The sequence below is a fragment of the Sapajus apella genome, unplaced genomic scaffold, assembly GCF_009761245.1.
Source record: "Sapajus apella isolate SASKATOON/1434 unplaced genomic scaffold, GSC_monkey_1.0 scaffold2, whole genome shotgun sequence".
NCBI lineage: Eukaryota > Metazoa > Chordata > Mammalia > Primates > Cebidae > Sapajus > Sapajus apella.
In genome coordinates, this window is record NW_022436942.1 from 48,393,904 (window position 1) to 48,465,992 (window position 72,089).

At 37.0% G+C, this 72,089-nt stretch overlaps 1 long non-coding RNA gene and 2 pseudogenes across 1 annotated transcript; all 3 read left to right on the forward strand.

Moving 5' to 3' along the window:
• The first annotated feature begins 12,654 nt into the window (after positions 1-12,654).
• On the forward strand, positions 12,655-18,421 carry LOC116564344 (annotated as a pseudogene).
• On the forward strand, positions 13,879-27,568 carry LOC116564351. The gene is made up of 3 exons (XR_004274854.1): positions 13,879-13,889; positions 20,130-20,132; positions 27,035-27,568. It is a non-coding gene; the product is annotated as an uncharacterized LOC116564351 (long non-coding RNA).
• LOC116527858 lies at positions 17,161-17,254 on the forward strand (annotated as a pseudogene).
• Positions 27,569-72,089: the final 44,521 nt, after the last annotated feature.

Genomic DNA, 72,089 nt, shown 5'->3' on the forward strand with positions numbered 1-72,089 from the left:
TGGCCAGTTCAGCCAGTGCCACGAGTTCCCAGCACAAATTTGAGCAGCTGTTTTGACTGACACCTGGAGCGCCTGCGAGACAGAGTCACACATATACCTGAGAGAAGGGGGAATGAAGTCAAGGAGCCAGGTGAGCTGGCTCTGCAAGTCTCACCCCCATGGAGACTGGCAAACTGAATCCCACTGGCTTGGGATTTTTGCAGCCAGCACAGCAGTTTGAGCTCGACCCTGGATGGTCAAGGTCCATTGGGGGAGGGAGGGGGTCCACCATTACTGAGGCAGCTCTAACCTTAACTGTGTAAACAAAATCACAAAGAAGTTTACACAACATTGGGGGGGATCCTGCGGCATCTCCACAACACCTCTGCAGGCAGACTTGACTAGAGTCCCTCCTTGCTGGGCAGAGCATCTCTGAAAAAAGGCAGCAGCCTGTCAGGGACTTATAAATAAAGCCACACCTTCTGAGACAGAGCACCTGGGAAAAGGAGTGGTTGTGAGTTCTGCTGCAGCAGACTTAAACGTCCCTGCCCAGCAGCTCTGAAGGGAGCAGCGGAGCTCACAGCACAGTATTTGAGCTCTGACAAGGGACAGACTGCCTCCTCAAGTGGCTCACTGATCCCTGTATATCCAAAGAGTCATCTCATAGAGGAGAGTTCTGGCTGACATCTGGTGGGCACCCTTCTGGGATGAAGCTACCAGAGGAAGGAACAAGCAGCAATCCTTGCTGTTATGCACCCCCTGCGGGTGATTTCCAGGCAAGCAGGGTCTGGAGTGGACCTCCAGGAGTCTTGCAGCAGAGGGCCCTGTTAGAAGGAAAACTAAAAAACAGAAAGAAATAGCCTCAACATCAACAAAAAGGATGCCCACTCAGAGACCCCATCCGAAAGTCACCAACTTCAAAGACCAAAGGTAGAAAAATCCACAAAGATGGGAAGAAACCAGTGCAAAAAGGATGAAAACACCAAAAACCAGAATGCCTCTCCTCCTCCAAGGGATTACAACTCCTCACCAGCATGGGAACAAAACTGGATGCAGATTGAGTTTGACGAATTCACAGAAGTCGGCTTCAGAAGGTGGGTAATCACAAACTTCTCTGATCCAAAGGAACGTGTTCTAACCTAATGCAAAGAAACTAAAAACCTTGAAAAAAGGTTAGACAAAATGCTAACTAGACTAACCAGCTTAGAGAAGAACATAAATGATTTGAGCTGAAAAACACGAGAACTTCGCGAAGCATACACAAGTTTTAATAGCCAAATTGATCAAGCAGAAGAAAGGATATCAGAGATTGAAGATCAACTCAATGAAATAAAATGAGAAAGCAAGGTTAGAGAAAAAAGAGTGAAAAGAAATGAACAAAGCCTTCAAGAAATATGGAATAATGTGAAAAGATCTAATCTACATTTGATTAGTGTACCTGAATGTGACAGGGAGAATGAATCCAAGATGGAAAACACGCTTCAGGATATTATCCAGGAGTACTTCCCCAACCTAGCAAGGCAGGCCAACATTCAAATCCAGGAAATACAGAGTACACCACAAAGATATTCCTCAGAAAGAGCAACCCCAAGGCACATATAGTCAGATTCACCAGGGTTGAAATGAAGGAAAAAATGCTAAGGGAATCCAGAGAGAAAGGTCAGGTTACCCACAAAGGGAAGCCCAGCAGACTTACAGCGGCTCTCTCAGGAGAAACCCTACAAGCCAGAAGAGAGTGGGGGCCAATATTCAACATCCTTAAAGAGCTTTCAACCCAGAATTTCATATCCAGCCAAACTAAGCTTCATAAGTGAAGGAGAAATAATATCCTTTACAGACAAGTAATTGCTGAGAGATTTCATCACCACCAGGCCTGCCTTACAAGGGCTCCTGAAGGAAGCACTAAACATGGAAATTAACAACCAGTACCAGCCACTGCAAAAAGTACCAAATGGTAAAGACCATTGACATAATGAAGAAACTGCATCAACTAACAGGCAAAACAACCAGCTAGTATCAAAATGGCAGGATCAGATTCACACATAACAATATTTACATTAAATGTTAATGAACTAAAAAAAAGTCAAGACCCATCAGTGTGCTGTATTCAGGAAACCCATCTCATGTGCAAAGACACACATAGACTCAAAATAAAGGGGTGGAGGAAGATTTACCAAGCAAATGTAGAGGGGAAAAAAAAAAGCAGGGTTGCAATCCTAGTCTCTGATAAAATGGACTTTAAACCAACAAATATCAAATGAGAAAAAGGACATTACATAATGGTAAAGGGATCAATGCAACAAGAAGAGCTAACTCTCCTGAATATATATGCACCCAACACAGGAGCATCCAGATGCATAAAGCAAGTTCTTAAAGACCTGCAAAGAAACTTATACCCCCACACAATAATAGTGGGAGACTTTAACTCTCCACTGTTAATATTAGACAGATCAATGAGACAGAAATTAACAAGGATGTCTAGGACTTGAACACAGATCTGGATCAAGCAGACCTAATAGACATCTACAGAACTCTCCACCCCAAATCCATAGACTATACATTCTTCTCAGCACCACATTGCCACATTGCACCTTCTCTAAAATTGACCACATAATTGGAAGTAAAAGACTCCTCAGCAAATGCAAAAGAATGGAAATCCTAACAACCAGTCTCTCAGATCATGGTGCAATCAAATTAGAACTCAGGACTAAGAAACTCACGCAAAACCACACAACTACATAGAAACTGAACAACCTTCTCCTTAATGACTACTGGATAAATAATGAAATGAAGGCAGAAATAAAGACGTTCTTTGAAACCAATGAGAACAAAGACACAATGTACCAGAATCTCTGGGACAGATTTAAAGCAATGTCTAGAGGAAAATTTATAGCACTAAATGCCCACCTGAGAAGTGAGGAAAGTTTTAAAATTGATATACTATTGTCAAAATTAAAATAACTAGAGGAGCAAGATCAAACAAATTCAAAAGTTAGCAGAAGACAAGAAATAACTAAGATCAGAGCAGAACTGAAGGAGATACACAAAAAATCCTTCAAAAAATCAATAAAAGAGCTTGGTTTTTTAAAAGATCAACAAAATAGATAGACTGCTAGCCAGACTAATTAAAAAGTAAAGAGAGAAGAATCAAATAGATGCAATAAAAAACGATAAAGGGGATATCACCACGATTCCACAGAAATACAATCTTTATGCAAAGATTACTACAAACTCTATGCACATAAACCAGTAAATCTAGAAGAAATGGATAAATTCCTGGACACTTACACCCTCCCAAGACTAAACAAGGGAGAAGTTGAGTCCCTGAATAAACTAATAACGAGGTCTGAAGTTGAGGCAGCATTTAGTAGCCTACCAACCAAAAAAAGTCCAGGTCCAGATGGGTTCACAGCTGAATTCTACCAGACATACAAACAGGAGCTGGTAGTATTCCTTCTGAAACTATTCCAAACAATACAAAAAGAGAAAATACTCCCTAACTCATTTTATGAGACCAACATCATCCTGATACCAAAACCTGGCAGAGACACAACTGAAAAAGAAAATTTCAGGCCAATATCCATGATGAACATTGATGGAAAAATCTTCAATAAAATACTGGCAAACCGAGTGCAATGACACATCAAAAAGATTATCAATCATGATCAAGTAGGCTTCATCCCAGGGATGCAAGCCTGGTTCAACATACGCAAATCTATAAAAGTAATCCATCACATAAACAGAACCAAAGACAAAAATCATATGATCATCTCAATAGATTCAGAGAAGGCCTTTGACAAAATTCAACAGCCCTTTATGCTAAAAACTCTCAATAAACTAGGTATTAATGGAACGTATCTCAAAATAATAAAAGCTATCTATGATAAACTCACAGCGAATATCATACTGAATGGGCAAAAACTGGAAGCCTTCCCTTTGAAAACTGGCACTAGACAAGGGTACCCTCTCTCACCATTTCTATTCAACATAGTGTCGGAAGTTCTAACCAGAGCCATCAGGCAAGAAAAGGAAATAAAAGGTATTCAATTAGGAAAGGAGGAAGTCAAATTGTCTCTATTTTCAGACAACATGATTGTATAGTTAGAAGACCCCATCGTCTCAGCCCCAAATCTCTTTAAGATGATAAGCAACTTCAGCAAAGTGTCAGGATACAAAATCAATGTGCAAAAATCACAGGCATTACTATACACCAATAACAGACAAAGAGCCAAATAATGAGCGAACTCCCATTCATAATTGCTACAAAAGAGAACAAAATACCTAGGAATACAACAAACAAAGGATGTGAAGGACCTCTTCAAGAACTACAAACTACTGCTCAAGGAAATAAGAGAGGACACAAACAGATGGAAAAGCATTCCATGCTCATGGTCAGGAAGAATCAATATAGTGAAAATGGCCATACTGCCCAAAGTAATTTATAGATTCAATGCTATCCCCATCAACCTACCATTGACCTTTTTCACAGAACTGGAAAAACCCACCTTAAACTTCATATGGAACCAAAAAAGAGCCTGCATAGCCAAGACAATCCTAAGCAAAAAGAACAAAGCTGGAGGCATCTGATCTTTTGATGAACATGACAAAAATAAGCAATGGGGAAAGGATAAAACAATACAAAAGATTAATAAACAAATACTTTTTTGAAAAGATAAACAAAATGGACAAAGTTTTAGCCAGAATAACCAAGAAAAAGAGAAGACTCAAATAAAATCAGAGTTAAAAAAGAAAACATTACAACCAGTAGCACAGACATTCAAAGGATCATTAGAGGCTACCATGAAAAATTATATGCAAATAAATTGGAAAACCTAGAATTGGATAAATTCTTAGACACACACAACCTATACAGATTGAAGCATGAAGAAATCTAAAATCTGATCTGACCAATAACATGTAACAAGATCAAAGTCATAATTAAATGTTTGCCAGCCAAAAGTCTGGACACAAGGGATTCACTGCTGAATTTTTACCAACATTTATCATAGAACTAATGCCATTCCTAATCAAAGTATTCTAAAAAAAGTGGCAGAGAGTATTCTTCTATACTCACTCTCTGAGGGCAGTATTACCCTGATACCAAAATGAGACAAAGACATATTAAAAAAGAAAAGAAAACTAAAGGCCAATACTTTTGATGGGCATTGATGCAAAAATCTTCAACAAAATACTAGGAAACTGAATTTAATAATACCTGAAAACAATTGGTCATCATGAGCAAGTAGGATTTATCCCACGATGCAAGGATAGTCCAATATCTGCAAATGAATCAGTGTGGTAAATCATATCAACAGAATGAAGGACAAAAACCATATTATCATTTCAATTGATTCTCAAAAAGCATTTGTTAAAAATCAACGTCCCTTCATGATAAAAGCTATCAAAAAACTGGGTACAGAAGGAACATGCCTCAATATAATAAAAACCATGTTTGACAGACCCACAGGTAGTATCATAATCAATAGGAAAAAATAAAAAGCCTTTCCCCTAAGATCTGGAATATGATAAGGATGCCGATTTTCACCACTATTATTCAACATAGTACTGGTAGTTCTAGCTAGAGCAATCGGAAGAGATAAAGAAATAAATGGCATCCAAATTGGAAAGGAATAAGTCAAATTATCCTTATTGGCAGATGATATGATTTTATGTTTGGAAAAACCTAAAGAGCCCATTAAAAAGTATTAGATCTGATAAACAAGTTCAGTCAAGTGGCAGGATACAAAATCAATGTACAAAAATCAGTAGCACTTCTATATGCCTACAGTGAACAATCTGAAAAAGAAATTTAAAAAGTAATCCCATTTACAATAGCTATAAATAAAGTTAAATACCTATGAATTAACCAAATAAGTAAAAGTTCACTAGAATAAAAACTATAAAACATTGATGCAAGAAATTGAAGAAGACAGAAAAAAATAAAAAGCTATTTCATGTTCATCGATTAGAAGAATCAATATTGTTAAAATGTCCATACTACCTAAAGCAATCTACAGATTCAATGCAATCCCTATCAAAATACAAATGACACTCTGCACAAAATAGGGAAAATAATCCTAAAATTTATATTAACTCACAAAAGACCTAGAATAGCCAAAGCTATCCTAAGCAAAGAGAACAAAACCGAAAGAAATCATACTACCTGACTTCAAATTAAACTACAAAACTATAGTAACCAAAACAGCATGCTGCTGGCATAAAAATAGACACATAAATCAATGGAACAGAATAAAGAACCCAGAAATAGATCCTTACATATACAGTGAACTCATTTTTTACAAGAGTGCCAGGAACCTACATTGGGGAAAGGACAGTCTCTTCAATAAAGTGTGCTGGGAAAACTAGATATCCATATATAGAAGAATAAAAGTAGACCTCTAACTCTCACTATATATAAAAACGAAATCAAAATGGACTACAGACTTAAATCTAATACCTCAAACTATGAAATTATTACAGGAAAATATTTGGAAAACTTTCCAGGGTATTGGACTGGGCATAGATTTCTTGAGTATTATCCCACAAGCATAGGCAATCAAAGCACAAATGGACAAATGGGATCACATCAAGTTTAAAAGCTTCTACATGGCAATGGAAATAATCAGCAAAGTAAAGATACAACCCACAGAACAGGAGAAAATATCTGCAAACTACCCCTCTGAAAAAAGATTTATAACCAGAGTATGTAAGGAGCTGAAACAACTTAGTAGGAAAACATGTAATAATCCAATTAAAAATGGGTAAAAGATCTGAATAGACATTTCTTGAAAGAAGAGATACAAATGGCAAACAGTTATATGAAAATGTGCTCAACATCATTGATCATCAGAGAAATGCAAATCAAAACTACAATGAGATATCATCTCACCCCAATTAAAATGGCTTTTACCCAAACAGTAGGCAATAACAAATGCTGGTGAGGATATAGAGACGGGGGACATTTTGTACATTGTTGGTGGGAATGCAAAATAGTACAGCCACTATGAAAAACAGCATAGAGGTTCTTCTAAAAACTAAAATTAGAACTATCATATGATCTAGCAATCCCACTGCTAGATATATCCCCAAAAGAAAGGAAATCAGTGTATTGAAGAGACATTTGCACTCTCATGTTTATTGCAGTGCTATTTACAATAGCAAAGATTTAAAAGCAACCTAACTAACAGATGAATGGGTAATAAAAATGTGGTACATATATACAATAGAGTACTATTCAGCCATTAAAAATGAGATCCTGTCATTTGCAATAACGTGGACAGAACTGGAGTTCATTATGTTAAGTGACATAAATCAGGCACAGAAAGATAAACTTTGCATGTTCTCACTTATTTGTGGGAGCTAAAAATTAAAACAATTGACCTTATGGAAATACAGAGCAGAATGATGGTTACCAGAGGCTGGGAAAAGTAATGGGGCTTGGGTGGGGGCAAAGAGGTATGGGGTTAATGGGTACCGAAAATAGTTAGAAAAAATGATTAAGGTCTACTATCACAACAGGGTGACTATAGTCGATAATTTAATTGTACAATTTAAAATAAAGAATATAGATTGTAACACAGAGGATAAATGCTGGAGGTGATGAATATCTTATTTACTCTGATGTGATTATTATACATTGTATACATGTATCAAATTAAACCATATACCCCTTAAATATAATATAACCTACTATGTACCCACAAAAATTAAAAATTAAAAAAAGGAAGCAAAAGAAAGAAATAAGGCTAGTCTGAAATGATATGTTGTAAGTATAAAATATACACTGGAGTACAAAAACTATAAACAAAATATGCTATTAATAACTTCTATATTATTTGCTTATTGAAATAATATTATAGATAAGTTAGATTAAAATATATTATGAAATTTAATTCACCCTTTTCATTTTACTTAAAAAATGCCTACTAGTAAATTACATATGTGGTTTACGTAATGTATCTATTAGGAAGCACTGAATTAGGCCATTCAAAACAATCCTGCTTTTCTTTTTCCTTTCCCGGCTTCCCTCAAAGGTAAGGATGACCATAGGATCCAACAGAATTCTGCCATGGGTAGTCTGGGAAAATTTTGTTTTGTTTTAACTCCTGGTAAGTATTAAAGCTGCATTGCCCTTTTGCTTTCCAGCTTCTTTTCCCATTGAATTGTGGAGATGATGGCAAGATCTACCTCAGTTATTAAAAGATATTTTAAAAACATTTTTAATGATTCAATATTATGACAGAAAGGCAAATAGAATCACATACATTTTTGTCTTTGACAATATTGATTCATTGCTACTATATAAGAAAAATGGCATCCTATTTATGTAAACTACTATTGGTTCTGCATTATATTTCTGATAGCTAGACAAATTATCAATTAATACAATTGTATCTAATATTATCCTCAGGGTGGAGTAGACTGTGTGGAACCATTTTGCCTGTTCTCAGCACCCTCTAACTGCTATGTATTTACATCTGCTTTTTAAACAATAATTTTTAAAAATTATCTTTTGTTGGGTACAGAATTCTATAAATGTCAATTAGGTCAAGTTGGTTTATAGTGTTGTTCAAGTCTTCCCTATCTGCACTACTTTTATCCATTAATTTGATTAATTATTGAAAGGGAGGTGCCAACATCTCCAGCTATAATGGTGATTTGACTACTTCTCTCCTTGGAGCTCTATCAGTTTTTTTGCTTCATGTATTTTGAAGCTTAGTTATTAAGTACATAAAAGTTTGGTATGGTTATATCTTTCTGATTAATCAATGCCTTTTCTTATTATGAAATGACCTTCTCTATCTCTAATATATATTTTTTAAAAATCTACTTTGCTAATATTAGTATAGCCCCTTTAGCTTTTTGTTGTTGTTGTTCAGTGTTATCATGGTGTATCTTTTCCTGTAGTTTTACTATTAACCTATTTATGTCGTTTATATATAAAGTGGGTTTCTGTAAGCAACAAGTGGTTGGGTTCTGCTGTTTTACTCAAACTGACCATATTGACTGCTAACCTAGGATGTTTAGGACATTTACATTTAATGTGATAATTGATGTGGCTGGGTTTAAATCTGCCGTGTAACTATTTGTTTTAGATTTTCTTCATCTGTTTTCCACTTCTATTTTTCCTTTTTATTTTTTGGTTTGTTTTTATTTTATGTTTTATTTTATTCTTTCATTTGTTGCTTATATTACCTTAATTCAAGAAGACCACAAATCTCTACTTGTTTCTCTTCCACTGGGTCATGACCTAACTTTTTAGCCAGTAAGCTGGGGCAATAACAAGGCTCAACTAATTTGTTTCCTGTCTCTCAGAAATATGCCTTTCATTGACTAGTGTTTGATGTCTTGCAAACCATTCTCATGTATTTTGTCTGGTTTTTGAGTGGTTTCAGGTTGGAGGGAAAATTTGGTCTGTGTTACTCCATTTTCACTGAAAGTGGAAGTCTCCTTCATTATCGTTTTGATATAAGATTGATTACATACAAAAATTGACATATAAATAATGAAATGTGATATAATTATCTGCTTGTTTTACATTTTCTGTTACCTCCTTTCTTTTCAAGGGGTGTGTAAGCTTTCACTTATAATGGTACAACTGTTTCTTCTCTTTCTTTCATAACACCACCACCAAACAGTTCAGATGTTCTGTAATTCCAAATTTAAAAACATACCCCAACTTGATCACATCTACCGTCAGAGCTTTCCAGATTAAGCCACCATAATCTTTGGAAACTACCACAATTGTCACTTGTTTCCTGCATCTATCTTTTCTCGTTTTTAAAATTCTACTATAATTTGTAGTGATATACACATATATTTAATATACCATTCTGTGAGTTTGAACAGAGGCAGATATAAACATTTCTGTCATTCCAGAAAGTTATCTCGTGGCCCTTTTTAGTTAGTTTCCACTCCACCCACAAGAGACAATGACTGTTCCGATTTCTATTAGATTAGTTTTGATTTTTCTAGAGTCACTAATTATGTATTATTTTGTGTCTGGTTTAACTCAATATAATGTTTTTCAGATTCATTCATATGATTGTGTATATTGGTTGTGTTTCTTTGTACTAATCCATTGTACGACTACACAATACTTTGTTTATCATTCTTTTACTAATGAGTACCTAGGCTGTTCTCAGTCTTTGGCTATTATAAAGTTGCTATAAATGTTTGTATAAAAGTGTTTTTGTTAATATATCCCTTTATTTTTCCTGAATAAATATCAAGAATTAGAAATTCTAGGTTATTGTGTAGGTATATGTTTAACTTCATAACAAACTGTCAAGCCATTTTAAAAAGTGATTGTACCATTTTACTCTTCCATTGTTGATTTATGGTAGTATAGACCACTTCATATCCTTTGCAACATTGGATATTGTCAGTCTTTTTAACTTTAGCCATTCTAATAGGTAGGTAGTACAATCTAATTTTGATTTAAGTTTCATTTCTTAATGATGTTGAATCCTTTTTTATATGCTTATTGACCATTCATATTTATCCTTAATAAAGTCTCTTTTCAAATCTCTTTCTTATTTAAAAAACAAGGATGTGTGGTGTCTTTTTATTATTGAGTTGTAGAAGTTTCTCACATCAGCTAAATTATAAGTACTTTCTTAGATATATTTTGCAAATATTTTCTCCTGGTCTATAGCTTGCTTATTTTGGTTGGTGTACTTTGACAAGCACAAATTTTTGGTTTTGTTGAAGACCAACCAATTTATCAATTTTTTATTTCATGGTTATATTGTCTGTGTTGTGCTACAAAATCTTTGACTATCCCATGTCATAAAAATATTATGCTATATTTTCTTCCAGAAACTTTATAGCATTAGTTTACATATGGATATTTGATCCATCTTGAATACAGTTTTGCGTATAATATTAGATAGGTTTACGATTTTATTTCCATAGAGATATACAATTGTTCCATCAACATTTTTAAAAAAGAATTTGCTTCTTCACTGAATTGTTTTTGATGCCTTGGTCAAAGATCAGTTGACCAGGTAACTGTGGCTTTGACCCTCTATTCTGTTCCTTGGTATATTTGTGTATCCCTATACTGATACTATACTCTTTTGACCACTGTTGCTTCATAGTAAGTCTGGAAATCAATTAATGTAACTTCCTCATTTTTTTTCTCATTTTTCAAGATCATTTTGGCTAGTCTAGGTTGTTTACATTTCTGTATACGTTTTTGAATCAGCTTGTCATTTTTTTTTTCTTTTTCTGAGACAAGGTCTTGCTCTGCAACCCAGGCTGGAGTAAAGTGATACAGTCATGGCTCCCTGTAGCCTCACCTTCCCAGGTTCAAGAGATCCTCCAACCTCAGCCTCCCTAGGAGCTGGGACTACAGGTGCATACTACCATGCCTGGCTAATTTTTGTATTTTTTTGTAGAGATGGGGTTTAACAATGTTGCCCAGGCTGGTCTTGAACTTCTGGACTCAAGTGATTCACCCACCTCAGCCTCCAAAAGTGTTGGGATTACAGGCGTGAGCTATAGCATCTGGCAGCTTGTCAATTTTTATTAAAAAAAAAAAAACTCCCTGGAATTTTGATTCAGATTACATTTAGTCTATTGATTAAATTTGGGGAGAATTGCCATTTTAACAATATTGAGTTGTCTGATTTATGAACATAGCTTATTTCTTTACTTATTTAGGTGTTCTTTAATTTCTCTCAACAATGAGTTTTAGTTTTTCATGGGGAGGTCTTAGATACTATTAAGTTTCTCCCTATTTTATATATTTTTGTTACTATTGTAAATGGTATATTTCAATATTCTTATTTTTAATGTTTGTTACTAGTATATAGAAATGTAATTAGTTTTTTGAACATTGACATATCATCTGACCCTGCTTAATTTGCTTCTGGCTCTAGTAGTTTTATTCATTTATTTTTCAGATTCCTTAGGATTGTCCACATACGCAATAATGTTGTGGCAAATAAAGACAGGTTTATTTCTTCCTTTCCAAAATGTATGCTTTTTTTTTTCTTTTCTTGACTTATTACAGCGGCTAGAATGTATAGTATCTTGCTGAATAGAAGCAGCAAGAAAAAACATCTTTGCTTTGCTCTCAATTTTGGGGCAAACATTTTCAGCCTTTTATCATTAAGTATGATGGCAGCTTATGTTGCTAGACTTATACTTAATTACATATTGCAGGATTTGGTTTGTTAACATTTCTATAGAATCATATTTATCTTCATTCATGAAGGCTATTACCTATACTTTTATTTTCTTGTAAAGCTCTTGTCTGACTTTGAAATCACAGTTATTCTGGCTTCATAAAATGGTCTGCCAATTATTCTTTCCTCCTTTATTTTCTGGAAGAGCCTGTGTAACATCAGTGTGTGTGTGTGTGTGTGTGTGTGTGTGTGTTTCTCCCAATGTTTGATGGAATTCACAGCGAAGCATTACAAGTTTCAATTGCCTAAGGAGCCTTCAAATTCAATCTTTTTCTTCCATCTAGCAAAAAACTGTTTGATGTTTGGGCCCCACTGTCATGTGCTGGGTTGAGAAAGTGCCCTCAGACAGAAAGCTGGGGAGAATGGAGGGTTTACTTTGTGTTTTCCTGCATTCAAGGATTATAGCCATGCAGGCCTGGTTGTACAATGCCTGGAAACCTTTGCTTCATATTTTGTCCAGTTTTATGGTTTTGTATGGCTGAAGCGTAAAGCCAGTAGCCACTTTTTCAATCATAGAATTGAAGGCTTAGAGTGATGTTTTGTAATGAAAAACACATTGTGTCAGTCTTTGGCTCCAAATTCACCATCCAAGTGGAGTGCCACCTTATTCCAAGCAAAATTCCAGGTATTTTATATGGCCAATAAGACCACACATGAGCTGGCCCACTACTATCTATCTTATCTACTACCATCCTTCCCCACACTTTGCTTTAGCCGTGCTGACCTTTCTACGATTCTTTACCATATCAAGCTTTTCCACTTGTTCGCTCTGCCTATAAAGCTGTTCCCCAAGATGCTCCCATGATTTACTCACTCTCTTTATTCGTGTCTCAGTTCAAATGTTGCCTCCATAGTGTGGCCTTCCCTGAACATATGACAGAGAAGTCTTGCATCCTTTTCATACTGTATCATCTGATGGTGCTTGACATACTTTCACATGTCTTAGCACTTTTTGAACGTATATTATACACTTTATACCATCTTTCTGACATTTACAATTTTCTGTTGCAACTTTTCAGCTCTGTTTTTGTAGCTCAAAATAGCCATAGACAATATTTAAATAAATGGGTGTGGCTATGTTTTAAAACAATTTTATTTACAAATAAAAGTGAGCTGTAGTTTGCCAACTCCTGGTCCAGGCAATCAATACATTGTCTCTGACTTACACGTATATGACCTAAAGTTATCTCATATGCAAAAATGACCTTTTTTATAAGCATGGTAGCTTATCCATTATGGTTATAGACAGCCCTTGTATAATCTCCAGACCTCCTGTAGCTTCTACTGCAGAAAATCTATACTTAAAAAAAAAATTCTTGTTTTTCTTTTATAGGAGCTCATGCCTCATTCCTATAGTAGAAAAATACTTTAAGCTTTTTGAAAAACTTTAAAGGTAATGTTAAAAATACATCACTCATTCACATTTTGAACTTCTTTGTATGTATCAATTAGCAATGCTTTCAGCTGCAAGTAACAGAAAACCAGACCAACAATGACTTAATCATCAGTACAGTTTTTGTTTTCTTAATGAAAGTCTGGAGGTAGGTATCAGTTCAGTGACTTAATGAGGACCTTGGATCTTTTCATTCTTCTATTCTACCACTCTCAGCTTGTTGGCTTTTGTTTTCCACCTTAAAGCCTCAGGAGGACAAGATGTTTCCACAGCTTCAAGCATTGGTTCCTTACACAAGTGTGCAAAGCAGAAAGGGAGGAAAAGTGTCAAAATACCTTCTCCTTACATCCCCTCTCTTTTATCATAAAAGAAAATCTTTGTCAGAAACCTCCTGGCAGACTTGTCTTGCTTCTTACTAAGATAAACTAGGTCACTTTCCTCTGCTTAGGTCAATCACTTGGAAAAGGAAATGGAGGTTCTATGACTACCTTAGTTGAGGGGTTGACAAACTATGGTCTGTGAAACAAAGTGAGCCTTGGGCCTGTTTCTATAAATAAAGTTTTATTGGAACACAGCCATACCCATTCATGTTTATATTCTCTATGGATATTTTTTTTTGCTGCAATAGCAAAGTTGATTATTTGTGACAGAGGCATATTTACTACCTAGTTCTTTACAGAAAAACTTTGCTGTCCTCTGGCTTTGATTATAATTCATGCCCTAAGGCTACCCACAAAATCAGGACTCTTTAAACAAAAAGAATCAGGAGTGGCTCTTAGGAAGACAACTCATAGTGACCCCTATTATTGTTTATAATCATTTATATGGTATGCTAATGCAAATTCTAACAAATGGCTAACAGATGTACTTTTTGAAAGCTCTTTTTCAAATTCTCAGTTTGAGCCCTTCACCTCTTGTTTCTATTGTCATTCTACCCAAACCTTAATAACATCCCTAATGTTTGATCTCCTCTCTCCCAAAACTTTCTTTCAGGCTTTAGGAATTTAAGAAGAATTCATCAGAGTTGAAGTCTCTGGAGGGAGTATAGTATAGGATTCAATTATTGAGTAAAACTGAATTTCAAACTTTTTAATTCTGCAACACATGATAAGGGTGCCTCCCTGCTTTGCGCAACTCTCTGTAGATTTCCTCCTCTGGCAGGGCGCTGTGGGTCTGGCTAGTGTTTTCCTTGGGGTCTGAGTTGTTCTCCTCAGAGCTGAGGAAGAACACTGGAAAAAAGTATCCTTTAGAGATTTAGAGATATTGATAAGTAAGTAGAAGATACGATACCAAATACTGGTTAAGGAGATATGTCAATCTTTCAGAAAGTTTGAAGCAGATGAAAGGAGATGATGGAGGCATTTTCTGAGCTATATCAAGTTCAGGTTCCGTAACTATCTGTGCAGCTTGAGTTGTAGCCAGTTATAGGAGCCTATGAGAGTACATAGATTTTTCTTTTTTAAAAATATATATATGACTACACAATTTCCTCCTTCTTTACCCTCCCAGATCCTATAGCTTTTCATCTAGGTATAACAACAGGCATGTTTAAAAATAGAGGCACTGGGAAAGGAAAAGGGCTCTGGGATGTGAAGTAGACAGTTTTACTTTTGTTCAACAGCCACTAGAAATTAGTTTCAGCTTTTCAGATCTAAGCTTATCGAGAGGTTTAACCTGCAGTTTGATGAAAAATTTAACCAGTGTGAAATTTTGGAATACAGAATATCTATGAGAGAGGATATACAGACCTTCTATGATCTGTTTTGTGGCTGAAACTCTGATTCAAAGAAGAGACAATTCAATTGAGTTTGTGCCTCTAATTGTGCCTCCCCTTTCTTGGGAATAATAGCCCTGTAGGGCAAGGGAGGATAAATAAGAGCTTCCAGGGTTAAACTTAAAAACGGGACTATTTAAGCCCCTGGACCTCTCAGCCCTCCCATGTCCCCATGCTCATGCCCTCTCTACTTGGCTGTCAAAGATCTGCTCTTGCTGCACTGTCACTCTCTACTCTCCTCCCCCTGCTCAGTTGGCTTCAGTCTATCCACCCTCCTGTCACTGCAGCTGCTACCATTTCTGTTTTCAGAGAGGTGTGGAGGGGTTTCCTCCTCACCACTGCTCACAGCTCTGTTTTAGGATCCCTCTGTTAGCCTGCCTCTTAGCTTACAGGCATTCTGCCAAAGAATCTGGAACATTTCCTAAAGGAAGGGTAGAAGTGAATTTGAGTGACACAACCATATGTCACCTAAAACGTTTTCTTCTTCCCTACTAATAATAGGTATCAGTAGAATTCTAGACATCTTGACCCTCTCCTACTTCAGGTGGGATCTGAAGAAAAGGTCATCTTCTTTTTTCGTTTTGCTGGAAGTATATCCATTGTGGTTTCTTACATTTTCCATCTCAATATTTCTCTTAAGAGCACTAGCAGGGGTGTGCTGAGCCCTGGCTGCCCTGATGGCCCTGTGGGCACTGACCCGTGCTCTGTGCTCTCTGAACCTGGCCCCTACCGCCATTACCACTCCTGTCTTGAGTCTGTTCCCTGCCTCCCAGGTGATGAACAATGCCTTCCTCCAATGGCCCTCTGCCTTGATGTTGCTCCCCTGCCACCAAATCCTTACTTCTATGGGCCTTAGTACCAACTTTGTGTCTTGAAAGAGTCATAGCAAATACACTGTTAAACCAGTGAAGATGAGGAAGTCTGGGGGTGGAGACCACACAGGCCAAATCTCGTGGATGATATCGGCAGGAGCCACAAGCAACATTATCACATGATTGACTTTTGTGTTTCTGGCTTGAGGAGAAGACCGAGTCAGGACCCTTTGAGGGAAAGGTTATCCAAGTCTGCTACTATCCCTGTAGGTCAGCAGACATAGCTCTGGTTGCTGGAGGCAGCCAGAAACACTGGATTATCGCTACAGGAAACATGCAGGTTGGAGATACGATCCTGAACTCTAACCACATAAGCTGAATCACAATTGCTGCTCAGGAAGGGGATGCACATCCACTTGGGGCTCTGCCTGTGGGGACCCTCATCAACAACATGGAAAGTGAGCCAGGCCTGGGTGCCCAGTACATCTGAGCTGCAGGGACATGTGGTGTGCTACTGCGGAAGGTGAATGGCACAGCCATTATCCAGCTGCCCTCTAAGAGGCAGATACAGGTGCTGGAAACGTGCATAGCAACAGTAGGCTGAGTATCCAACACTGATCATAACAAACGGGTCACTGGCAGGGCAGGTCACAACTACTGGCTGAGCAAGAGGCCTTCCAGTGGGCCATGGCACCACAAGGGGTGCTGGGCTGGACGAAAGATTTGGCCACTACCCTTCATGAAGAGTTCTGTGAAGCTGCCTTCTGCTGCTACCCAAAGCTGATATCCCTGTACTGTAATAAAATGCCTTCCTCTCCTGGGGGGAAAAAAAAAAAAGCACTAGCAGGTTCTTGAGCAGCTAGAACCCTTGGAAACCTGTTGTTTTATCCCAAGTTTCCAATATGAGTATAGCAATTAGATTCTCCTTCCCGTCTTTTCTCTTTCCCTGGCCCTCAAGGTGCTTAAAATAAAGCCATTAATATTTCATGTTAAACCTTGGTTTTTATCATGCTCACTTCAGCAGCACATATACTAAAATTGGAATAGTACAGAGAAGATTAGTATGGATGACATGCAAATTCGTGAAGTGTTTCATATTTTTTAAAGAATGAAATACTGTTATTTACAGCAACCTGGAGGGCAATATGTTAAGTGAAATAAGCCAGGCACAGAAAGACAAACACCACATACTCTCATTTATTTTTGAAATCTAAAAAGTTGTTCTCACTGAAATAGACTAGTGGTTACCGGAGGATGGGGAGTATAGGAAGGAGAGGGAGATGAAGAGAGCAGTGGTCAATGTGTACAAATTTACAGTTAGATAGGAGGAATACTTTCTCATGTTCTTTTGCATACTAGACTGGAGATGACAGTCAAATAGCTAAAGGAGAGGTTTTTGAATGTTCTTATTACAAAGAAATGATAAATGTTAAAAGTGATGGCCATGTTAATTACCCTGATTTGGTTATTACACAATGTATACATATGCAATCAAAATATTATGCTGTACATAATATGTATAATTAGTATGCATAAATCATAAATTAAAACAAAAAAACCTTGGTTTTTATGATATTGAAAACATAGCTCTATGTATTTTCTAAAATGCCACCTATATCCTTCCTATTCAGAGCATTTTGGCTTTAACACATATTGGTCAACTTCAGACTATAGAGGAGGAGCTAAAAGATGAGGGGTTGGTTTTGGAGGTAGGGGAGACCCAATGCTCATGGCTCTGGGATTTAGTCATTTGTTTACTTATTGGACTTTTAAAAAATAATTGCAACTTTTATTTTAAATTCAGGGTATACATATGCAGGTTTGTTACATGGGTAACATGATGCATCATGCTGAGTTTGAGGTATGATTGATCCCATCAACTAGGTACTGACCATAGTACCCAATAGTTAGTTTTTCAGCATTTGTCCCCCTTTCTCTCTCCCTATCCTCTCTAGTGGTCCTCAATGTCTAGTAGTAAATATTTGCTATGTCTATGATTATATGTTAATGATACTGGAGATTATACATGTGTAAGAGGCATGGCTAATGCTTCAAACAGTATAGAGAAGGGAACTATTTATATAAAACTGAGAGGAGTTAGAATAAAACCTATGTACTTAAATTATAAATTTGGAAATCTTCCCTAAGGAGATGATATTTGAAGTTTTACAAAACACATTTATTCATTTAGTCATCAAAAATTTGTTAAGTACCTATGTGGTAAACACTTCTAGGTCTTATAATAATTAAATATGAGTGAATGGGAATGGGGAGTTATTTGTTAATGACTGTAGAGTTTCAGTTTTATAAGATAAAGAGTTCTGGAGATGGATGGTGATGGTGGTTGCACAACAATATAACTGTTCTTTTTTTTTTTTTTTTTTTTTTGTGATGGAGTCTTGCTCTGTCACCTACGCTGGAGTACAGTCACATGATCTTGGCTCACTGCAACCTCTGCCTCCTGGTTTCAAGTGATTCTCATACCTCAGTCTCCTGAACAGCTGTGATTACAGGCGCCTGCCACCATGCCCGGCTATTTTTTTTTTTTTTTTTTTTGTATTTTTAATACAGGCAGGGTTTCACTGTGCTGGCAGGCTGGTTTCAAACTCCTGACCTCAAGTGATCTTCCCACCTCTGCCTCCCAAAGTGCCTGAATTACCGGCATGAGCCACCACGCCCAGCCATAACTGTTCTTAATACCACTGAACTACACATTAAAAATGGTTAAGATAGTGTATCTTATATTATGTATATTTAAGCATCATAAAAATTGTAAAAAAATAACAAAATAGATAAATGAATAAATAATTAAAAATATGAGTAAACAAAACAAGACTTTTGCCCTGTATGGAGCTCATAATCTAGCAGAGGGCAATAGACACTATATATTATATTATTTATACATTAGGAGGCCATAAATGCTAGAGGAAAGGTAAGGGGGATTAGGCACCCAAAGGTGAGTTGCTATTTTAAATAGAATTGTCAGAGTAGTCCTTCTTACTCTTTGACCAGAGACATGGAGATGATGGAATTAGCCATATAAATACCTGAGTTCCAAAGCAGTGAGAACATCCAGGGCAAAAATCCTAAGGTAGGAGCATGCCTGGCATATTCTAGGGATATCAAGGAGGCCAGTGTGGCTGGGACAGGGTGGGGGCAGAGAGAGAGAGGTAGGAGTTGAGGTTACAGAGGTAAAGGGAAGTATGATCGTATGGGTTTTTGTAATCATTGGAGGGACTTTGGTTTCTACTCTAAGAAAATGGGAACAATTGCAAAGTTTTAAAAAGGAGAATGGATGATGGACATGTTTTAAAAGGATATTATTTACAGAGAGAATAGACTCAAGAGAAGAAGTAGGGGACCTGCTTAGGAGGCTGTTGTATTAGTCTTTGGGTGAAAGATTGCAGTGGCTTGGACTAGAGCAGTAGCAGTGTCTGTGGTGGGAAATGGTTAGGTTTTTAATATATTTTAAAGGTAGAGACAACATAATTTCCTAAAGCATTGGACACAAAGAGGAAAAAAGAGGAGTCAAGGATGACTCTAAAAGTTTTTGACTTGAGTACCTGGATTGTTGGAGTGCCATCATAGGAGCAGCTTTGAATGAGCAGGTTTCTATATGGGGAAGATCAGGAGTAGTTTAGTTTTGAACACATTGAGTTAGCTCTGTTATTACAATTTGGTTTTTAAGTTGCACAACTGAGGGCCACGGAAAGCATGAGTTAATGGTATAGTATCTTTTACATAGTATTGGCTCAGAGTAGGTGTGTCCTTTTAGATGTGGAAGGAAAAAGAGGATGTAAGATTGTAAGAGCTTTGTCACTGACTCATGCTTTTCATGACTGTCACTTGTGCAACTTAAGAAAATTAACTGTAATGATAACAGAGCTAACAATATTGAGCTGTTACTGTGAACAAATAGATGACATGTTAACTTATGCTAATGCATATAATCGTAGGAAATGTTAAATTGCAGTTAGAGGGTAGTGAGATTCCCGTCCAAGTTCACGGAACCTGACTTCTGTCTTGGGACTGCAGGCTGAGAACCCTGGAGTGTTTTTTAGTTTACAAATATCCCTGGGCCTAGATTATTATCCTTACAGCAGTCTGAGCAGTGAGATTGTCCCATTCATGCTCAGAAGTTGGGAGTGGCTTGCCCAAGATAACAACATTAATTGAACTCCAGGTACTTTTTTTTTTTTTTCTAAATACAAGGCCAACGATTTCTCAATGTTCCCTGCCACCCAACTTTTCACTTTGATCATTTAAAAACTTACAAAAATGTTAGAATAGTATAGTATGATGAACACTAAATACTTTTAACCTACTTCACCAACTGTTTATTTTGCCACATTTGATTTATGTCCTTACAAACACACATACATATACACATACACACAAACACACACAGTTAAACAATGAGAACACATGGACACAGGGAGGGGAGCACTACACACTGGGGTCAGTTGGGGGGAAATAGGGGAGGGACGGTGGGGGGTGGGAAGCTGGGGAGAGATAGCAAGGGGAGAAATGCCAGATGTAGGTGATGGGGAGGAAGGCAGCAAATCACACTGCCACGTGTGTTCCTATGCAACAATTTTGCATGTTCTTCACATGTACCCCAAAACCTAAAATGCAACAAAATAAATAAATGGGAAAAAAAAAAAAGTAAATTGCAGGAATTCTGTCACATCCTAGTATATTTAAACTGCATCTCTTGGGATTAAGAGCATTCTAGAGAACCCATAGATAAAATCACACACGTACAACCATTTGATCTTGGACAAAATTGTTCAAAATAAGCAATGAGGAAAGGACTTCCTACTCAATAAATTGTGCTGGGATAGCTAGCTAGCCATGTGCATAGGAATAAAACTGGACACCTACTTTTCACCATATACAAAAATTAACTCAAGGTTGATTAAAGCTTTAAATGTAAGACCTCTAGCTATGAGAATCCTAGAAGAAAACGTAGGAAACATCAATCTGGCCATTGACCTTGGGAAAGAATTTATGTTTAAGAATTTATGATTAAGAAGAAAGTATTTATGATTAAGTTCTCAAAAGCAATTACAGCAAAAAAATTTGACAAATGAGACCTAATTAAACCAAAGAGCTTCTGTACAGCCAAACAAAAAACAAAAACTATGAACAGTGTAAACAGACAACTCACAGAATGAGAGAAAATATTTGCAATCTATGCATTTGACAAGGGTCTAATATCTAGTATCTATAAGAAATTTAAATAACTCAGTAAGCCAAAAACAACCCAATTAAAAAGAGGTCAAAAGACAGAATGGACACTTCCCAAAAGAAGACACACAATTGGCTAACAAACATGAAAAAGTGCTCCACATCACTAATCAGAAGTGTAAACCAAAGCCACAATGAGATACCATCTTACACTAGTCAGAATGGCTATTACTAAAAAGGCAAAAACAACAGATGCCAGTGAGGCTGCAGAGAAAAGAGAACACTTATACACTGTTGGTGGGAATGTAAATTAGTTCAGCCACTGTAGAAAGCAGTTTGGAGATTTCTCAAAGAACTTAAAAAAAACTACCATTTGACACAGCAATCCCATTACTGAGCATATATCCAAAAGAAAATAAATTGTCCTGCCAAAAATACACATGTCCTTATATGTTCATCACAGCAAAATTTATAATAGAAAAGACATAGAATCAAACTAGGTGCCCATCAATGGTGGATTGGATAAAGAAAATATTATATATATATATATTTTTTTTACACACACATACACATATATATGGTTTATATATATATGTGTATATATATATACACACACACACACAGACACACACATATGCATACATACACACACCATGAAATACTATGCAGCCATATAAATAACTAAATCATGTCCTTCGTAGCCATATGAATGCAGCTGGAGGCCATTATCCTAAACAAATTAACACAGAAACAGAAAAACAAATACTGCATATTCTCATTTATAAGTGGGAGCTAAACATTGGGTCTACATAGACATAAAGATGGCAACAATGGATACTGGGGACTACTAGAGGAGGGTGGAGGAAAGGTTGAAAAACTACCTATTGGGTACTATGCTCACTACCTGGGTGATGGAATCAATTGTACCCCAAAGCTCAGCATCACACAATTTACCCATGTAGGAAACCTGCACACATACTCCCTGAATCTAAAATAAATGTTGAATTAAAAAAAATGAATAAGTATTTTCTTCTACAAAATACATCTTTTGATGCCTAAGAAAACTAATAATAATAATCCAAAACCACCATTTAATATACCATCTATATCTAAATTTCCATAACTATCACCAAATGTCATTTATAGCTGTGTTTTTTTTTTCTGTATAGGAACCAATCTAGGATTATGTATAGCATTTGAGTATGGGATCTTTCATCTCATTTACAGGAATAGTTTCCTGCTTTTTTTCTTTTTTCTTTTCATGCTATGATTTTTTTTTTCTGAAGAGTCTAGGTCACTAATAATAAAAGGTGTCCCAAATTTTGTATTTGTTCAATTGTTTTCTCATAATTAGATTTAGGTTAAAGTATTTTTGGCAGGAAGAGTACACAGGTGAATGACAGGTTGCTCCATTGTCGGTGATACTGAGTTTGGTCACTTTAAGAGAGTTACTGCCAGATTTCTTCATTGTAAGGGTAAACTTTCTACTTTTTAATTGATAAGCTATCTGTGGAATGATACTTTGAGTCCAGGGTTTTAGCATTTGTTGATAATCCTTGCTTGAATTAATTACTACACTGGTGAATACAAAATTCTCATCATCTTCCTATGCTGCCTATAGATGTGGAGTTCTGTTCCTGAAGCTGTACTTCCAGTATTCTGAAACCAGTGTGTCTAGTGTGCTCCACTGTGGATACCATGATGCAGTGGTGGAAAGAACAAGAGGTGAGTCATAAAATCAGATAACAGATAAAATGGCAGATCAGGTACTGGCTGTGTTCCAGAAATGTTGGGCATGGCATATTATTGGGAAGCATAAGAGCTAGTTTGGTGATACTGAAGTTTCAATTCTGTATTTTTTGGGTGGTCACAATTTCTGTTTTTCATTTGTCAGCTAACTTTCCTTTCAAAATAGTTTTTTTTTGGGGGCGGAAGGGAAAATAATTAAATGAACAGATATTTGATATAAATCTATTTTTAACCCCTTTATTATAGTTTTCTGTTCTCTGTGCATTTTTCCATTTGTTTTTTCTTCTCTTTTCTTTCTTTAGAGACCTTTTTTCTTTTAAAAAATCTACTCAAAATTTCCCTCTGAATTTTCTATTTTCTCAATTTACCTCTTCTAATTAATCAGACTCTACTTTTTCTTCAAGTTGATCAGTGCTTTCTGCTCTTCTAGGTAGGATGAGGCCTTCAGAAATTATATGGCAACTTTTAATTCTCACATGTGATGCCCTAGGTTCAACTTTTCATGTAATAAAACATCTTATTTTAGATAATGTTTATTTTAAAAGACATTACAACGTATTATCAAACAAACATTGATGAGCTTAGTTGTCTCAGCACGACTCTGGCTATTTTAAAATACATTATTTTGTTAACCACACCCTTTCACCTTTTATAAAGCTGAAAAATAGGAAGTGCTTCTTCTTTTCATTTTTTGTCTTGGTAGTTTCTAACCACATTTTTGCACTGTGGTTTCATGTAAGCAGTTGTTGATAATCAACTGATAAGTGTTGTTATGTACAAAAGTCGTGCTTATGAGGTATGGAAGTGAGTGAAAGAATATTTGCGACAATGTATATTTAACTCTGCAAATAACATGCTCCTATGGAATAAAAGACAAATGATTTTCTCTAATTTTATCACCTGTCCAACAAACAGCCCTTTGGATATTCTAAGATTATCGCCATGATCCACTTTACAGTTTAGTGGTAATACTGTAGTATATGACATTGTATTAAATAAAAAGATGTAATATTGATTGATATGATTTTTATATTTAATTATCCGAACTGAAGTTAGAAATTAAGCTCACACACAAGGATGGGAGAAAGCCTTCTGTGGTGGCGATTGTCAATGTCTTTCAGTGGTTTGGAAGAAAATTGCTGAAGGGGACTTTGGCTCTCCCTCAGGGATGTCCTTGACCCTGCACCTGCCACGTTGTTTTTCCAGACAAGAAAGGCTGTTTTCTTCCAAATGTGAATTTAATCCCTGTGTAAACCTTCTGAGGCTAGAAATTCAGGCACATTATATAGGATAAATGATATTTTAGAAGAATTTGTTGTTTGAAAAAGATCAGTTTTCAGCCTGTTTAATATACCAAGAATTTCCTAAACTTAATTGCCCCTGGAAAATATCCTTCATACTGAATAAACCCCCCAAACACAAAACATGTTAAAACAAAACAAAACAAAACAAAACAGTGGCACATGTGTTCTGTAGAATTCATTTTGGAAATTGAAATTTAGTGACTTTATTTTGGAAGTTAAGGTCTATACCAGATAGCTTTTGAAAGCACCTTTAATCCTAACAATAAAATTCCAGCATAATATGTTAGCAAGATCTTGTGTTCAACATTGTGTTATAATATATTGTAGATACACTTTTGCTGTAAGTAAAAAAAAAATCATTTACTAATGTAAATGCAGTTTTAAGGGGAATTAAAAATAGTTATCGTTATATGATATTTTATGGATGACTAAAAATGAGCTCATTTTGAGTGGAAAGACTGGTTTTATGACTCAAATTTTTAATTATAATTTAAAAAAGCATTTTCTTGTAGTTTTTGAAATTAAAAAACAAGAAAAAGTCAAAAACTGCCATTGAAGATTTTCTGAGGTCCAGGTGGCACTTTTCAGATGAAACTTTGAGAAACATTATTGTGATATTTTAAAATAATAAAATGCTAAGATAGTGCTATTGTGTAGTCAAAATGTATAAGCAATTGGTAGGAACACAAATGCTACAGAATAGTTGAAAATATACAAGACATTTATTTTGTTTCTTAGAATTTTTTTTTCATCAACCCTTGTTTCTTGGTCTAAACCAACCCAGGGACCAAAGTAATATTACAATGACCGAAAATAGGAATTCTCTTTTTTTTTTCTCTTGTGTCTTCTTCTTAAGAAGAACAGTCTTCCTATACTCCTCTCAAATAGTTATGGACGTCCCTAGAATGTGGTCTCACAAAGATTGGGAGCTAGTCCTTTTGACTTCTATGTGGGTTACTTCATTTTCTTCCTTTTTAAGCCATTGTGGTGATGACATCAAAAGTGGCAATTATGTCACCCCTACTCACAAAGTCACTGGTGTTAAAGTCACTAGCATCATCCTCTTTAGGTTGCTGTATGTCCTGTTGGTCAATGTGGATAAGTGACAGCTGCATCATCCTGCTATTGCTAAAGTTACCTACAGTGATAATGAAGTTGTCCAGCACTCTCAATGACCCACTGAGATTTTGGTGGGTAAAGTTGCCTCTTCTTTTCAGATTTTACTCATCACAGTAAACAGGACTCCATGGGGCTTAGCTGGAGAATTATTAGTGGCCACTATTATCTGATTGGCTTTTGATTTTCTCTGCCCTCAGGATGAATTCTTTTCCTGTAGACATATCACCTCTCAAATAAATAACAGCCTAGAATTCCTGTCCTACAAGTTCTTCAGGTATGTCCAGACATAAATATTTGCCAAATATATTAAGAAATATCTAGCAAATTTATGGGAAGACCAGTTATATTCAGCAGAGAACAATTAAAAAAGAGAAACTAACTGACTCCATAATGCCAATAAAGTAAGTTTGTGTTATTAGACTCCAAAATTATCATGGTCTTTATTTAATCACCAGAATTCTTATTGACATTGTTTTCTTTATTCTTAACATTCCTAATGTCTCTTGATGACTTTTTATTTCTGTTGATTTGAATATTTATATATTCAGAATCATCTTGGGTCTCATAGCTCTAGATCTGGTGGAATACATTTCTGTAATAATTTTTAGCAATATGAAACATTCCTTGAAATCCAGTGTTTCTATGGAATCTGTTAGGTGAATACAGTGGAGAGCATATTTTTGAAGATTAATTGTAAGAGATGTTACAAATGTTAGTCCTCTTGTTTAGAAGAAGTTACAGAGTCCTGGCCAGGTGCCGTGGCTCATGACTGTAATCCCAGCACTTTGGGAGACTGAGGCAGGTGGATTGCTTAAGCCCAGGTGTTCCATACCAGCCTGAGCAACATGGCGAAACCCCATCTTGACCAAAAAAAAAAAAAAAAAAAAAAAACAAAAATTAGCCAGGCACGGTGACATGGACCTGTAGTCCCAACTACTTGGGAGGCTGCAGTGTAAGGATCACCTGAGCTCAGGGAGGTTGAGGCTGCAGTGAGCTGTGATCATGCCCCTGCATTACAGCCTGGGTGACAGAGTGAGACCCTGTCTTTAAAAACAAACAAACCTCCCCTCCCAAAAAAAACCCCTACAGACACAAAGTTATGGAGTCCTATGAAATGAAAGGAAACCTTTGAAAGGGCAGGTGGGTTTGAGGCTGGACCACAGACATATTTGGAACCAGGAACTCAAATTATGTCATCATTAATACATTGCTGCTGATACTTTTGTGTGTTAGAAAACATATTCGCCAACAGCACTTGAATTTTACATATGACCACTTTAGCAATCTAGACTCTCTCAGTTCTATTTCTAAAAATCCTTAGAAAGGACTCCTATTATCCAGCTTGTGACACCTTAGACCTGTTACAGGTTGAATTATGTCTCCCTAAAAAATGCTAATATTCTAACCCCAAGTACCCGTGAATGTGGTTTTTCTTAGAAATTGGGTCTTTGAGCTGTGCAATGAGAACACATGAACACAGGGAGGGGAACAACACACACTGGGGCTGGTGGGGTGGGGAGAGGGAGAGCATCAGGATAAATAGCTAATGCATTTGGGGCTTTAAACCTAGGCGATGGGTTGATAGGTGCAGCAGATCATCATGGCACAAGTTTGCATATGTAACAAACCTGTACAATCTGCACATATATCCCAGAACATAAAATATTTTTAAAAATTGGGTCTTTGTAGATTATCAAGTTCAGATCGTTCATTAGAGTGATCCCTAATCCAATAAGACTATTTTTTATAAAAGAAGGACAATTTTGACACAGATATAGGCAGGTATACGAGGAGAACACCAAGTGAACATGAAGGCAGAGATGAGGTGATACATTTGCAAGGCAGAGTGCCAAAGTTGTCAGCAAACCACTAAAAACTAGGAGAGGGGCATGGAGCAGATTCTCCTTCAAAGCCCTCAGAAGGAGCTAAGGTTGCCGACACCTTTATCTCGAACTTTTAGCGGCTAGAAATTGAGACACAAATTTCTGTTTAAACCATTCAGTTTGTGATACTTTGTTGCAGTAACCCTAGCAAATGAATACAGAACCACTTAATCGTGGGGGGTGGGGGGGTAGGGAGTGTGGGAGTGGGGGGGGGGTGGGATTTTGAGTACCATGGGAACCACATAGGTGGGTGAAAGTTGATTCTCAGAAATTGGTTCTGGGAAGACAATCTCATAGATTTTCACTACAGATCCCCCAGGACCATTTGTTTTGATTTGAAACTCAACTTGGACCAATGAACCTAAACATTTTGGCTATGGACATTTTCTTTTGAATGAGTTTGGTTAGGAATTGGGTGAATAATTAAAAATAAACTAAAAATTAATTTGCAGATATCATTATCTGATTGGCATTATATGTATCAGCACACAAGTTGCCCTAATGGTGGGGAAAGTAACAAGTAACAAGTCTGCTTTGCTCTAGAGCAGATTGATATCTGTAGATAAGTGGAACGTATATGGAAGAACCAATAATGTTTAAGAGTCTGCTGATAAAAGATGATGTTGAGTAAAGTGATGGATTCCTGTCTTAAAGGATAACTTTACTTATTATTTTCTTAGGCTGTATTGTAGTTGTTATATATGATATTCTTTAGTTGAGGCACAATTTTGTAATTACCACTCCCTCTACTCTTTCTCAACTTACTGTTCACTATAAGTGTTTGTATTCACCAGGTTGGACTTCATTAATAAGTAATTTACATCAGAATGAGTAAAGACTGTGTCCTTCTCTGCTTATGTTTTCTAATCTTGGAATGAGATACCTTAGACTAAATTAGGGATTGGGTAAATTATAACCCACAGGCCAAATTTAATCTACCACTTATTTTTACAAAGGCAGTTTTACTATAACACAGCTACACTCATTCATTTACTTACTTTCTATGGTAGATTTCAAGCTATAACAGCAGAGCCGAGCAGTTGCAACAGAGACTCCATGGCACAAAACCCTAAAATATTAACTATCTGGACTTTTACAAAAACAGTTTCCCAACCTCTGACCTAGGTAGCTATGTAAAGGGAGAAAAAGAGGTTCTGTTTTTGTTTTTGTATTTTTAATTAAGTCTACCAGGGACAGACTTATTAGTCTTTGGAGTAAAACATAATCCTCATGTTACTAATAACATGAGCTCCACATTTAAAAAATAGACTACATGTTTAAAATGCTTCATTTAAACTTGATTTTTCATTATTTATAGTTGTTTATAATTGGTAATTATTCAGCTCTTCTAGTTTATTTTTTCTTTTGCAAATAACTAGTTACAGAAGTTAAAAATGGAAGGGTTGTCCAAAAGCATCATGTTTTTGAGTTTTTGATCTAATGTTTCTTGAAGCCAGAAAGATATTTGTGCTCTTTGTCTGTGGCTTCGTTTCCTTAGAGGAAATCACCTGGGGTAGATAACAGCAAGTTCAGTATATTCTTGTTGCTCAACTGATTAGTTGATTGGTTTGAAATAACAGAAATAACGGACAAAGGTATTTCTATTTGGGAAATTTTTTTTGAGTTTATAATAATGTGACCCTAGTAAGTTACTTAATCTCTCTGAACTTCAGTGACCTTCTCTGCAAAAGTACTACCTATTACATAGTGTTATGAGGAGTAAATGAAATGGTCCATTTAAAGTGTTTGATAGAGTATCTTGTGCATAATTAGAGAATAGTACATTTAATTCTTGTTATTATTGTTGTTGCTATTATTATTTAGCTACTGTTTTAGGCTGAATATTTGTCCTTTCCAAAATTCAGGTGGAAAATTAATCCCCAATGTGGCAGTACTGACAAGGGACTTTTAAGAGGTAATTGGGTCATGAGGGCTCTGCCCTCATGAATGGATTAATTAATGGATTAATGGGTTAATAGATTAATGAGCTATCACAGGAATGAGACTGGTGGCTTTATTAAAAAAAAAAAAGAAGAGAGACATGAGCTAACATGTTCAGTTCCCTTGCTATTTGATTCCTTGCACAGCCTTGGGACTCTTCAGAGAGTCCCTACCAGCAGGAAGGTTCTCACTAGATGTAGCTCCTTGACCTTGGATTTCCTGGCTTCCATAGCTGTCAGAAACAAATTCCTTTTCTTTATAAATTACTCAGTTTCAAATATTCTGTTATAAGCAACAGAAAATGGACTCTGACACTTACCATATCTTAATTCCTGTGTTACATTTTAGCTACATGGACTGTCATAATTCATTTATTTATTGTATTTCTTACTGGATTCCTTTGGATTCTCCAGAGAAACAGAACCTGTCGAGTTCTTAAATATAGATTATAAGAAATTCTGTGGAGGCTGAGAAGTCCAAGATCTATAGTCAGCAACCTGGATACCCAGGAGAAGAGATGGCATAGTTCCAGTCCAAGTCTGAAGGTCTGAGAATCAGGAGAGCTGATGGCCTAAGTGCCAGTCTGAGTCCAACTTCTAAGGCAGGAGAAGTTTGATGTCTCAGCTCAATGATAGGCACAGACAGCGAAGTCTCCCTCACACCAACTTATTGTTCTATTCAAACCTTTAAAAGTTTCGATGAGGCCCACACACGTTGGGAAGGTCAATCTGCTTTACTCAATTTACTGATTCAAATGCTAATCTCACCCAGAAAATTGCTTATGAACATACCCAAAATAATGTTTAATGAAATATCTGGGCCACCTGTGACCCAGTCAAGTTAACACATAAAATTAACCATCCCAAGTTCATCCTTTGTCAGTTTGGTAACCATATGCATCACCTTAAAGCATACTTAATAACCAAATAAAGACAATAACAAAGTAATAATTCCACCTAACATGATAAAACTATCTTGCGTACAATTGGCAATGCACTAATCCTTTCCCCAGGTAAAGTCTTTGAGTGATGTTTACTTTTCTCCTTGTTATCTCATAGACTAAATACTATGATGTAAAATTAATAATACTTAAATACTATGATATAAAGTTAATATATTTTATGTTACATGATACATGAATAAGAGAGGGAAGGAAAAAGATAATCGCTTAGTGTATATTAATAAATATGCTTATATATATATATATATATATAGTTGTACACACAAACACACTAATAACAAAATGAGGAGGAAGTATTGTGACAGTTACAGTCCTCATTTCTGTTATTGGTCACATGGTTGTAGCTGGTACTTAGACCTTCATCCACTACCCATTCTGTATTCCCTTTGCCTTCAGCAAGCACTCAGCTAATTGTGGTTCTTTGAAATGACCCAAACCTGTACTACTGAAGGGTCTGGCCTTAGTAGTCCTGCCTGGATTGGGTTTTTCACTGACCTTAATAACAGGGCATAGTAATACTAGGAAAAGTCCTAAGGGATCTCCTATATTTCAGATATACTCTTTCTTATCTCCACTGTAGAATAGCAACCTAATTTGTTCTTGATAGTCAGGATCAATCACCCCAGCCAGCACAGTAACTTCCTTCTTTGGCCTGTTTTTTCAGGGTCATGAGGGGTCCAAAGTGGCCAGATGGCTGTCTTAACTTCCAATTCAATGGAATCATTGTTATGTCTCCTGGTGGACACATTCTTCCTGTTGGAGCTAAGACCTCTGGAGTAGCAATGTAAGGTTGTGGGACTAGGAAGCAAATATTTTACTAGTAAATCATTAGAGATAATAGTGAGTGGTGCTACTCTCATTTTCACACCTTGATTACTAAACCTGTAAATTCTTGCTGTGGGTATGGCAGCACTATAGATTGGATGCTGATTCAGAGCATATACAGCCTTCTGGAGAACATTGCCTCAGCACCGTAAAGTATTGCCACTTAGCTGGAACTGTAATTGAATCTTCAAAACGTCACTATATTAACCCAGCTTATTCGGCATGATAAGGAATATACTGTACAGAACCAGCTGTAAACTTGGCCTTAGTCTTCTTTTCCTCTGATTATAATCTGATTGTAATATTATAATCGATCAACTGATTATAGGAAACTTCTCATGAGGCCATAGATGCAGGCTGGGAGAGAGAAGGCAATGTAGCAAGAATGGAAACTGAGGGCATTTGAGTCTCTTTTTCATATAACTTACTTGTGACTACAGGCCTTACTTTGGCCCAATCACTGTATTTCCCACTGACATTTTATGATGAAGTCAGGCTGTACACAACCAACTTTAGGCTTGGTGGGTCATATAATAACCAGTTCAGATGGGCAGCTCAGATCAAATGGTAACTTAGTGACCCATGGTTAAGGAAGGGTTCAGTTTCTATTAAGGCCCGTTAGTAGGCCAAGAGCTATTTCTCAAAAGGATAGTAATTATCTGAAGAGGATGGCAGAGTTTTGCTCTAAAATTCTAAGGTCCTGTGCTGTAATTCACCTGTAGGGGGATATTATTGGCACCAAACAGCATCCCCATCTGCCACCAACACTTCAGATACCATTGGATTTGCAGAATTATATGGTCCAAGTGGCGAAGCAGCTTACACAGCAGTGTGGACCTGTTATAAAGCCTTCTTTTGCTCTGGGGCCCATTCAAAACAAGCAGCTTTTTGGATCCCTTGGTCAATGGGCTGAAGAATACACACAAATGAGAAATATGTTTCTTCCAACATCCAAACAGGCCCACTAGGCATTGTTTCTTTCTTGGTTGTAAAAGGGGCCAGATGAAACAACTTATCCTTTACCTCAGAAGAGTTATCTTGACATGACTCATGCCACTGGGGTCCTACAAATTTCACTGAGGTGGAAGATCCCTAAATTTTTTAAAAATTTATTTCCCACTCTCTGATCTACAAATTTCTTACCGTCTAGAGTGGTTGAGATTTCTTATTAAGTCCTGTTGGAATAATGTCATCAATGTAATGGACTAATGTGATATCTTATGGAAGGGAAAGGCAATCAGGGTCCCTGTGGACTCAACTATGGCATAGTGCTGTAGAGCTGGTATACCTCTGAGGTAGAACAGTGAAGGTGGATTGCCAGACTTGCCGGCTGAAAGCAAATGGCTTCTGGTAGTTTTTACTAACAGGTATCAGGAACAAAGCATTTGCCAGATCAATAGCTGTAACAGCAGTTACCAGGAAATGTGTTAATTTGCTCAATCAATGGAACCACATCAGAGACAGCAGCTGCAATTGGAGTCACCATCTGGCTTAGTTTACAATACTACACTGTCATTCTCCAAGATCCATATGTCTTCTGCACAGGCGGGAAAGGGAGGCTGAATGGGGATGTGGTGGGAATCAACACACCTGCATCTTTCAATCATGGTGCAACCTTGATAGTGGCCCTAATCTCTGCAATCCCTCCAGGAATGTGGTATTGCTTTTGGGTTGCTATTTTCCTAGGTAGAGGGAGTTATAGTGGCTTCTGCTTGGTCTTTCATGCCATAATAGCACTCACTCCACAGATCAGTGAACCAATGTGGGGATTCTGCCAGCTGCTAAATGTATCTATTTAAGTTATGCATTCTAGAACTGGGAAAATAACCCATAAGATCATTTCAGGGACCTATTGGACTCACTGTAACATGGACCTTGGTTAAAACTCTATTGATCACCTGACCTCCTTAAGCCCCTACTCTGACTATTGGGTCACGGTGTTGTTTTGGATATCCTGGAATTAGTACTAGTGTCAATTCAGAGTTAATATCCAGTAATTCCTGAAGAGTTAGATTATTTCCTTTTCCTCAGTGCACAGTTGCCCTGATAAAAGGCCATATGTCTCTTTATAGAAGGTTAGGAGAAAGATTACAGCATAAATTTTTGGCAGTCTAATGAGGTCCTTCTTCAAGGGGACTTGGCTTCTTCTTCATTTAAGTGGTTCTGGGCCTATATAAATTGGCTCAGTTATTGAAACTGATTGAGGGGCTGTGACTCTCTGATTTATGATTCAGAGTTTTGTTCACTTGACCTTGAACTTTTCTCTTTATACAGATCAAGTAAGAATTTAGTAGGCTTCTTATCTATTTCACTTCTAGGTACAGCAAGATCAACCAGTCAATTACGTAGGTATGCATGAGTCAGACTATTCTGATTGCTGCTTTGACTCTGATCTCCATTACGATAACCACACCCACTTTGCGTTTGGTAGTTGAATGAATTCTGTTCCTCTAGAACCACTCTTGTTAAGAAAATATTATATATATTATATATTCTATTGGTTCTATTTCCCTGGAGAACCCAAACATAAAGAAAGATTAGATAGACAGATAGATTGAGCAAAGAACAGGTAACTATATCTATGATACTTTCAAATATTTTTGGAAAACTAACAAAGATAATGAGATTGGCTGTTTGCTACTGATGTCACTGCACAAAGTGGTGAAAGAAAAAGATAAGCTCAAGGATTTGGACTCCCACATCAAGCACTGCATAAATAATCTGAAAACTTCTGTGCGCCCTTAAGGAGACTCTTATTTCCAGTACAGTAGATATAGATTTACATGTATATGTAAACCTATTCTATCTCTGTCTTTCTCTATCTATTTATCTAGATTTATTATAAGCAATTTGCTCGTATAGTTATAGTGGCTGGGAAGTCCTAGCATCTACAGAGAGCAAACTGGAGACTCAGGAGAGCTGGTCCTAAGCCCAAGGGCAGGAGAATATGATGTCTCAGCTTGAAGACAGTAGGTTGGAGAGAACAATTTTCCCTCACTTTGCCTATTGGTTCTACTTAGGACTTCAATAGATTGGATGAGCCCCATCTACATATGGGATAGCAATCTGCATTGCTCAGTCTGATTGAAATGCTAATCCCATCCAGAAAGCCTTCATAGACATGCCCAGAATAATGTTTAATCAAATATCTGGGCACCACATGATCCAGTCAAGAAATTAACTATCTCCTTTACTATGTGCCAGCCACATGGACATATAGTAGCAAATATGACAAACACAGTTGTTGCCCTCGTGGAGCTTACATTCTAGTGGAGGTGACAAAGATAAACAAAGTTTCATGATAAGTTGTATAAAGAAAAGTAAAGCAGAGCTAATGGGTACAGAGAGACAGGCTAGGATAGAGGGGGCTGGGTTAGATAGGGTGGTCCTGGGAAGTCCTCTTTAAAAAAGTGACACTTTAGCAAAAACTTACATAAGTCAAGATAGCAAGCCATGTAAATATCTGAGGGGAAACCATTCTAAGCAAAAGGAAGAGCAATAGCCAAAGCTCTGGGAAGAGAATGATTTCTTCTGACATCAGTGATCATAAAAGTAAAGTGGGATTAGTTGACATGTTTTGGAGTTTTTCTCCAGTCATGTTCAATTGACAGTGTTTGGGCACGGAATAGGTAGAGACTTGGGTTTAATCAGGGATTTGATCAAACAAGGAGTAGTGTGAGGCAGTTGAGGATATTTGTAAGTGGGTAATTGGTGTAAGGAGGAAAGTGAGGTGATGCAGGGAAGAAGACAGTGAAGTGCTAGGAAATGTTAATTGCTTGGAGATCTCAACAGGAATGAAGAAGTTTTGGAGGGTTTCTAAGGCAAGTGTACAGAAATGGTAGCAGGTATTATTTAGGAAACCATGGTTGAAATCCTAAATTTGAAATTTCAGAGGTGCCTACAGTTATTGTAATAACAAGGATAGAATGGTAGGAGCAGGAGCTTGGAATAATTAAGGAAATGGTTGTTGGAAATAGAGAGCCTAGGCAATTAGACAGATATCTATAGGTCTGTTGAAGTTATTAAGAATGACGACAAGGGCAGTGACAGAGAGTCAGTGAGCCTTGTGTTAAATATTCCATATAGTTCTCATTCTTCACTGACTATGTTATGATTTGCTTGTTTGTGAGATTTGCATATTTCTGTTTGGAATATTCTTTCCATTCATTCTTCCAGTTTAGGTGTCGCTTTCTCTGTAAGGCCTGCACTGACTTTCCTCATATAGATTTACTTTCCTTTGTAATTATTTTTTTATGACTATAGTTTTTCATGACACCAAATTGTAGAGCATTCCAGTCTGGCAGATTTTTGAACAAAAATCACATAGACTGGAATGTCTCAGAATGCAGAGATTACATCTTATGCATCTTTGCATCCATTCAATAAACAGTTGTCAAGTGAATGCTTTCCTATTAGAATATTAACAAATTAAGGGTGTGGTTGTGTCCCGGAATATAGCACAGTGTCTAGTAATCATTTTCTAAAGAAAAAATAGTCAAGATTCATTGACAGTAATTATTCTCAAGTATCTACAGTAGTCAAATACTTGATAGCATGCACAACCCAGTTAACATTTGATTGCAATAAAACTTGGACCATATCTGAACTTTTCTATCTATAAATGCTTAAACCATACCAGCTGACTAATATAAGGCAAATGGAAGGTTGAACCAAAGTGAACATTTATAGTTAAACTTTAGGAGAGAGTTGAAGAGATTTAGATTCAAAGGCTGGGTCAGTTTGCATTAGAAATATGCTTGGAATTTCTTGCAGCTGCTGAAAGTGGGATAGCCTGGAGGTGTACAGATTGTGGAATGACAGCTGTTTTGTGGAGCAATAAAATCGAGGTAGCTCTTCTTAGTGTCAAGTTCTCCTTACCAAGAACACTGAATTTTTTCTAAGTCTGTATGGCAATATTCTAACTAATTCTCCTGAGGGAAATCTCATCAAAGAACTATTTATGAATTGCTAATATCCGAATTCTCACTCTTGCTTGTGCTTTAGAATTATTTGCAGAGCCTTTTCTCAGACAAATAAGCCCAGGCTGCACCTTCAGAGGTTCTGATTCAGCAAATGTTTTTATAAAGCTTCACAAGTGATTCTGATGCCTGGTTGACACTGAGGACCACTGAAATGGAGTCATATTCTGGTGAAGAACTGTATTTTGAATTATTTATTTTCCAAAATCCAAATTGACTGAAATCTTTAATGCTTATTAAAATATTAGAGAACTCCGCATTAAAAAGGAGTCAAGCTCTTTTGTGGGAAGGTTCACATTATGTTATGATTCATCCATTAGAAAGAAGCATTTTGTTTTCTGTAGTGCTGTATGAGTCAAACATTCATTTATATGGATAATTCCCTGAATTTCAGTTGTTGAACTTCATGACTAAGCTGTGAGATAATGATGGTTGTACACTGAGGTAGGCACTAAGAAACAACCTATTTACTGAGATAGAGAGGCAAAACACAGCATTCGGTATGCCTAGATGAAAACACAATCATTACCAATTTCTAAATTTATGGAAAATATTAAATTTCCAGATTTAAGACATTTTATCATTTATTTTAATTTTTTAACCACAAGAAATACACTTAATGTTATCACAGAATATGAGATAATTTTTGGATTCTGTGTTAACACATAATAGATTAACAGCAATTTTATGTCACTCTGAGTACCTCTTGCCTTTATATCTTTTTAGCATTTATGTAGCTTATACTTTATTATTTTACCTTAAAATTATTTTTATTTTCTCTGTATATTTACTCTTTAAAGATGGTGCTATCCTTTTCTATCTTGTTCTTTTTCCTTCTTTTATTTCTTGTAAGGACCCTTTGTAGTAGGTCCTTTTGTTTTTTTACCTGTGTATTTGGAGAAGAGCCAGGGCCTTTTACAAACATTACATTTGTACCAGAAGACTTAGGTTTGAATCCCTATGCTGCCATCCATGTGTAACCTTACTCAGTTTCTTTGAGGCTCAGTTTTCACAATGTTAAAACTCCTTTTGATGGTGATTATAATAAGGGCTCCCCAGGAATGTAGGATGATAAATGCAGAGGCCCCACATCCATAATGCCTGAGCATATTAATTCTTGAAGTCAATAATCAGATGAGGAGGAGCAGGGCAAGGAAGTTGAGGGTGTATTTAAACAAGTAATTTTTGTAAGGAGGGAAGAGAAGAGATACAGGTAAGGAAACAATAAAAAGTGACAGGGACTGTCTACTGCTTGGAAATCCCAACAGGAATAAAGAAGTTTGAGTGAGGGCTTCTAAGACAAGTGTAAGAGAAAGGTAGGAGACGGTGTCCCATCTCTCCCTTGTAAGGAATCCTTAGAAATACAGTTATTTCCCGGGTCCCTGGGTCCTTGGTCTTATTTCTATGATGTCTACCCCATTGCAATTTTCAAATTTTAAAACTCTGGACAGATGCCCCAGGATTGTATCTTAAAGATATAGAGGAAAGTGGCTGGGCATGGTGGCTCATGCCTGTAATCCCAGCACTTTGGGAGGCTGAGGTGGGTGGATCACGAGGTCAGGAGTTCAAGACCAGGCTGGCCAACATACTGAAACCCAGTTTCTACTAAAAAATACAAAACTTAGCTGGGCATGTGATGTGTGCCTGTAGTCCCAGCTACTTGGGAGGCTGGGGTAGGAGAATTGCTTGAACCGGGACAAGGGAGGTGGAGGTTGCAGTGAGCTGAGATCATGCTGCTGCACTCCAGCCTGGGCTACAGAGCAAGACTCCATCTCAAAAAAAAAAAAAAAAAAAAAAAAAAAAAAGAAGATATAGAGGGAAGTAAGACACTTTTATGAAGAATTCAAATGAATCACAGCCCAATCATTCTTTTGTCTCCAACTTAAAGAAACTATCCTGAACTATGACATAGCCCACTTTCAGTAAAGCATTTTACAATTATTATCAAAGTCGTTTTACAAATATTTTTATCAAAGCTATGTTGCAAAGCCATTTTACAAATATTACTAATTATACCCCTGTTGGACCTCAAATACATGCTCAACAGTCTGACAAATTAACTTTCCTGTTTAGTCAACAGCACCATCAACATAGAGGTAGTTCTAATCTCCAGGATCACCTTTGTCTTTTGCATTGAACACATATCAGTCTTTGATTTCTTTCTTAATGTCCTAGTGCCTCCCTAATACAGGGCTTCACCATGCTTACCACATTTGCATGGCCTCCACCCTTCAAGTCCCTCTCTATGGGGCTGGATTATTTTTTCCTTTACTCCAACTCTGTGTGGTTTCTGAATGCTTGCTGCATCCAGGTCAAATTTCTTGCCTGACATAAAGCTCTCTATTATTTAATCTTTTCTGTTTTGCCTACCACTGATATGGTTTGGCTCTGTATCCCTACCAAGATGTCATCTTGAATTGTAATACCCACATGCTGAGGGAGGGAAGTGATTGGATCATGGGGTGGGGGACGGTTTCTCTTATGTTACTCTCATGATAGTGAGTAAGTTCTCACAAAATCTGATGGTTTTATAAGCATCTGACATTTCCCCTGCTTGCACTTCTCTCTCTTGCCTGCCATCATGTAAGATGTACCTGCTTCCCCTTCCACCATGATCATAAATTTCCTGAGGTTTCCCCAGCCATGCAGAAGTGTAAGTCAATTAAACTCTTTTCTTTATAAATTATCCAGTCTCAGGCAGTTCTTTATAGCAGTGTGAGAATGGACTAAGACAACCACTATCATCTACTACTTTATAATGAGAGAGAAATTCCCACCCCACCATACACCAGGCTGGTCACTATCTCACTACACCCAGGAAGATGTCTGACATTACTATTTTATCTATGCCGGCCACATGTGGAGTCCAGGCTTTTTCTTATCTGCCTCTGCACATTTTAGAAACACACGAGGGTTCAGGTTAAGTTCTAATTCTCATAGGAAGGTTTTCCTTTCCTACTGAAAAAAAAGGCCACAAAGGACCTTTCTTGCTTTCTAACTTGATAAGAGTCTGTTATCTTTTCTCTTCATTTAGGCAACTACATCTTATGTATTGTGACTCATGCATGTTTGTCACTGAAAATGCCTTGTAAATTTTGATCACATATGCATGCTTAAAATATGTTAGTTTTTATTGTTTTCTCTGCCAAAGTGCTAGTACAATGGTAACTGAAAAGGAACTACTATATACTCATATATTAAGTTGGTGCAAAAGTAATCACAGTTTTTGCCATTACAAATTACTTAATAATTGAATTAAAGTAATTCCAGTTGGCGTCTTTGATATACTAACAGACACCCATGCAATTATAGCTCTCATTAGCATTAGGGCTTATTTTATTAAAAGGATGCAAGAAGTGGGTATTAGACATTATTAAAAATTCACTGAAGCATTCATAATAATATGGTATACTTCCATTGGTTTTATGTTGTAGTATAGGCATTCAAGTTTCTATTACTCGAATATAGTAGTCGCCTATTTGAACTGGTAGTTGGAAATCTGAATTTGTCTGACTACTTTACCAACAATGGCAAGAGTGAAGGTATAAATGGACTCATCTTTACTCTGATGATTCAGTAACTTTCCTAACCTCACCTCTTTCCTCTGCATGATGCAATTCTTTACATAATGATTCACTGCAGACTAATAAACTTTATTATATGTTCCCAACTAGCATCCTCAGGAAGTCAGATTAAATCCTAGGTGAAGTTCTCAATGGAATCTCACCATCAGTGCTTTAATTTTAGAAGTGTGACAAGATGATTAGAGCATTTTAAAATCTTGGTACTAGGCACAATACAAAGTTGAAAGCTGACATGAATTCTGCTGCTTAGGCAGGATACCATCCTTTGAGGCACGAATTGACAAAGAAGTAGAATGTTCAATAAAGAAGTTGAAATGCAAATAAAGAAGAATATGGCATATTTGGAATGCTGTCAAACATATAGCCACTAGATAATATCCCAAGTTAGGAATAGTAAGAAATGTAAGGCCTAGATTTAATAGTGGTCTCATATTATAACTTTAAGTAGTTTCATAATTATTTTCTCACCTGTCATATTTAATGTAAAATTAAAAAATGAATAATGAGATTTCATAACTCCATTAGTGTACTTAAGTTACAGATGTATATATATTTTACTGAACAAACATCATAGGAGAATGGTGGGTCAACATGAAGACAGTTGTTTTATCTAAAATAGGGCAGACCAAAATGATGTCATAAAACCGCCACCACCATCATCACCAATATGACATAAAATACCATTAAGGATGATGTTCAACAAAATTTTAAAGTGGAAACTGTGTGCTTCCTTCTTGTTGATTCCAACCTTTTCTAGGCTTTGGTGTCCCTTGCTATCCAGTGTTTGTCACTTAGCCCCTCTCTATCTTCTTTATCCAGCAGTTAGACTTGCTCAGTGTCTCCATTTCCCTGAGACCCAGTTATAATTTTTCAAACTCTAGAGTAGGTTATTGACTTAGTATATTACCATTCCTCTTCCATCCTTTTGTATAATTTGCTTTTCAGTAGGATCTTTTTATTGCATGATAAGAATGTAACAATTTAATGCATTTACTATGTGGCAGGCTTTATTCTAAGCATTGTATACATAAACACTTTTTTTTGTTGTTGTTTTTTAGACAAGGTCTCACTCTTTTGCCCAGGTTGGAGTGCAGTGGTGCAATCATGGCTCACTGCAACCTTGAACTTCTGGGCTTAAGCAATTCTACTGCCTCATTCTTCCAAGTAATTAGGACCATGGGATTCTGCCACCAAACCTGGCTAAATTTTTATTTTTATTTATTTTCATAGCGATGGGGTCTTGCTATGTTCCCCATGCTGGTCTCAAACTCCTGGCCTCATGCAATCCTTCCTCAGCCTCCCAAAGTCCTTGGATTACAGGTATGAGCCACCATGCCTGGCCTATGTTAACACATTTAATCCTTATACCAACTTTAACAGTTATATACTAATATTATGTCTATTTTACAGATCATGGAACTGAAGCACAAAGATGCTAAGTAGTTAATAAAGTAAGAAGTGGCAGAGTTAGGGTTTGGAAACCAGACAGATTCACTCCAGAGTTCCTACTCTGAATCACCAAGTGATCCTGCCTGAGCAAGGTAGTGGGGGATATACAGTATATAATGAGAAATGCCAATGCACTGAAGTCATAAACACCTATTCAAATGCTATCTCTGTCCCTTACTGGTTGTGTGGTTTCAGCAAGATATTTATTTTCTCTGAAATTAATTTTCTAAGATGTAGAATAGTGACAACAGTACTTACATTTAAAAGTTTGTTGTACATAAATAATGCACATAAAGCACCTACCTCCAGGGTAAAGCATGCTTCATGTGTTTGACTGTATGACTGGGTGGAAATGCAGAAGATATTTTTGTGCAAAGGGATTTTGCACAACCATTCAGCTTCCCTTTTCAGTCTGGGTATAGAGCGGGCCAATGTGGAACACTTGCAGCAGCAGCGTCAGATAGGTCAACCCAGTGTTGTCAGTCAGAATTGGGAGAACGTTAAGAGCAATATGAACTCAAGAAGCAGAGGTGACAGGCAGCATACCTACAGACCAGAGGATATCTATAGAATATAGAAATACCTGCAAATGTTTAAAACTTTCTTCATGTTTAATGTATCAGGTTAAAAGTATAACATTTTATATACTTCTTCCATGTGGTCCCCAAACATAAAATTTGAGCATTATTTATTTTATCTCTGTGTGGGTAATTCTTTTTAACTTCACTTGCTTAAAGACAAATCTGTGAAGCAGCTCCATTCATTTTTCCTTCTAATTTTGTAAACATCAGGAAAGATGTTACATGTAACAGATTGTTGCGTTTAAGGAACAACGTCAAGAAATTTACATCTGCCAAATGATGTCATGAAGGCTACACTCAGAAAAAAATAGCTACTTTCCAAGTATTGATATTGAACCAACAATACTTAAAATGTTTATCTTTCAAAACCAAACTCTAATGGACAAAATGAGCCTGTTATTTTAAATATTATTTGGAAAGAGTGAGCATTAAGAACATTTTGCAACTGATACATGTCATTAATAGTTTACATTAGCTTCCCACATAAGGGAAGATACTATCCTACTTTATAAATAGGTCTTGTGGGAAAATTGCTTCTTCCTTGAGGTTAAACAATCTGATATACATTTTTAATGTAGGAATAGTTTAATGCAGTTTGAAAGGTAAACCATGTGAGGTTGTAACATGCCAAAACCCCAAAATCATTTACGGCATGTTAAAAACTAATAAATGTGGTTTCCATAGTTTCTGGGATAGACACAGAAGCTGGAGAATGTATTAACAAGACTAAATAATACTGCTCAAGAGTTAAAAAGCAGGCAATGGCTAAGTGAGATAAATTGTCACGTGGGAGAGGATGTTTAGGTATAAATAAATTCTAATAGAGTTAAATAGATGAAATATTACAAGAGGCGGGTGACAGTGATTACCAGCTCCTTTCCTAATTCATTAAGAATGGAAAAGGAAGTGGTTTGAAATTGCAGTAGGAGAGATTTAGGTTAGATATCAGAAAGAACTTCCTGTCAGGCTGATCACTTTTTAAAGAGCTCCTTAGAGACATTTAAGAATAGGATACAAAGGTTTCCTCCAGAGATTTTTCTCCTTGTTTTTGAGACAGGATCTCTCTGTGTTACCCAAGCTGGTCTTGAACTTCTTCCTGAGCTCAAGCAATCCTCCTGCCTCAGCCTCCCAAGCAGCCAGGATTACAGGCATGTACTACCACACCCACCAGCCCAGGGATGATTTAAAAGCAGTCCCACCCAATCACAGTGACATTATTAAGACTGTATTCTGAAATTTTTTTTCTATTAATTACTGAAAGTTGGCATGTGTGTCTGTGTGTGTGTGTGGATCTGTGTGTTTGAAGTGAATAGATGTGACTCATGATTACAAAATAAAGCAATTGACTCCACAGTACAGGGATGAAGCTAGGTGGCACAGTAAAACTCAGATACCTTGTAAAGATACAGAGTGTTTAAAGAAATCCTTAGTTTATGGCAACTAAGTACTGACTTTGAGATTAGTTTAAGTGAAGCAGTACATTGATAGAACTCTTTTTATGAAAATCAGAGAAAATCCCCTTTGCTCTATAAAATATCATTCAAAAACTAAATTTATAAGTAAAATAGTAAATTAGAATACTTCTTAAAACAAACAGTGCAACCTATGTCGGTAAGAACTTAGCTCTTCTCATTGCCCTTGCATCCAAATAAGGAAGCAAGCCTTAAAAGGCTAAGTGGATTGTTCAGATTCCAGTAACTTACTAGTGGCAAAATCAAGGATAGAACCTGTAGTGGCTGCTGTGGCATACTGCTCAGATGCCTTCCCCACACCCATCCTCCTCACCACAGTTTTATGTCTGAGACAGTCATTCCATCTGTCGACAGCTGGGAGTGTTAGTTGCTGAGACAAACAGCGAATTTCCGCTCCAGGAATTATCCTCTTTCTCTGGGCACTGTCCTTTGCCAAAGGGAGTTGCCTTGCCTAAGTTTATAACTCCTCTGTAGGCTACGGACAGCCTCTGGGGAGGGGGAAATTTGGAAGATCAGCCTCTTTAATTCAGGACAACCCTGAAAGGCCATTCCAGCTTCAGAGCTTCCTCAGAAAGCAACTGAGATCTTCATTTCAATTGCATCACAGTTCAATTTCTCCTGTTCACTCACTTCTGGTTTCATTGCTCTGTCACAGGCTTGTCATGTTGGTACTTCCCAAAAAAACTTCCTGCATGCAATCTACGTTTGAATCTATTTTCTAGGTAGCTGGACCTCAGTTAGTCAGTGCCAGGAGGGTTTTGGAGCTGGATCATTCACTGGCCAGCTGGTAATGAGGATGTCAACACTGTAGTAAGTGGAGTGCTGAACACCTCTAGGTTGCTTTATTTGTCCAGTTAATACATTCACTGTTGGTGACTAGGAAGGGATACTACTGAAAGATAATGCACAGAGGACCTTGGAGTAGTAATCATCATGAACCAATGAAATCAGATGATTCTTAATAAGTGTTATCAGTGCATTCGAAAAAGACAAAGACTGAGGGTCGTTAAATTACCAACTTAAGGTCACTATGGAAGTTAGAGTGTTTCTTAGGCAGGATATAAGGACTCTCTCTTTTATGGTCATAGGAGAGGCATTGTTGAGGTTCAGTTACAAACTTTAATTATAAGTCTAGTGAAATTTCAGAAAAAGTGGATTTCCAAACTCTGGCATGTCTGCTCTACCAAGATCAGGGACCTGAGTGAAAAGGAGCAAAATGCTGAGGCTTGAGATGGACATTTGGATGGAAACCTCTTAAGATCGAGATTGCACTGAATCCTCAAGGGCTTGCAAAAGTGGGCTACTCCTTCTTATTAAAGGCTAGAAGTTCACTTCCCCTCACCCTTTGCTTGAAGACAATACAAAAGCTTTTTTCTTATAAAGCTTTTACATCAGAGTCTACTGCCACCTCGCTTCCAAAGATAGATGATCAAGAGGTTAAAGGAAGCCACCCCAACAACAAATCACGTCTTGTTTCTGGATCTCAGTCAGAGTTGGAACATACTGACTAAAGGAGTGTCTGGGTCCAACCGACAACACCATTGTTGTAGCCATACTCAAATTACTCAGTATTGCATTATGGCCAGTAGCTACCATATTGGATAGAGCTGTTATATAACATTTCTATCGTCAGAGAAAGTTTCTGGACAGTACTGCTCTGGAGTATGGGAAGACCCCAAGAAGATTTAGAGGATTTCTATATCAGTGAAATTTTTAGAGCCCCAGTAACCTGGAGAATTCAGAGACATTTTCTCCAAAGTGAAAGGAAAATTATTGTATCTTGCATCTCCCACCACAAAGAACACAATGCTTTGTAGCCCTCTTTGGGTTTTAGACACAGTGTAGTTCACACTAGGGGAATCTGCTCATGCTCAATGGCAAACTGATATGTATAGTAATGACCTGAGGATATCTTGATCACAGAGGCTTAGATCTCTCAGAGACGTGGGTGTGGGTTAACCCAAAAGGTAAGTCATGTAGACCACCAGAAATGTTAGCTGTTGATGAGGAAAGTCTAAAATGGGTATCAGAAGAGGAGACAATGAATATTATTTATAGCCTCAAGGCTAGCCACAGTGGCAGTAGTTCTTCAGACTTAACTTTCACTTACAAGTTTTCCCTGGAAAAATGATCAACCAAAATCTGGAGGGGCTATCTGGAGTTCATCTGAAGGATGAACTCACTATACAAAGTAAGTAGATCCAAACAGTAGAATTAAGGCTATGACACCCTATCCTGATCCCTCCTTCAGGAGCAAGGTCCTAATTCTCTCAGTTGTTGGGAGTTGATCTGGTTAGGTTTTATGCCTCTACCCAAATCTCATCTTGAATTGTAATCCCCAGGTATTGAGGGAGAGATCTGGTGGGAGGTGATTGAATTATGGGAGCAGTTTCCCCCATGCTGTTCTCATGATGACAAGTGAGTTCTCATGAGACCTGATGATTTTATAAGGGGCTCTTGTCCACTTCTGTCTCTCTTTCTTGCTGCCTTGTGAAGAACGTCCCTGCTTCCCCTTCTGCCATGATTATAAATTTCCTGAGTCCTCCCCAGCCATGTGGAACTATGAGTCAATTAAACTGCTTTCCTTTATAAATTACCTAGTCTGAGGTATTTATAGTAGAGTGAAAATTGACTAGTACAGTAAATTGGTACTGCAGAGAGTGGGATACTGCTATAAACGTGCGAGTAACTTTGTAACTGGGTAACAGGCAGAGATTAGAACAGCTTGGAGGGCTCAGAAGATGACAGGAAGATGTGGGAAAGTTTGGAACTTCCAAGATACTTGTTGAGTGGTTTTGATCAAAATGCTGATAATGATGTGGACAATGAAGTCCAGGCTGGAGTGGTCTCAGATGGAGGTGAGGAACTTCTTGGGAACCGGAGCAAAGGTCACTCTTACTATGCTTTAGCAAAGGGACTGGGAGATATTTTGCTCCTACCCTAGAGATCTGTGGACCTTTGAACTTGAAGAGATTATCTGAAATTGGAACTTAGGTTTAAAAAGGAAACAGTGCATAAATGTTTGAAAAATTTGCAGCCTGACTATCTGATAGAAAAGAAAAATCAATTTTTCTGGGAAGAAATTCAAGCTAGGTGCAGAAGTTTGCATAAGTAAAAGGAATGAAGTGTTAATCGCCAAGACAAGGGGAAAATGTCTCCAGGGCATGTCAGAGATCTGGGCAGTAGCTCCTCCCATCACAGGCCCAGAGTCTTAGGAGGAAAAAATGTTTCTGGGGGCCAGGCCCAAGGCCTCCTTGCTCTGTGCAGGTCCAGGACTTGGTGCCCTGCATCCTAGCTGCTTCACTGCCAGCCATGACTAGAAGGGGCCAAGGTACAACTTGGGCTGTTACTTCAGAGGGTGCAAGCTCTAAGCCTTGGCAGCTTCCACGTGGTGTTGAACATGCAGGTGAACAGAAGTTAATAATTGAGGTTTGGGAGCCTCCACCTAGATTTCAGAGGATGTACGGAAATGTTTGGATGTTTCCAAGCAGAATTCTGCTGTAGGGGTGGAGCCCTCATGGAGAACCTCTACTAGGGCAGTGCAGAAGGGAAATGTAGGGTTGGAGCCCCTACACAGAGTTCCCACTGGGGTACTGCCTAGTGGATATGTGAGAAGAGGGCCATTGTCCTCCAGACCCCAGAATGGTCATTGTCCTCCAGACCCCAGAATGGTAGATCCATTGACAGCTTGCACCATGCACCTGGAAAAGCAGCAGACACTGAATGCTAGCCTGTGAAAGCAGCTGAGAGGGGAACTGTACTCTGCAAAGCCAGAGGGGCAGAACTGCCCAAGCCCACCTCTTGAATCAGCATGACCTGGATGTGAGACATGGAGTCAAAGGAGGTTATTTTGGAGCTTTAAGTTAATAATTACCCTGTTGAATTTAAGACTTGGGTGGAGCTTGTAACCTCTTTGTTTTGGTCAATTTCTCCCTTTTGGGATGGGAGAATTTTTGCAATGCCTGTACCCCCACTGTATCTTGGAAGTAACTAACTTGTTTTTGATTTTATAGACTCCTAGGTGAAAGGGACTTGCCTTGTCTCAGATGAGACTTTGGACTTGAACTTTTGGGTTACTACTGGAATGAATTAAGACTTTGGGGACTGTTGGGAAGGCATGATTGGTTTAGAAATGTGAAAGAGACATGAGATTTGGGAGGGGTCAGGGGCAGAATGATATGGTTAGGCTTTGTTTCCCCACCCAAATCTCATCTGGAATTGTAATCCCCAGGTCTTGAGGGAAAGACCTGGTGGGAGGTGATTGGATCGTGGGGGTGGTTTCCCCCATGCTGTTCTCATGAAAATGAGTGAGTTCTCACAAGATCTGATGGTTTCATAAGGGCCTCTTCCCCCTTTGCTCTCTCTCTCTCTCCTGCCACCTTGTGAAGGTTTCCCCTTCTGCCATGATTATAAGTGTGAAGCCTCACCAGCCATGTGGAACCGTGAGTCAATTAAACTTTTTCATTGTAAATTACTCAGTCTTGAGTATTTTTTTATAGCAGTGTGAAAATAGACTACTACAGGAGTATAGGCTGCTTTTTATTCCTATATGATAATCCCCTTTGACCAAAGAAATCTGTCTGTATTAGCCTATTTTCTGCTGCTTATAACAGAATTCCTGAAACTGGGTAATTTATAAAGAACAGGAATTTATTTCCTATGGAAGCTGAGAAGTCCAAGGTTGAGGGGCTGCATTTAATGAAGGCCTTCTTGTTGGAGGGGACTCTTTGTAGAGTCGCAAAGTGGCACAGGGCATCACATGGTGAGAGGGCTGAGCATGCTACTCATGTTTCTCTTCCTCTTTGTATAAAGCTACCAGTCCCACTCCCATGGTAACCCATGAATCCATGAATAAATTAATCTATTAATGAGGGCAGAGCCATTATGATTCAATCATCTCTTAAAGCTCCACCTCTCAACACTGCAACATTATGGATTACATTTCAACATAAGTTTTAGAGGAGTTACATATTCAAACCGTAGCACTACGTCGTCCAAGAGTGTACCTCTTCCCTTGCAAAGGGCCACACCTTTTCTTCTGCATTTGCCAGCCACTCGATATGAGCTACATCAAGGGAAGAGGTGCACTCATGGGCATGACTCTGAAGGGCCAGTCTAGCCCCAGAGCTTCCCATGGGATCTACTGAAGTCTTTGTTGTAACTACATAAAACTTTGACTAATTTTGTTTCCCCGTCTCCCTCATATGTATTGTTCTCATGTGTATTCATCATCAAGAAATATCTCACTCCCAGCATTTTTTCTGCACACAAATATTCATCTCAGCATCTCTTTCCCAGGGCAACTGATTTAAGACAGAGCCTAAAGGAAGTGACCTGCAGTCTTGGGCTTAATACTTGCACGTAAAGCTACATATATATTTACATGTCAACTATGTACATATTACAAGTTTTTAATGCATGGGCTGAATTACTTAATTTTTTTAAAAGATAACTTTAGTTGCTAAGAAATGAGTGTTGAACATACAGAAGAACAGAAGTTAATAATTGAGTAATAGTGTATTCACTGTTAACAATAACAGCCATTTTAACTTATTTTACTTCTAGGCAAAACCCCCTGATCCCACATCTTGTTTTCATGTTGCTTCTCTCTAGCATATGTTATAGGATACCTAATAGTTATGTTGACCATCATTGCAGTCTACCTCTTTTGAAGGCTTTGTAGGAAGTAACCTATAAACATAATTTGTTTTGTTATTTTGGCAGCAGTAAATATTATAGGTGAATTTAAAACAAATATAGAGGATCAAATATACTATTAGACACTTTTATATTAAAAGATGGAATTGCTCTCAAGACCTTCCCCATCTGGACTCTTAGAGGAGAATTTTAGCATAGAGATATTTGGATGTTTCTACCCTGAAAATATTGGCCTGATTTAAGTGAGAGCAGCTTCATAATAAGGAAGCATTCAATAAGTAATAGCTATCTTGGAATACTATGATTCTAAGCTCTCTAGTCATTTGGGAAAGAAAGAAATGTGATTTGGTAGAAACAGCACTGGATGGAAGCTGCCACTGATTTCTTTTATAACCCTGAGTAGGCAACTTAGTTATTTTGTGCTTTTCTCTCTTTGCCTGTAAAAGAGACAACTGGGGATGAACATGGTGGCTCACACCTGTAATCCTGGCACTTTGGGAGGTCAAGGCAGGAGGATCACTTGGGCCTAAGAGTTAAAAATCAGTCTGGGCAACATCAGGAGACTCTGTTTCTAAAAACAATTATAAAAATTAGACAGTCATGGTGGCACACACCTTGTGGTCCCAGTTACTTGGGAGGCTGAGGTGGGAGGATCACCTGAGCCTGGGAAATTGAGGCTGCAGTGAACCATGATCACATCCTGCACTCCAGCCTGGGTAGCAGTGAGACCCTCTCTCTCAAAAAAAAAAAAAAAAAAAAGATAACTGGGAGAAATCTGGAAAGAAACCTTTTCCCCCTACTCCCCAGAATTATATGTTCAGTTTATTTTCCAATTAGTAAATTATCTCTTGGTTTTAGAGAACTGTCTTTTGCATGCCACAAAGCATCAAATGATTACTTTTGTTTTTCATTTGACTTTCATTTTTAGTAACCTAAAATCATTAGTGTTACAAAAAACATGCACAATTTTCTGTAGTTTATTAGATTAAAAAAATTGTACCATACATATTTTATGTAAAGAAAAATTCCAGAGGTTATTTAACCACAATATGTAGATGAAGCTAGGTATAGAGCATTCCTAGTTACAACAATAGCATATTTTTAAAAATGTGAGTCTTGGGGGAATATGAACGTTTTATGACTAGAGCTTAGGGAACCTTTAGAAATATAGCAAGAAATATGACTAGAATATAGCTACAGGACGGATTATGAAAGACAAAAAGACATTTCCAGAATGCTTATGTTGCTTTCTCTGCTGTCAGTGGAAGAAGACAGGGGAGGGAAGCAGTTAGTCAAAGGGGTAAAACTGGAAGTGAAGTAGAATAGATGAAGAAGGCAAAAGGAGGAAGTGAAATCAAACTACTTCCTTTTTCTTTTGTCTTAAGCTCCACTTGTGTATAGAAACTGAAAAGAGGGACCTGAATTTCTTCCCTGATTGGAAGATAATATTTGTGTAATTTATTTAAAAATGCAGAAACTGATGACTTCTATTTTTCAGGATATTTTTTGACAAAATGCTTATTTTATTGTTATTCTTGTATGTGCTTAACCATGGCCAGGCTTTTAGAGTCTTCTGTGATCTATGTGCGTGACCAATCTGAACTCATTGTGCACTTTCTTTGGTGAGTACCTTCTCCTTTTAATGGGAGCAGTCCCCTTAATTTCAGAAATGTTATTATTTTCACAGTACAACCTGTGTGCCACAATTTGCCATTTAATAACATTCCCTTAAATAGGCTGAATGACATTTTGTATTAGTTAAAGGACTTACTAAACACTTACTAGTTGCCTGAAATCACACCAAAATAAATTTAAATTGTGCTTTTAAGTTCCACTGGCAAGAAAGGAGGCTAAAAATACTATATTTTCTGGAAAATACAAAGTGACCAATCTTGTCTTAAATACATATTAATGTTATTAGCATCAAATTGCTAAGTACATCTTTAGAGAAACATTGTTTCGTAAGGTAACTGATGTTTACCATAATATAAATTTGCATTGGTACTCAACCCATTAGGTAATATATTTTGTCTTACAGCTTTAGCTGAAAGTGTCTAATTGTGGACAAATAATATTCTCAACACGGTAAGACTCAGAAGAAGAAGAAAAAAAAACACAGTAGAAATACAAGTAATATATTTTGTCTTACAGCTTTAGCTGAAAGTGTCTAATTGTGGGCAAATAATATTCTCAACACGGTAAGACTCAGAAGAAGAAGAAAAAAAAACACAGTAGAAATGCAAGTAAACTTTGGCTTTTCCAAGGAAGCTTTGGAAATAATTCCTCAACTATGTCAGCCTTAAACGTTTCTAATGGAAGTATGGGTGGGAAAGAAGGGAAAAGATACAACAGAGTAAATGCTGGGTTACCTTTCAGAAAAGCAGATAGCCTATTATGAGGAGAACATTGACTGGAGCTTGGAGCAAAACAATTTTGGGATTTCAGTCTATTCTTTGCATGTCCTTAACAAATATTTTATCCTCTTTGATCTTCATTATTTTTCTTTGCAAATGTGAATAGTGGTAACTGTGGAAGACAGAATAATGCCCTCCCCAGCAAAAGATGCCAATATTCTAATCGCTAGAACCAGTGAATGTTACTTTACATAATAAAAGGGCTTCTGTAGATGTGATTAAAAATATGCATCTTGAGATAGAAAGATTATGCTTGATTAAGTGGGCACAATTTAATTATATGAGCCCTTAAGGGTGGAGAATTTCTCCTAGCTGGAATCAGAAATATGCTATGATAGATGAAGTGGAGAGATTTGAAGCATGAGAAAGACTCATCCTAACAGTCTGGCTTTGACTGGGGGGATGAAGCCACGAGCCAGAGAATGTTGCAGCCACTAGATGCTGAAATGGCTCTCAGCTGACAGCCAGCAGGAAAATAAGGACGTTTGTCCTACAACTGCAAGGAACTGAATTCTACCCATAATCTGGATAAGATGGGAAACAGATTCTCCCCTAGAGCCTCTGGACAGAAAAATAACCCTGTTGACACAATGGCTTTAGCCTGGTGAGACTCTTCAATTTCTGATCTACAGAAATAACAATTAAATATATTTGTTATTTAATCCACTGTTTGTGGTCATTTGTTTTGGTAGCAACAGAAAACTAATAGAACAATACTATTCCATCTATCTTACAGGGTTGTGTGATAATCTGTATAAAAATGCGCACTCCCTTGTAAAATACTATACACAGGCTAGTTGTTATCATTGATGCACTCTGCATTGTCAAGCTCTATTCTGCTTGTGAACTGCCAACTTTTAAAATGCCACTCTTAGAAAATAATAACTACTATTTACTGAGCATTTACTAGGTGCAAGATATTCAACATTTGCCAAATCATTTCATCTGTATCAGATGAGATAAGAAATCATTATGTCATTTTACATATATGGTACCTGACAAAAAATTTGACCTAGTTGGATTTTATAAGATTTGTATTTCCATCTGTCTTAAGGATAACAGGGTGGGAAAAGCTTAGAAATGTAGTTCCAGTAAATGACAAAGTACTAGGAGAAAGTTATAAGTTTATGTTCCTTCCTTTTTTTTTGATTACTGAGATGAAAATTAAAATAGAAATTATCAGAGAAAGAAATGCAGCATTTGAAGTGATTAAATGCAAGTTATTATCCAGTGTTGTTCATGAAAAGAGGCAGTTTACCTTTAGATCTTGGCTTTGGAAGATCCCTCCTGCTGAACTGTGGACTGTGATCAGACATAGGCCCCAGTGAGCTATCTACTGTGTGTGAATTTTGTTTGATGAGAGAAATTGAAGAAGAATGTTCAGTATGAAAACAAGGCTTAAGGTACAATGCTTTGAGTCCTGACATCTCAAACATATCTCCACGGACAAAAATATTCTTTGAAAATTAATTGAAGATGCTCACCTCCATGCTTGGCTATATGCTTCCAAAACAGCTACAAACTTCACTGATGTTCTTTCATGTAGTCAGAATAAAACTGTTTTTTGCAGGGAGAGGATGCTAGAAATGGCAGGTCACAGGAAGGTAAGCAAATAAGGAAGGTAAGCAAATAGTGTAGATTAGTTAATGATTTTGATACTATTTCACACATTTAAAGGATGATGTCAGTGGAACGTATGCTTGAAGATTTTCTGTAACAATTTTGAGTATCTGCATCCTTATTCATCAACTCTCTTTCTGATATTATATGTTTGAGTTTGTGGATACAGGCTGTGACTTTGGAAGAAAATTTCTTGACTGGATGAAGTTAAAGAAAACACATTAAAAACACTTAGTTCCAGGGCTGGTCCTAGCCAAAGCTGTTAAGTAGGCAGATTTTCTTTTTTCCAGGACTCTGTACTTCTCTATTCTCTGCGCTTTCTTCCATTTCAAAATCTTCCATTACCAGACACCAAAATATTTTTCAAAATCTTCCATTGCCAGACACCAAAGTCTTTGTCCCATCCTTCATGATGTTTAATGATCTAATTTACCCTGGCATATTACAGACAGAGCTGAGGATGTTTGCATTTTAATGGAGCATTTGGTAGGTGTGGTTATTTCAAAGGAAGAGATTTCTAATGGTAGCACTACTGAATTTATGGGTAAAGATGTCTTCTTGGCGATCTAAAGGTAAACTGTGTATATTTTCATGAACACCACTGGGTAACAGCTTGCATTTATTTCTCTGATAATTTATATTTTAATTTTCGTCTGCAGAAATCAAAAAGATATCAGTTAGCAACCAGGTACTATTTCACTTCAATATCCTTTTTCTCTCAGCCCAGGCAGTGCGTGCAGCTCAGTTCCCTGGGCACTAGTTGCTAATTGTTCAGTAGCAACCACCCATATTTAGGTTTTCTAGTTATAATCAACATCTCACTAGGGCTGTGAGTGAAACAGATATCTCATATGTGTTAAACATTTAAATCCACATTTACAATTAGCCCCACAAAACTTACACTATTATAAGAAATATAGCAAAAACACTATCTCAAGGCCGTAAGCCACTGTTTTCTTTAGAGAAGTGTAGATTATACCTACCCATGACTCTGACACTGATTATCAGGCTGATACTAACGGTTCATGTTCAGTACATGTTGGTTGAATAGACCGAATAGACCAAGGATTTGGACCCTGGGACACAACACATAGGAGGATCAGGGAAATAGTGCTAATTTCTTATATGAGAACTGTTAGTGATGATAGAAGCCTCTGAGACGTTTTTTCAAGACTATGCTGGAGAAAAAGAGTGTTTTACATGAGGGCAGAAGATTTCGGAATGTTGTCTCTTCCCCTATCAGTTCCAGATCATCACTGTCTCATAGGTTTGAGTTACTTTTGTATCCTAAAAGTCCTTATGCTGCTTTGAAAGATCCTAACTAACTCTATACCTCAGGGATAACTGGACAAGAGAGACTGATTTGTCAGGGGCATTCTTTCTTCTCAGGCTGGGTAAACCCATGAGTGCCTGCTTTTCCTGTGGCAGGCAGGAATTAAATTCTCATTACTATTGATAAGGTACAAATTTAGCATTCTGTTTTGGATCCACTAATATTTAATTGACTCTGTCACTCCAATGTCAATGCTAGATAACGCCTTATAGGTATTTGGATTCTTTAACCAGGATACATTTAAAGTATCACTCAGATAATTTAGCAATTAGTGCTAAGTGTGACCATAATGACATCTGTATTGCATGGTATAAGTCTTACAGTCATTGTAGACTCTTCACATATTATTCATCACTTAAGTCTTAATGATTTTACCTCTCACGTATTTCTTATATACAGCTCCTTCTCTATAGTCCTGTTGCTAGTGTCCCCAGTTCAAGCTCTTATCATTCTAATTTTTACTTTTTTTCTGACATAATTTCGGACATGAAGAAAAGTTGCAAAAATAGTAAAATAAAAATAGTAAAATAACTCATCCAAATTCCTGAAATATTAACATTTCATCGTATTTATTTTTTCTTTTTTATGTATATTTTCCTAAATTATTTGAGAGGCAGTCATGATGTCCTTGTATCCCCAAATACATCATTGTGTATTTTTTAAAAAAAGGGCTTTTAAAATTCCATAACAATAGCACAATAATAAAAATCTCATGAAATTAACATTGATATAATACTGTGATCTAATTTGTAGACCTTATTCAGATGTCCACTTTGTCAGGTAATGTCCTTGAGGCAGAAGAAAATCCCATGCCCTGCCTTGCATTCTGTATTCATTTCTCTTTAGCCTACTTTCACCAGCCTTTGTCTTTCATGATATTGACATTTTTGAAGTGGACAGGCCAATTGTTTTGTAGACTGTCCTTCAATCTGGGTTTGTCCAATGATTATTCTTGATTAGAGTTAGGTGTATATTATTGGCAAGACTATTGGGGATGTGATGTTGTATCCTTCTTAGTGCTTCATATAGGGAGGCACATGATGGCCATTTGCCCTATTACTGAGGATGTCAACCTTGATCACCTAGTCGAGGTAGTGTCTACTAGTTTTTTTTTTTTTTTTTTTTTTTGAGATGGAGTCTCGCTCTGCTGCCCAGGCTGGAATGCGGTGTTGCAATCTCAGCTCACTGCAGTCTCCATCTCCTATGTTCAAGCAATTCTCCTGCCTCAGCCTCCTGAGTAGCTGGGATTACAGGCACAAGCCACCACACTGGCTAATTTTTTGTATTTTTAGTAGTGATGGGGTTTCACCATGTTGGCCAGGCTGGTCTTGATCTCCTGAGCTCAAGTGATCCACCTGCCTCAGCCTCCCAAAGTGCTGGGATTACAGGTGTGAGCCACTGCACCAGGCCAGTTTCTGCTAGTTTCTATACAGTAAAATTACTACTTTCTCTTTTGTAATTAATAAATATCTAGCGAGGAGGCCCTCCTCATTTTTCACCAGGATTATGTGATCCCTCTGTGTTGTATATTGATGATTAGTCCCACTACATTTCCTTCCTACCCTTCTCCATTCTGCTTTGGGCTTACTAGGTTCACTTGGGCGGACTTTGTCAATCTGGCCCTCTGGTGTCTGGCTGGGTTAGTCAAGGGGGAGTCAGTCTGCAGGAGATCTGAAAAGAGTGAACAATGAGGTCCAGGGCTATTTCCCCTTAGTTTGCTCCCCATAGTTTCCCTCCTCTAGGACATGCTCTGTTCCTCAACAGAAGGTCAGGGAGACCATCTCTCAGGCTGAAGCTCTGGGTTTTGTAACTGTCCCCGCCCCTTGTTGCTTCAAGATTAAGGATGGAAAAAACATCCCTCGTAGTTTCCCTACATTCTTTCCATACCTTTGTAAACTCTCTTCACATATCCCATTTGAATGTTGTATTGGGATGTTCTTGTGTTGCTATAAAGAAATACCTGAGACTGGGTAATTTATAAGAAAAGAGGTTTAGTTGGCCCATGGTTCTGCAGGTACAGGAAGCATAGCATTTCATCTGCTTCTGGAAAAGTCTCAGGGGTCTTAGAATCATGGTAGAAGACCAAGGGGGAGCAGGCACATCACATGGGGAAAGCAGGAGTGAGAAAGAGAGAGAGGGAGCATGAGGTATCACACACTTCTAAACAGCCAGATCTTGTGAGAACTCATTCTCATGAAGACAGCACCAAGCTATGAGTCATCTGCCCCAATGAGCCAACACCTTCTACCAGGTCCCATCTCCATCATTAGGGATTACGAGTCAACATGAGATTTGGGCAGGGACAAATATTCACACTTCCCATGAAGAGCCTTACAATGCAGTCTTTTACCACACTGTTGGCAACTTTCTTTCCTATTTTCTCTCAGTTGCAGACACTGCTCACTGGTCTTCAATACAGTCTCAACTCTGACTTGTGTCAGTCCTGACCCAGGCAGAAAGTAACACTGGATGCCAAAGGCATCAGAGAACCAGATCTAAGACGAGCTGTTCTGCTCTGCAGCCAGTCCTCCAGCATGCCTGGGGATTTTCCTTTACTCCCACATCACTGGCATAGCTCGTGCCAGCTGACTTCTGCCTTGGGTTTCTGCTGAGCATTCTCATCTCCATTTGGGATGGAGTCTTCCTCTGACCCAGTATTTTTTTTTCTGTAGGGCTTCACTCTGCTGGTACCCTTCTCTGGAATGCTGGACCCGCACCCTCAGATCCCCATCTATTTCCTAGAATCATGTTTGGGATAGAATGTTTTTCCTAGATGGGCCATCTTTCTTCAGTTTGCCCATCCACACCCCTCCACCCAGTTCTTCTTTGTTTTCCCTTCCCCTTTCCATACTGACCCATGTAAACTTATCAACCCTTGCCTTCTGGCTTCTAGCAGGGTTTGGCCAATGGGGAATGCTGGCAGAAGATTCAAGAGAGTGACTGAGTGACATAGGAATATTTATAGCACTAGCTTCCTCCTTTTGGGGTTACCTTGAGCTGCTCACTTCTTTCTGCTGAAGGTCAGAGCCTCTCTCCAGGTGGTCCTCTTCTCCCAGATTCTTGGAACTAGTCCCACTCTTAACCCCTTCTGGCCTAGGGGTAGGTTACAGCCTAGCTGAGCACTGGGGTATTGCATTCTTTGTTGTGATCTACTCTTACATCTTTAAAAATAGTCCTTTTGTTAAATCTTCTAATTATTCTAACCTGACTAATGAATTCTTCCTTCTGTGACCTTGACTGTTGCAGCTTCTATGGACAGCTCTTTCTGTCTTGGTGGATCATCTGGTGTCTGAAACATTTTGCCAGACTCTGTGGATCTGATACTGATGACAGCTGCAACCAAGCTGGAGATCACTGTGGTCTTTTGGACTGTTCATTTAATTGTAGACTACTTCTTTGGGCACCAGCCCTAGAACTGGGTCGGTTTCTCCTGGCTTTATCCCTGCCCAGTCCTGGACTCATTCCCCTCATCATTTACCCTGTTAAAGTATCAGCATGCCTTGTAGCAGAAGCAACACTTGCGCAAGTGAAAACATGAGTCTCCCTATCCATAAGCTACATGAGACAGACTTTTGGTTTAGACCTGTCACTTGTAATGTCAGGTCAGACCCAGGAAAAGTCTTCTAATCCCATGCTACTGTGGTTGTAAGGATGTGTCTAAAGTGTTCGTTCATAAACCACCAAAGACATGCTTTTTAATATGAATGCATAATTTAGTTCGCTAATTTAAATTTGCAGTTGGTTTAGATATTGAAAAAGTAGTACAATAAGCTTCATTCTGCTAGCATTTACTGTCAAGAATATCCTGTACCGACTTGGTTACCCTGTAAATCTCTCCATCTATGGAGATATTTGAAACTGTTTTAAAAATTGAGCTAATAGATTACTAGTCATATTTTAATATTTTCAGCTTACCATTGTTTTTAGGATAATAAAATTTTCACATAGTTCAGGAATGTTTCTTTGTGAATATGTTAAGTTGCGTCAGATTCAAAGGATAATTCGTAGTGAAAAGCTCTAAATTGCAATATGTTACTTAGAAGCCTTTTTTTGATTAAGCTTGCATTACAAGATCATTGCGTTTGGAATTTTCTAGTATGTTATTTTTGTAACATATTAACTTGCTAATGTTTGAACTCTGTAATTTTTGGTGGGATATTACCCACTATGATATTTTAGAATTGCTGTTTCTACTTAGTTTGGAGTTGATATATACATGATTTGACAGGTTTGGCTATTTGGCTTATGTTAAATGATTGATTGTCTTGGTCAATTCCTAATGAACTTGTGTTTATTTCTGTTGAGGTTGGCATTAATAGATCTTAGAAAATATGCCAAGGACTGACCTGGAATGGACTCTAAGTGAATTTTCAGCTTTGAGGATGTTTCTTCTATGTCAGGATTGGGGCCAACTAGCACCGCCGTGTACCAGGACAGAATTGTCAATGACCATATTTTTCCTATTCTGTGAATTAGAGGGACCATCAAAACTACTTAGTTAAAGATATTAAATAAATTTAATAGTTAGAAGACAAGCAACATCTAGGATCTCATTTGGAATATTCTAAGGCTCAGTTCACTTATAGTAAAGACAGATAGAGGAGAAATTTTCAATAGAGTTCGTAAACAATTGTGTAAATTCCTGCTTATAGCCAGTGTTTTAATATTGAGGGCTAGCTGTTTATTTGCTTGTTTATTTGTTATTCTTTTGTTGTTGTCTGTTTGACCCTTATTTGCTATATATGCAGTTATTAAAGATTAAGAAGAAGAAAAATCATTTAGAAGAGACTGAAATAAGTTGATAAAGTTAAGTTTTAATTTTGTCCCAGTTAATTGGAGCTGTTTGTATCCTTTTGCCATTTGAAGTACATAGAAGTTTAGTGCTTGGAGAGACCCTAGAAATGATTGGTTAACTCTGATTTATTGATTAGGAAAGTGTTTGAACAGTTTACAACTTTATTAGAGCTTAATTTGCTAATAATTTTATCCTGTTATTAAAGAATAGCTGTGATAAAATAATGTAATAATTCTGTTTAGAGATATGTTTTAAAAAATTGCTGGGGGAGGCAATATAATATTTTGTTTGCTGTTGTTTTACTTGACCAAACTCATAATAATATAATAGAAGATAAGTGCATAAATATCAGGAGCCTGAAAGAGGTCTAACTAATTAAATATTAGGATTTCTTGCCCCTACTCCCTGAATTTTATTAAAATTTCTACTTCTCTGCTGCTTGATTTCTTGTTGACTTGGCCTAGTTTATTGTTAGCCCTTGACCTGGGAATCTATGCTATTTAACTTTGTTGTGTTATACAATATAGAAGGCAAGTGGAAAAATACAAAGAGCCTCACGGTAAATGAGATTTGGACTCCCCCAGATATCTTTATCTTGTGGTGCAAACCAACCTGTTAAAGGAAACACTGAAAGTCCTGTGCCCATATCTTAGCTTCCAGATATAATGTGGCTATGAAGTAACAGGGGCAGGGAAAAGTAATCAGGCCATTTGTAGAAACATTTCTTCTCACTTTGATGCCTGAAAATTGAAAGCTGACATTTTAACCACTGACAATGAGAATGCTGTCAAGATGCTAATGTTCAGGCAGGTTCCTTTCTAAAACATGACTATGTTTTATTAGAGCAGTACTCATTTGTTCCCCAAAGATGGGGAAAACATACAGTGATGCTGTGGACTTCTGAGAAATATATTCTGTCAGATTCAATACCTAGGTGACAAAGCGAGAATGTATTAATTCATGGACTGGGAACATAGTGGGCCCTTTTGATAACTGAATCAAGAGGCTCCCTTGATACTCTACCTTGTCTCCGTTAAAGTAGGTTTATAGCTTACCTTAGGCTAAGGTCAATTTAAATTAATATAGTGAGAACCCTGGCTGAAAATCTCGCTCAACTCCTAACATTGACTTAGCCTGCCTAAAGTAGCTGAGCCCCAGGAGTTTGCACTATATCTCATTTTTCTTATCAGCTAACCTCCCAGGCTGGTAACTTATGACAGTTGAGACACTTCAATATTGAGGTCATAGGAAAACTGGTCCAGGACTGCAGCTGAATATTATTAGCATGCTGCTGATACCATCCTGAGGTACCAACCCACTGACCCCAGCTTTAGAAAACATTAAATAATTTTAAGGCCTAAGGACAGGACACGTGGTTTGGGCCTTTGAAGTTGATACTTTTAAGTCAAGTTTAGCTTTGGGATATAAGTGAACTGACATAACTAATTGCCTTAGTTGCTGAAAATGTGGCTTTAAAGCAGGAAAATATCAGTTACTATTTAAGTCAAACTATACTGTGAAGGCTTTGCATTTACAAAATGCTTTCACATGCATTGTCTCCACTGATTCTCCTAATAATCCAGCAAGGCAGGCCAGGAGATAGTTTCATTCTATTTTATAGGTGACAATTCTATAAAGAGAGAATTGGAGAATAGAATAGGAGAGCTATAAAGGCTGAGAGATTTTCCCATGGCTACTGATATCTGATCTTCTAGCTCCTAATCCAGCACCCTTTCCACCGTGCTACACTGGCTGGCTGGCTGAGAGACAGACCTTCAATCAGCCAGCCAGCCAGCCTATCAGCTAAGCAGAATGTGCACATAGGGGATCCAGAGCTATTATACACCAGGCATATATTGTTTTTCTCTTTGTAAATCCAAAATAACTAGGTAAAGAATTTCATCTGTTTGGTAATCATGTTGGTTAAAAGGTACACAATGCAACACATTTACAAATCAATTATCCTGAAAACTTTGGATAAAAATTACATTCCACATTGTGCTTGTTTATTATAATTTGAAAATATTAGAATTTTTCTAATGGGTTATTCCTTTTTTTTTCCTATGGGTTATTCCTTTTGTTTTCTTTTATATGACTGAAACAACTCATTTACGTTGAACTCCTTGAAAGACTGTGAGTATATACACACACATACTAAATGTCATATGGTCTGTGTTTCCACATTAGCAAAAATTCATTTAGTGATCATAAAGGCAATGCATTTTGGTATCAATAGTGTCAAGGAAGGGAAAACATGAATAGACCTAGAATGATTAAAGTCAATATATTACTATCTAATCCTATATTATTAAAAGAAAGAAGAATAAAAAAGAAGAGAGAAGGAAAGGAAGGGAGGGAGGAAGAACAAAATGGAAACTGAACAAATAGAAACCTGAAATCAAGGGTTGTGTCAAGTATTTATTTTGTAATTTCATGTGCCTGCTAACATGAAGATACTAACTTTGCTATTGTACAGATCTAAGGCATATACTGGCTCTGTTTTCCTGTATTCTTGTTCATTTTTTTCTCTCCAAAAGCTTCTCCTTTTTCCTTCCACAAATGTGGTTTCATATCTGGCGTAGAATGCATTACCTGTGCTCCACTTAGCCTACCAGACATTCCACAGTATTTTTATATAGTTTTAATTTTTAGTTTTTATTTTGTCCTATTGCTTTCTCTAATAAAAGCCCTGACTCAAAGATCACAGAGATGAGTTTTAGAGTTGAAAAATAAACATAGGCATCCCCTAATTAAGGTGGCTCCTAGTTATACATAATTTTTAGCCCAAAACATGGATATTAAAAATGCATCTTTTGGCCATAATTTCAGATATAGCAGACATCAGAAATTCCAGTCAATTGGGTGAGGCATATTCTATGGTGATCAAAACTCTTCTTTTGTTTATTTGCTTGTTTGTTTATTTAATTTTTATAGCAGCAGATCTTGGGAGTCTTGGGTTACTTAAAAGGACATGGAAACTGTTAGAATGAAAAATTTTCAACCAGATGACATTCATCATGTCATGGAAGTCAGATAAAGCCATAGTTCTAGCTAAGATAAAATTTATACAAAGAATTTTAAAGCTCTAATATTAAAACTTTTTTTCTGAATATATAATTCCATCTCTATCCTGATTGTCTGGGCTCATTTAACAAAAAGAGCAATGTTTCTTGTCCAGGAACTTTCAACACTTCTTTGTTACTTACAGACTTTCAACATTATGAAATCTTGAGTTATCAGGAGCTTACATATCACTTCCGTCAGAGATAGCTAGAGATAGCAGAAATGTTCAAAAGTGACTCGTTAGGGCAACAGAAACAACCAAAGGAACACTAAAGTCAATATCTGGCCATTATTGGGCTCTCTGCTTTAATGTGACAGCAAACTTCCAGTAGAAAAGTGGAGAGAAATTGGTTTGCTATTTCTTTTTTGATTATTAGAAATTCAACCCCTGGGCCAGGTACCACGACTCATGCCTGTAATCGCAGGACTTTGAGAGGCCAAGGTGGGTGGATCACTTGAGCTTAGGAGTTCAAGACCAGCCTGGACAACTTGGCGAAACCCCATCTCTACAAAAAAATACAAAAATTAGCAGGGCATGGTGATGCGTGCTTGTAGTCCCGTCTACTTGGTATGCCAAAATGGGATAATTACTTGAACCCAGGAGGAGGAGGTTGCAGTGAGCCAAGATCATGCCAATGCACTCCAGCATGGGCACAGGGGGAGACCCTGTGTAAAAAGAAAAATAATTCAACCTCTATAAACCTAGATCTATGCCACCTTAATTTAGCAATATCATTCAATATCAAGAATGTCCAAAATCACTCTGTAGTGATAGATCCCAGGTTACTGCTCTGGGTTTAACCTCAAAATACTTAGGTCTGATGCAACACTTATCTGAAGGCACAATAAGCAATAGGCATGCCATTATATAGAAATGTATGCTTTTGGAATTGCTATTTTAATTGATGCTGCAAAGACTTCAGTGTGTTTGTGGTACTAGGGAGCAAGAATTTCTGATGAATGTCGAGAGAGTTCTAATGAATTCTGTTTGTATTTCATTGAATTCTGTGTAACCTCTCTGGCTTCTGTCAAACAAGTAAATAGATAAATGTTTTCCAGCTTTTTTTTTTCTTAAACACATGTCAGTGAAATATGTAATCTATAGAAATAGAAATAGTCCTTTAGAAATTAAGAAAATATTACATGTGCCGGGCGCGGTGGCTCACGCCTGTAATCCCAGCACTTTGGGAGGCCGAGGCGGGTGGATCACGAGGTCAAGAGATTGAGACCATCCTGGTCAACATGGTGAAACCCCGTCTCTACTAAAACTACAAAAAATTAGCTGGGCGTGGTGGCGCGTGCCTGTAATCCCAGCTACTCAGGAGGCTGAGGCAGGAGAATTGCCTGAACCCAGGAGGCGGAGGTTACGGTGAGCCGAGATCGCGCCATTGCACTCCAACCTGGGTAACAAGAGTGAAACTCTGTCCAAAAAAAAAAAAAGAAAATATTACATGTGTGATATATGATGAAGTGATTTTAACGGCACATAAATTTTTCAGATCAGTATGTCTTTAAAGATTATGTTATAAATATATATTCCTTTTCTTCATATTGTTTTTATACAGTGTGTACAGGAGTTACTATATAGTTAAATATACCTTTAGGTTTTAGAAAATGTTTAGTTTTCCTGAATTTTATTATAAGAGAAAAGGGTATACAGATAACTCTCAGAGGTGAAATACAAGCAGCGAAAAAACATGATTTGCTGATAAATCAGTTAAAAATAATAGTACATCATGTTTCATTTGGGACTAAATAGATATTACAGCATACACTAAAATTTAACTTCATATCATGCATCAAACCTTGACAAAGAGCTGCTTTTGTACCTATACTTAGAATTCTTATATTTTACTTTAAAAAAGCTAGCTTATTTTTGTAATTTTTGTCTTTTGTTTCTAAATGGTAGGGTAAGAGAGAAGGTTTCAAGCTACTATTTCCAAGCACTTATCCACAAATAACACATTGAGGGTTTAGAAAGTCTTTATTCATAACAAATTATGAGTCAAATTGAATAAAATGTTATCATATTTTCTTTTTCAACAATGGTTTTAAAAATGCTAGAAGTACATTGATGTGCCAGCTAAAATTTTTGATAAGATGCTCGCAATTTATAAATTCAGTGTTGATTATCCTGAAGAAAGTTTTCAGAATTATCATTTTTATGCTTCTTTGCAAAATTATATGTTGCAAACTGCTGTGATTTGAATGTTTCCTTTAAAACTCGTGATGAAATTTAGTTGCCAATGTAACAATATTGGGAGATGAGGCCTTTAAAAGGTAGTTAGGTCATGAGGACAGAGTCCTTCATTAATCCATTAATGGATTAAAGCTGTTATTGAGGGAATGGGCTGTGAATAAAACAATGAAGTTTGGCCCCCATTTCTCTCTCTGCCTGGTGCATTCACTTGTCCTTTTGCTACAGGATAACACAACACAAAGGCCCTCACAAGATGCCAGAGCCATGCTGTTGAACTTCCTGGCCCCCAGAACTGTGAGAAATACATTTCTTTTCTTTATAAATTACTCAGTCTTTAGTGTTCTGTTGTAGTGGCAGAAAATGGGCTAAGACAGAAATGATAGAATTCTATTCTTAAAAACTGAAGCAAAAAGAGAATTGACTAGAAGATTCTGGGGTGACTCACAACATCAAAGAAATCTCAAGGACCGGGTTTGAGAAGGAGTAAAAACCTTGGAACCCTTAAGATCTTGTGAGCAGTAGCTAACAAATAGTTTTATCAGAGTGTCATCACAGAGATGAATCAGCTTCTGTCACTTTTTTCCTGTCTTTGGCCAATCCAATTTCCTGGACAAGAAAAGGGATTGACCAAGGGCAATTGTAACCCAGAGTAGGCCAATCTAATCCCCTTTGCTGCCCAGGAAGGGAAGGGAATTGGATTGGCCTATTCTGGGTTACATGCTCACTGCTTGGCTATGGGAGAGAGGAGTGCCTTGACTGACAATCTCACTTGTATTGTACATATTATGCAAGAGGTATTGGTACTTTCCCACAAGAAAATTATCAGAAGGTGTTGTGTGAATGTGAATAACACGTGTTAACATGTATGTCTTTTTGTCCACAGTCATTCATTATAAGTGTTAAGTTATATAATATATGACTAAGAATAAAAATTAGAATAAGTAATTGAAGAATACATACAACATTTGATTAATAGTATTAACCTGGGTAACAAATTGACTGAAGACTATCTATCTCATTGCCATGTGCTGCCATGAATGTTCCACTGATAAACTCTTGGAGACTATAAGAGGCTTCTTATTTAAAGAAAAACTATTTTAAAGAAACCATTTCAAAGGAAATAATTATTTTACCTATTAGTTTAACATGCCCCCTACCACTGCTGTAGTAGATGTTTTAGGCTTCTTGGCATTCATTGCACTTTCCCATGGCAGCATTACCCCAGATGTCCATTTGTCTCAAAGGAAAACAACGTCATCTCTAGCACCATGGTTGGGCCCTGATGAACTGAAGCCAAGCTCATTCACCTGGCCCCAAGGATTAGGTCTCACTGGACCAAACTGGGCCAAAGAAAAACCAGTCTATGTTTTCTGGGGACTTCTGGGGAAGATGAATTCTAGTTTTTTCTTCAGAATTTATGTGAAAAGACACATTTTTTTCCTTTGGGTAGTATGCATGCAATGGTTTGAATGTGTTCCCCATAATGCATGTGTTGGAAGCTTAATCCCCAGGGCAACAGTGTTGAGAGGTAGGGCCCAATGGGAGATGTCTATGTCATGAGGGATCTATCCTCATGAATGGATTAATGCCAATAAAAAAAGGGCTCAAGGCTGTGAGTTTTATCTCTTGCTGTCTCTTGCACTCCCTGTCTCTTACCTTCTGCCATAAGATGATGTAGCAATAAGGCCCTCATCAGATGCTGGCCCTTTTATCATGAACTTCCAGCCTCCAGAACAATGAGAAATAAATTTCTGTTTGTCATAAGTTGCCCAGTCTCAGGTATTCTGTTATAGCAACACTAAACGAACTCAGACAGTAGATTACAGTTACGAGCCTAAATCTGCTGCAGCATTCTGTTAAAAGGAGAGGTGTCAATGTAGAAACAAGAAGGAGACTAAATACAAGAGAAGTATAGAGAAATGGAGTTGGGGCCTATAGAAGCAAACTGCACCTGAAGCTGTCATTACTTGTGGGCCTTAAATGAGCCCCAAACGTATTTGACTTTTTAAGCTAGCTTGAGTTGGGGTTGTTGTTATTTGTACCTGAAACCATCATAACTGCTACGTTGTCAGAAAAACTTTGGGAGCCCTAATGTCCATAAATTACTGACTGCAAAATGTTGGATTACATGATATTAAAGGTCATCTCTAACAATAAATATTTATGATATTAATCTGGTAATAGAAGGTAAAATTAAAGACAATTTGGAGAAATGCATGTTCAATGTTAGACATGCATTCTGCTGTGAATCTCAGCCTTATTATGGAAGTATGTTTATTATCTAGTTAGCTATTTTTAATTCAGAAAAAGGAACTATCTTAATTCATTTTTCTTTTTGTGTTTTGTGTAACTGAATTTTTCTGGCTTCTTCAACTTTTTTCTTTTAATACATAATCTTTATGAATAGTTTCAAATTTTATTAATGTCAATTTTTTATTTTTGTTGGGCAACAGGAAATTACAAAACATAATACATATTTAATAAATAAATGTATATTGAATTAAAATTATTTTATGAGCAATCTATTCCTAAACCAGTAGATTTCAAATTTGGCTGCATATTAGAATCACCTAGGTAGTTTTAAAATAGTAGTTCTCAAAGTTTAGTGCACCTCAAAGATATTTAGGCCAGTTGCAATTTTCTAATTCAGTAATTCCAGAGTAGGGGACCAAATTTTGCATTTCTAAGTAGTTCCAGGTATTAATGATGCTACTGGTCTGGATTGTTCTTGATTATTTAAAACAGAATCTTCTAGTTTGGGGTGGTTTTTAAGACTCCTCAGATCATTTTAAAGGAAGACCAGGCTGAAAACCACCGTCCTAAACAGAGGAGGATAACTGGCTTTTACTTTTTGTGTAAGCACGTATATAGGCCCTTTTATTATTCCAATAAAAAATTCCCTTTCACATCTCAGTGAATTCTTTGACCCACTCCATCTCACTAGAGTGGATCTTTTCAAAAAAAGAAAATACTGCAGTTAATTACTCAGGAGAATCATAAGCCAAGTGTCAACTATCTCCTTCCCTAAGAAGTACTGTAGACTAACTTAAAAGGATTTTTTTTTTTTTTTTGAGACAGAGTTTTGCTCTTGTCGCCTAAGCTGGAGTGCAATGGCACAATCTCAGCTCACTGCAACCTCCGCCTCCCAGTTTCAAATGATTCTCCTGCCTTAGCAGCCTCTGAGTAGCTGGGATTACGGGCACACACCACCACGCCCAGCTTTTTTTTTTTTTTTTTTGGTAGTTTTAGTAGAGATGGGGTGTCACCATGTTGGCCAGGCTGGTCTCAAACTCCTGACCTCAGGTGATCCACCCACCTCGTCCTCCCAAAGTGCTGGAATTACAGGCCTGAGCCACCGTGCCTGGCCAAGAATTTATGTGATAATAGGACCAATACATTGTTCTTATTTCTGGGACAATTCACTCACTTATTGATGAAATCGAGAGAATGAACATCTGTGCATGTCACTTCACTCCTAACAACATTTGGAATTTTTAGCTACTTGCACTGCAATTTTAATTTAACATAAAAATGTGTGTTTATGTATGGAATATATGAGTTTGCTATATATATGTGTAGCTTACTTTGGCCAATTGGCTACCAACTTCAAACACTATACAGTTAACCCTTAAACAACATGGGCTTGAACTTTGAGGATCCTCTTACATGCAAATTTTATTCTTCTTCTGCCACCCATTCAGACTGCAATACCAACCCCTCCTCTTCCTCCTTCTCAGCCTACTCAATGTTAAGACAATGAAAATGAAGACCTTTATGATGTCCCACTTCCACTTAGTGAGTAGTAAATATATTTTCTCTTCCTTATGATTTTCTAAGTAACATTTCTGTTTCTTATCTTTATTGTAAGAATACAGTATGTGATACATGTAACATACAAAAAATGTCTTAACTGGCTGTTTATGTTATCAGTAAGGCTTCCAGTCAGTGGTAGGCTATTAGTAATTAGCTTTTTGGAGACTCAAAACTTACACATAAATTTTCTACTGTGTGGAGGGGTTTGCATCCCTAACCCCCACATTGTTTAAGGGTCAATTGTAGTCACCTTTTAAAGTAAAACCTCAGTCTCCAGAATAACAGTCATAGTGTTATATTGTGATATATACTTATATTAAATATATAATATTATTAACTGTTACTAATCATTGACTTCTCATCAAATTCTACTTCTTCTGAGAGGATAAATTTTAGGAACTCTTTCAACAGTTCCACATTAAGAAATTAATAACTGCGCTAGCCTTGGTCCAGACCTGAATGTTTGAATGATACCATCCAGGTCCTGTTAGTGAATTAGAAACTATAACATTATACAGACATATCCTGAGATACTGTAGATCAGTTTCAGACCAGCACCATAAGCAAATATTACAATCAAGTGAGTCACATGAAAGTTTTGGTTTTCCAGTGAATGTAAAAGTTATGTTTATTCTGCACTATATTAAGTATGCAATAGCAGTATGTCTACAAAAGTACACCAGAAGCAAAACTCATTGAAAGTATCAACTGTTCCACAACATTTTTTTCTTTTTAGCCTACCTGAGATTTCCACATTAACTTGGATTGATCATGAAACTTATATTTTTCTAGAAAATAATTTACTTTTTCAAGATTTTACAAGCAACTAGTACAGAGTTTCACATAGTATACTGCAGTTAAAAATATTCTCTGCAATTATATCTTTCCTGCATTCCTCATTTTGTACATCTGTGTACCCTTTATTATATCCATAAGAAATTAATCTATTATTATTTTTTGAATAATTTTAAATTTACTATTAATTTGATTTTTCTCATTTCTATGTTCTAACTTATTTAATTTGAAATTTAGTTATTTCATTCTTTTATTAAATAAATTACAGTAATAAATTTACCTTGTGGTATCTTCAGAAATGTAAATTTTGATATGATAAGTTCTCATTTTTGTTATTTACAAAGTATTTATTTTTAAAGTTTTGGGTTGCTAATCTTAATTTTTAAAATAGAAGACATTTAAAACTTAATCTAAAAGCTGATTACTTAGAAAAGGTAGATATTATAACACACATATAATGTGTTAAATAAAATCTTGAAAACATTCTATGAGAGATTTTTCTAGATCCTCTTAAAAATTTTGTTTGTGTAAATCTGTTGTAAATTCTTAAGAATTTTTGGTAATGTGGAGAATGGCTAAGAAGAAGACAAAGAATATCTGTATTCTACAAAAATACTGTTAACACTTGGTGTTAACATGGAATGTTCTTTTAACATTCTGATGCGTGGCTATAGTATAATTTATTTAACTGTATCTTTATTGATGGATATTTAGGTTGATTTAGGTATTTTAGTTTTATAAACAATAAAACCGCTAATAGATATTCATGGTGTTATTTGTGACTTGTCTAGTTTTTTTTTTTTTTTTAAGGATTAAAATATGGATTATTTGATGTCAGTAGAGTTGTTTTCTATTAATAATTCTGGTGTTTGCTTTTACTTTTGTGCAATGATAATTATAATAATTATTTAAATAATTTCATGTCTAACTGGATTTAATGCTCATTGTCAGCCCCACCTCTTTTTTAACAAGGCTTGTGGTTTCTATATTTTCTGGTTTGCCTCTGTGTTGCCTCTGCATATGAATGAGTCCTTGGCTTTACTTCACAAAACTATAAATATTACACTGTTGTCTTAAGATAATTAATATTGCAGAGAACTCAGAGGCCAGAATGATTTTATTTCATAGTTACAAACCTGTTTCTTTCTACACAAATACTTACAGGTTTTATTTATCTTTGAAATAAAAACCTCCTACGATGTGTCTTGTTGTGACTCTTTTTATTATTTTTGTAATGCACGTAAATCCTTTATATCTGAAGACTTAGGATTTCATTTCAGTCAGTAAAATTTTCTTCGACTATATTTTCATTGCTTTTGTTCTATTGGCTATTCATTTATTGAATTTCTGTTTCTTGTGCTTTGTATTTATCATCACCTTTATTTTCATCCTTTAAACTTTTTCTCTGCATTTTTGGAAAAAAAGCTTCTAAATTTTGACCTTCAGGTCACTTATTCAATCTTTTTGAATCAGCTTTATTAATGATTAAATTTTATTATAACATTCTAATTTAATTCTGCTCTTTAATTTTAAACTCTTAAAATATATTAAAATGCAGTTTAAATCTTACCTTATTCTGTTTTCTCTCTTATTTTGTTTTCCCTTTTGAAATCTACTCTTGTTTCAAAGGTTTCTTATTTTTTACTATCTTATCAAAAAGTACATAGATGTTTTCTAATCTTTTATTGTGGTAAAAATTCTCCTTGTGACAAAGAATTTGTTATAAGCCCCATGTTTGTTTGTTTGTTTGCTTCCTGCTTACTCATCCCATTTCAAGATGTTTGCCAGTAGATGGGGTCTATGGCTGGCTTTTTATCTGATCTATAGTTTATTTGTTGTCAGTAGATTTCCAGTTGGGGAACAGATTAATGTTCACAAGTCCTAGACTATTTAATTGGTGCAGGCTTGCTGGATTGAGATGGATTCTGTGCCACCCACAATTTCTGTTGACTGATACTTTGAACCAAGGGAGTAAATAAGAAACTAGATTCTCTATGACTGACAGAATTGTCCTCATTTTTATTTCTGCCAAAGGTACTTTACTTGTTGAAGATGTGTCTCTAAGCATGCAGTATATGTTACTACCTCCACCTCCTCCTCATCCTGCACCAGACATGCGCATGCACATTTACTTTTTGTTTTGAAAGTCTCATTCTCCAAAGAAAGAAAGGTAAAGATGAAGGCTAGGTTGGGGAAATAACACTCTCTCTGCATCCAAAGTAATTTGTGTCCTGGATGGGATAAATTGCCTGGTCTTCTAGTTAGTACTGATACTAAGTCTTTGATCCATGATATAGAGTGAAGGATGAAAGACAACTCTTCCTGTATTCTTTCATGTTGTAAGCTTTCTCTATTTCAAGTAGCTGCTGATTATGACTTGCAATTCATCTCCCTAGATCCTGCAGTTAATGGAATTTTCTGTTTCTGGTGGATGGGTGACTGTCAGTTACAGTTTTTGGTGTCATTAAGTTTTGTTTTTCCTCTGCCTTTAGAGGAATTTTAGCAAGCAATTGGGACAGTCTGTAGCATGGACTGCTAGTCAGGTGCCAATTTTTAAATATTATATTGTATTCCAACTTTAAACATTGCTATACAGGTCATGTCCTAGTATCGCTTAATGGCCTATCTAAATATCACTCTGACAAAGTGGCTACATATCTTCCTGTCTTAGCAAACAGGAGACTAGCATCCCCCTCTATTCTGATGACATGGTTTTATTCTTATCCAGGGCTAAGAATAAGAACCAACTGCAATTAGTGACTAATTACTGTCAGAAAGTGCATTTTCATATAAACTGCCAAAATTAGTATCATGATTTTTTGACAGCAATTCTTCAGGATGCAGATTGACTAGACTAACTCCATTCAACAGGTAGGTTCTTGTAATTTTAAGAAGTATATTTTAAAACTAATTCATCTTTCTTAGGCAAAAGGATGTACTGTCACTCAAATTTGTATTTAGTTTTTCATTTCTGAGTTACTTCACTTAGAATAATGGTTTCCAATTCCATGTAGGTTGCTGTGAATGTCATTATTTCATTTCTTTTTATGACTCAATAGTATTCCATGGTATAACCATGGAATACATGTAACCAATGATTGAATGTTGTCAGTCATAAGTGGGAGCTCAGTTATGAGGATGCAAAGGCATAAGAGTGATACAATGGACTTTTCGGAATTGGGGGAAAGGGTGGGAGGGGGTGAGGGATA